The sequence below is a fragment of the Homo sapiens genome, chromosome 4 (assembly GCF_000001405.40).
Source record: "Homo sapiens chromosome 4, GRCh38.p14 Primary Assembly".
NCBI classification, from domain to species: domain Eukaryota; kingdom Metazoa; phylum Chordata; class Mammalia; order Primates; family Hominidae; genus Homo; species Homo sapiens.
Genome location: NC_000004.12, coordinates 97,107,383 through 97,179,471, shown reverse-complemented (window position 1 = coordinate 97,179,471; position 72,089 = coordinate 97,107,383). Strand labels below are relative to the sequence as shown.

At 35.7% G+C, this 72,089-nt stretch overlaps 3 annotated features.

Annotated features, from left to right (window-relative positions):
- Positions 37,626-38,207: an enhancer, noted in NCBI's record as "OCT4-NANOG hESC enhancer chr4:98062416-98062997 (GRCh37/hg19 assembly coordinates)". NCBI's record gives its function as "activates a minimal SCP1, AML or CMV promoter by ChIP-STARR-seq in naive H9 embryonic stem cells {active_cell/tissue: H9 hESC(naive)}" and the evidence as "EXISTENCE:reporter gene assay evidence [ECO:0000049][PMID:30033119]".
- Positions 38,466-39,665: an enhancer, noted in NCBI's record as "BRD4-independent group 4 enhancer chr4:98060958-98062157 (GRCh37/hg19 assembly coordinates)". NCBI's record gives its function as "activates an origin of replication core promoter dependent on BRD2, P300/CBP, MED14 and CDK7 cofactors, and independent of BRD4, by STARR-seq in HCT116 cells {active_cell/tissue: HCT116}" and the evidence as "EXISTENCE:reporter gene assay evidence [ECO:0000049][PMID:35650434]".
- Positions 55,084-55,584: an enhancer, noted in NCBI's record as "H3K4me1 hESC enhancer chr4:98045039-98045539 (GRCh37/hg19 assembly coordinates)". NCBI's record gives its function as "activates a minimal SCP1, AML or CMV promoter by ChIP-STARR-seq in naive H9 embryonic stem cells {active_cell/tissue: H9 hESC(naive)}" and the evidence as "EXISTENCE:reporter gene assay evidence [ECO:0000049][PMID:30033119]".

Sequence of the window (72,089 nt, the reverse complement as noted above, 5' to 3'; positions counted from 1 at the left end):
CCACACGGAACTCACTGGAAGCAAATATAAGAGACCACATTTATGAGAGAATATAATAATATTACCAAAGGAAACATGAGCCTGAACTTGAAAGCCACTGACCAAAAGATAAAATAATGTTTTAGTTCCCATATTTGCATGAAGAGGAATAGGCTGTGAAACCAGGGAAGGCCTAAAAAGAGTGTCAAGTAATATCTTCCACTTATAGGGGGTCATGATAAGGCCTCCCTTGTGGCATTTCTATATGTCTGCTCTCCAGTGCCTGCCGTTTCAGAATATATCTCTGAGAAAGGAGTAAGTAGAAAAAAACATGAAACTAACGAATATTTCGGGACCAGAGAAATATACTATGTCAGAGACTGTGATGAGTTGACCAAAAGACATATTCCTTTTCCACTTGGGCACACAGCTAGACCATGTTTTTCATAAATATGATCATATGACTTAATTATGGAGTGTGGATCAAAGTGATGTGTGATACCTCTAGGCCCAACTCCTAAAAAAATCTGCAAAGTGATCCTCCACACTTTCTCTGTAGGGAACCCACCGAAGGACTCCAGTCCCTAGACAACGGCAAAGTGTTGATATAGGAGGAACCTGAGTCTGTAAAACACCACTTGGAAAAAATCTTCTTTCCTCATAATAGGCTGTGGCATGACCAAGAAATAAACTTTACTGCATTAAGCCACTAAATTTTGGTGTGAAGTGTTACAGCAACTAGTACATTCTGACTAACCTATCATCTGAGTTGATAAGTGTATTTCATTGATTTTTCTTCCCAAGTTTCTATGATTGGTATGTGTGCAAAAATATATGTACAAGATGTTAACTGAATTATGCTTATAATAACAATACTTTGAAAAATAACATCTTTAAGGCACTAAATTAATTATGATTCTTCATATAATTAAATGTTTGGCATCTATTAAAATTATAATACTGTTAAAATAAGTGTGTAATAGTTATTTGATTCTATATATACTACAGTATTAATGGTGGTTGCCCCTACATAGTAAAATTATGAATGATTACTTTTCTCTTAATTCTTTTAAGGACTGTCTGAATCATTTTACTATTCTCATGTGCTACTTTCACAACCAGAAATTTTTAAAAGTTATTTTTTAAATCAAAATTGTTCTTACCAGGCATAACAGATTTTATTTGTCCATTAAATCTAACTAATAACATAGATTGTGCCTTTCTGAAATCAATTTTTTTAAGTCTGATTTTCTCAGAAAGGTGGAAGAGGTCTTCCAATTATCAGAGTCTGCTTCTCTTTAAATGAGTGGAGAGATTGAAGGGGAACTTAATGCCATCACTGTCCCGTTGTGCTGGACTAGAAATTTTTTTTAGAATGATAAATTCAAGCCATAATAAATTCCTTCCATACTTTTGATGGAGTTAGTTGCTTTTAAAACCCTGTCCAACTTACCCAATCTGTTTCTTTTGTAAACCAGTCTATGCATTAGTCTCTATTTATACCCATCAATCTGCAGTCCTTAGCTTTGAGTTAAACATAATCTTCCTCATCTCAATCCTGCAATTATACAGAGTTTTATATCAATATGGATGGTATATTACTTTCCTTGAGGTGCCATAGTAAATTACCACAAAGTCGGTGGCTTAAGACAACAGAAATATATTCTCTCACAATTCTTGAAGGTAGAAGTCCAAAATCAAGCTGTTGGCAGGACCATATTGTGTTTGAAAGCTTTTTGCAATAATCCTTCCTTGCTTCTAGCTTCTGATGGCAGCTTCTAGCTTCTAGCTTCTGATGGTTGCTAGCAGTCTTTGGCACTCCCTCGTGTCTGAATGTATCACCCCAATCTCTGCTTCCATCTTGATGTGGACTTCTACCCTATCTATCTATATGTCCATGCTCCAATTTTTTCCTTATAAAGGACATCTGTCATACTTGAATTAGGCCCCACCCTAATTCTGTATGGTCTCATCTTAACTTGATTATATCTGCAAAGATCTTACTTTCAAATAAAGTCATATTTACAAGTTCCAAGTGCACATGAATTTGGGGAAAAATTTTTCAACCCAGTACAGATGATTCATCCAAAATCCCTGGCTCTGTGTTCTTTGACTTTCTCATTTTCAACAAGATTACACTAGTCCTTAGTCACATTCTCTTTCCATCATACCCTGGTACTTATCTTGGTACTTGTCACAACCTAAAGCCACTTCATTTCTGAAATATTAAACTCAAACTCTGCAGTCTCTGGCCAAAACCTCTTTTATCTTCTAATTTGCTTTCCACTGTTTCTGCTATATCTCAAACTCTTTGGAGCTTCCACTCCGTTGACCCCTCTAATTCTCCTGATGCATCTTCATCTTCTAGCCTACTATAGTTTGAATATGGTTTGTTTGTCCTCACCAAATCTCATGTTGAAATTTGATCCCCAATGTTGGAGGTGGGACTTTAGTGGGGGTGTTTGGGTCATGGAGGTGGGTCCCTCATGAACAGATTAAATGCACTTCTGGGCAAGGAGGTGTGAGTGCTCTGCTCACTCTAGTAGTTTCCAGGAGAGCTGGTTGTTATAAAAAGCCTACCACCTCCTTCCTCTCTCCCTCTTGTTTCTCTTCTCATCATGTGATCTCTATACAGGACAACTTCCGTTCACCCTCTTCCATGAGTGAAAGCAGCCTGAGGCCCTTACCAGATGCAGATGCCCAATCTGCTTTCCAACCATCGGAATCATGAGCCAAATAAACTTTTTGCTCCTTTGTAAATTACCTAGCCTCAGGTATTCTTTTATAGCAACACTAAATTGACTAAGACATTGCCTTTGCCCACAGTCCTATCCATCTTGGATTCTGTAGTCCATCTCTTGCAAGCAGTCATCACTATCTCACTGCCTTACTTCTGGTCTTTTGTCACACTTTCATTAAAACCCCAAACTCTAGTCCAGGCATGATGGCTCATGCTTGTAATCCCAGCACTTTGGGAGGCTGAGGGGGACAGATCACTAGGTCAGGAGTTCAAGACCAGCCTGGCTGAGACCATGGTGAAGCCCCATCTCTCTAAAAATACAAAAAAATAGTTGGGCATGGTGGTGCATGCCTGTAATCCCAGCTACTAGGGAGACTGAGGCAGGAGAATCACTTGAACCCAGGAAGCGGAGGTTTTAGTGAGGCCAGATCGTGCCACTGCACTTCAGCTGGGCAAGAGTGAAAACTCCATCTAAAAAAAAAAACAGAAAGCAAAAAACAAAAAACAAAAACCCTGAATGAATTCAACCATCTACTTTTGTTTTGTATTTATATCCAGGATCCTCATCCCTTATGCAAAATAATTTACATAATCAATTTTATTGTTATCATCATAAATTTGGTATAAAAATATAAATTGGACTTTCAACACTCCTCAGTAATTATGTTTGGTACCTTATCTTTTCTAGTCACTTTCTCATTTTTCTCAACTACAAGTTTCAATAATATATTTTTGACTTTTTCTGTAAATAGATGACACTTTGACTGTAGGCTTATTTTGGAAATGCCCTTTCCTTTGGCTTCCAGGATTCTCCCTGGCCACTTTCTCAGTCTCCTTTGCAGGACTATCCCACCTTTACTCACTCTTTAATGCTGGTATATTGGTGAAACTCAAGATTCTTTCCAAAGTTATTTAGACCTGTTCTTACTTAGTAGACACACTGCCAAGAAAAAATCATCCATTTCCATAGTTTCAATTATAATTTATATGTTAAAGAATTTCAATTTGGTACCTCCAGCTATATCTACCTTCTAAGCATCAGGGCTATGTATCGAACTACCTACGTGTACTTCTACCTGGATGTCTTAAAAGTATATTAACTACAACATGTTGCAAGATTATCTCCTGGTTTCTATCAATAAACCTATGTATTTCCTGCCAGAAATAGTCATACTAATAGCTATTCTCCTGTCCAAATCAGAAAGCTTAGCATTGTATTTGCCCCCCTCTCCTCCTTCAAAGACCAACTTTGTCATTCAGTCATTTAAAAAATACTTACTGAACACTGCAGTATATTGGACATTGTGTTAGACACTGGGTCAACTATGAGGAGCAAGAATAAGCATGAATCCATTCCTAATGGAGCTCACATTCTAATGTTGGAAACAAATGATAAACATTAATTCTATAACCATGCCAATACATAAAATGTTATCATTGTGATGAATATATGAATGAGAGAGACAAAGCACTAAAATAACATAATTTAACTTTGGGATACCAGGGAAAGGTATCCTGAGAAAGTAAAGATGGGTTCACAACTGTAATCCCAGCACTTTGGGAAGCTGAGGCGGGTGGATCACCTGAGTTCAGGAGTTTCAGACCAGCCTGGCCAACATGGTGAAACTCCGTCTCTACTAAAAATACAAAAAATTAACCAGGTATGGTGGCACACACCTCTAGTCCAAGCTACTCGGGAGGCTGAGGCATGAGAATCGCTTGAACTCGGGAGGGAAAAGTTGCAGTGAGCCAAGATCACAATACTGCACTCTAGCCTGGGCAGGAGAGCAAGACTCTGTCTCAAAAAAAAAAAAAAAAAAAAAAAGTAAAGATGGGATGAGACACGAAATAAGAGTGAGGATTTATCAGGCGAAAATGAGAGAAGAGGATAAGTATTAGCAAAGGCCCTGTGGCAAGGGGAAGTATCCTCAGGACAGGGCCTAGGAGCCAGTGGTGTGAGATGTGCTTGGTAGCATATATATATGAGTCAGACTGAGCAAGGCCTTATAGGTCTTGTTAAGTGAATTTTATGTTCATTCTAGGAAATGGAGAGTTTTTGAAGCATTTTAAGCATGAATGTGGCATGATTATGGGATAAGAATATGAATATGAATGAATATGGGGTGGGAAGATAGGAGAGGAAGTTGTCAGAAAGAATCTGGCCATTCTGGTTTGTGTAACAGGGCACACACTGGACTGACCTCTTAAGTCCTCAAAGTCAGCTACTTTCTTATCTCACTTAGATCTGCAGAAGCTTTCTCACCAGTCTCCCAGATTTCCCATTGCTCCCTGCCAGATTCTTTACCCTATTTTCTAAATAAAGAGTCTAATTAGTTTACACCTCCAGTACTCAGCATAAAGCCCAAATCCTTCATCTTACTGGCAGAAAATACCTTGTAATTATCTGATTTTTTGAATCTTCCAAAACTCATGTCTTGCCTGGTTCTATTTAGATGTCACTTGAAGCAATAATCAAATTGAACTATTTTCAGTTTTGTTAATGTTCTATGTTACTTCTTGATCTTAAAATTCTCTAATGCTATCTTATCTAATGAGATCATGCTCCCACATCTTATCTTCATTTTCTGGACTAATCCTTATTTAGCCTTCAAGAGCTGGCCTAGACTTCATGCCTCCAGGAAGCCTTCTGTTAAAGCTCTTTACTACAAATACTGGATATGTGCCCTTATCCATTTGTACTCATCTAGTAGCCTGTATTTTCTTTGGTTGTAATAGTTCCTAATTTTTTGTGATTATTTATTTGTCTATGTTTCTCAGATCATAAACACTTTGAATGTAGGAGTCATATTCTGTTCATTGTCTCTCTAGAATCTGGCATTGTAAGCCATCAATCAACAATTGGTGAAAAAATATTGCATTTTTGAATAAATAGATAAATGAAATTTTAAATGTCATAATAGGGAATTTGCATTTAATGTGCATGCCCCAAAGCATAATACTTCCAGGGTTACACCAGAGAAATTCCTTAATGAAATAAGTTTGATAACATCTTTTTCAACTTTTTTTTCTTTTTATAGCCTATATTATGTCAACTCACTGACAAGTTTCCCAGAGAGTTTTCTACATTCTTTACCAGATTGGAGGTAAATAATACTTCTTTGTTATTGCTATACTACCATGAAAAAGCTTTGTATTTTATTAGTAATAGATATAATATAATATGGAATTATAATATAATAATAGTAATAATTCATCTGTTGATCAAGTATTATATACATTCTAGATACTTTTCCAAATGCTTTACATGTATTAATTTGTCTGATAACAATGTTATACAGGAGAGATAATTAGTATCACATTTTGTACACAAGAAAAACGAGACATTGAAAGGCTAAGTAACTTTTCAAAGACCACACATCCAGTAAGGGCCAGAGTGAGAATTGGAATCCAGGCATGCTACCTTTGGAGTCTGTGCTGTTATCTTCTATTCACATTATCTCTAAATCTTGCATAATATGAAATAACCAGAAGATTTTTTTAAGTAAGTTGCATTTGGAAGAGAGCACTGAAAACCCACAGAATATTAGATAACATCAGTGCATGCTTTCCCCAAAATGACATTTGTTATTTTCCCTCGAGAAGTACCTGTGCTTTAAACATGTCCACAGTTTCTGACTAGAGCCTGAGTACCAAAAAAAAAATTTGTTCAGGATCTAGTACAAAAATAAATGTGTAAAGCTCATATGAAAATTAAGTAATAGGAAACAACAAAAGATAAATGATATTTGGACCACATCCAAATTAGTACCTCCAAAGTACAAATTACTTTACAGTCTAGGCATCAATAAATGCAGCAGGTGGAGCTGTGTGTCTCTAACTTTTATTTGCGAAAGTACTTGATGGAGACATATTGATAACTTTTGATGAAGTGATTATTATTTGCTCTACTTTTCCAAGGTCTATTTCAGAACTATTTTTTCAGACTATACAAAATGGGTAGGAGTGGTTGAGTAATTTTTTTTCTTTGGAATATAAGTATTATCTGTTAACAATTAAGTATATGAAGTATGTACAAATATTATATAATAATGATAGGTTTGGCAATAAGAGGCAGTAACCAGTAGTAGTCATTATTAAAATTATTTACTTATTTTGAAAATACTAATGGGGTGAGAGAGGCCTATTTTCTTCTTCCTTTACCTTATTCTTCTCTGTGAGAAGTGAGCCAGTTTCACATTGATTAGATAGGTCTTACACTTCATGATGCGATGCTTTAAGTAATGGAAAACAAAATAATGCCACAATTTACAAGAATGATTGATAAGAAAATATGTGCTGTGTCTTTGTCTAGATGTATTTATTTCTTAAACTGCTTATTTTTTGAAGTCATCATAACACTATAATATGTTAGTTTATTTATATGTTTATTTAACAGACATTTACTGACCACCTTCTATGTTTAGGCATTCTTTCAGTGATAAGTGTCCAGTGGTTCACCAGACAGACACAAATACTTATCCTCATCAGAGCTTACATTCTGGTGGGGAAGACAGACAATAAACAAAATAATTAAGTAAAATATATAGTTTTTAGGTAGCGATAATGTCTATGGGGGAAAATAAAGCAAAGAAAGAGAATGAAGACTGCTAGTGGAAGGGGTAACAGTTTGTTTTAAAATGGTCAAAGAAGACACAAGGGTAAAGACTTAAAAAAGAGAGTCAGCAACATGAATATATGAAGAAAACAGGTTTCAGGCAAAGCAAAGAGCAAGTATAATCCTTGTTCAAGAGTGCTGGTGTGGCCGTGCAGAAAGAGCAACAGGAGATGAAAAGAAGATGAATATCTAGGTCTAAGACGTTTACCTTTTTGTGAATGAGATGGTATGTTGTTGAAGGGTTTTGAAAAGCAGAGTGACATCACCTGATATATTTAAACTGGGCCACCCTAGTTACTGTGTTGGGAAATATGTAAAGGATACAAAAGATTAGTTGGGACACTAGAACACTGATACAGGCAAGAGATTATAGTGTTTGAACTTGAGTTGGTGGGAAACGATCATATTCTGGAAATATATTGAAAGTAAAACCAACAAGATTGTAGACTGTGAGAGCAAAACCAAATCCTGAATGACTCAAAATTTTTGGACTGAATAATTGGAATCCTGACATTTGCTATAAAATCAAATGAGGGAGAACGGAATGTATGTGTGTTGGGGGGAATAGAAGGGGGAGATCAAGAGTTTGTTTTTGGATATGTTAAGTCTGAGATGAGTATTACATATTTAAATGTAAAGATCAAGTATTAATAGTTAGTTGTATATAAAAGTATAAACTTCAGAGAAGAGATCTGGCTTTGTAGTACAAATTTGGGAGTCATCATCATAAAGAAGGTGTGATGGTTAATATTGTCAATTTGATTAGATTGAAGGATGCAAAGTATTGTAACTGGGTGTATCTGTGAGGGTGTTGCCGAAGGAGATTAGCATTTGAGTCAGCAGACTGAGAGAGGCGGACCCACCCTCAATCAGGGTGGGCACCATCTAATCAGCTGCCAGTGTGGCTAGAATAAAGTAGGGTAGGCTGGAGAAAGTGGAATGAGGAGCCTGGCTGAGTCTTTCAGCCTTCATATTTCTCCTGTGCTGGATGCTTCCTGCCCTCAAACATCAGACTGCAGGTTCTTCAGCTTTTGGACTCTTGGAGTTACATCAGTGATTTGCCAGAGGCTCTTAGGCCTTCAGCCACAGACTGAAGGCTGCACTGTTGGCTTCCCTACTTTTCAGGTTTTGAGACTCAGACTGGCTTCTTTGCTTCTCAACTTGCAGATGGCCTACTATGAGACTTCACCTTGTGATCGTGTGAGTCAATACATTTTAATAAACTCCCCTTCATATATACATCTATCCTATTGGTTTTGTTCCTCTAGAGAACCCTGACTAATACAGAAGGTATTTAACACCATGAAACAAGAAAGCAAACATTAAGGGAGTGAGGATATAGATATTCTCTGTCTAATATGGTAACCACAACCACATATAGACACTGACCACTTGAAATACAACTACTCCCAATTGAGACGTACTGTTAAGTGTGAAATATACACCAGATTTTGAAGACGTAGTATGCAAAAAAGAATGGAAAACATTTTACTAACTTATCTAATTGTTGAAATGAGATCTCAACACATTGGATTATATATAATTAAAATTAATTTTTTTCTGTTTATTTTTTCTTTTTAATGTAGCTAGAAGAAAATTTAACATTACATATTTGGCTCATATTTGTAGCTTATATTTTGATTGGGCGGTGAAACTATAGAGAAAAAGAAATCCAATGATTGAGCTCTGGGAGCTCTTAGATTAAGATATTTGGAAGATGAGGAGAAACCAAAAACTAGATTGATATGGGGCAGCTAATGATGTGAGAAAGATACCAGGAGATGGCTGCACCCAGAAAGTCAAAAGAAGAAAATATCTCAAGGAGAAAGGAGTGACCTACCATGTCAAATTTTTTAATGAACTGTGATGCCTCAAAATTAGGGTTGAGGATTGATAATTGGATTAGCTGCATCAAGATTATTGCTATTTGGGTAATAGTAATTTCTGTGGAGCTATAGAGTGAGAGCCTAACTGAAATGTTTACGAGAGAATTAGAGGAAAGAGTTTGGAGGAAATTTTTAATATAGAAAACTCTTTGGAAGTGTATTACCATAAAGACAATAAATAAACAAAATAATAGTTGTGGGGTTAATGCAGTGCAATTGAGAGAAGCCTTTGTTAGAAGGGAGAAATAGCAGCATTTTTTTATGCTGACATGGATGATCCAGTAGAGAGGGATTATATGCATGAGGACTACTGCTTTGGTAATTTGCTGACTTGTCTACAGGTATTGAAACTGTAGCAAAATACAGATGAATATGTTCTGCTGATTTGCTCACAGAATATGTAAAGTCTAGGAGAGATTGTGACAAGCCATATCTGAGTGGAGAAGACTTGTTACTTAAGAGTAACGTTAGTCTGGAGGTGAGAGTTTGAGGTTCTCTCTTTAAAAATGCTAAGAGATGAGATATAGAAGGGAGGTAGTTTTTTAAAAATCAGAGCTTTTATGGGGAAATCTGTCTTTAATTCATAAACAATAAAATTTATCCTTGAGGAATTACAGAGTAGTGTGCCTTACAATATTATTTATTTATTTCATTAAGTAGCGAACTCTAAGTGAGGGAGGAAGAAGAGAGAACAATGGTTTCAACAATGATGAATGAAACTTCAGCTCTCTTTTACTTTGATGAGCATTCTTTGAAGGTTTTGCTTTCACTACTGATTGGAGTTAAATGAAGTAATTAATAATGAATATATTTTTACATTAAAGCCAACATGAAAACCATAGTTGCTTGAAGATGAAGGGGGAAAAAGCTGCATGCAAAATAAACTTTCAACTTTTGTATAAAGGAATTGGGTCCAGGTTTGCTTTTTCAATGGCTAAGCACTAAGTCACTAAGAATTCAAATCACTGTATGTGTCTGAATGCTTACTTTCAAGAGAAAGAAGTATTGTAATACACATTTTTCATTACTTAATTAATTTTAAGTTCAACATTTACTATTGAATACCATATGTCAAGTGCTGTGATACAAAAGTGAATAAAGACATTGTTCCTGCCTTTAAGAGTCTGATATATCAGCAGAAGGGTCATTCCTATAAATAAATAATAGAATAACAATAATATTGAGCATCTGTTATTTGTAAGGTGCAGTTCTCACAGCAACCATATAACATAGATAACAAATTTGATCAGTAGTGAAACTGATATTGTAACTAATCCACACTCACTCTGTTAATGATATGGCATAAGTAACATTTAACTCAATTTGGTTTAGTTCCAAAACTCACATTCTTTCCTCTATTGTGTATTCTTCTTGAGAAGCAAACAAAATACAAAAGATATATATTTATGATAGATTATTGAGTAATAAATTACTTCAAAATAGTGGCTTAAAGCAACATTTATTATTTCAGGTTTCTGTAGAGGTGGAGTCCGGGAATGACTTTATTGTGTCTTCTCACTCTGGTCCTTCACAGACTGCAGTCAAGTGTCAGCTGGAGCTGCGGTCATCTCAAGCCTCTACAGGAAGAAAGGCCATCTTCAGGCTTGCTCATGTGGTTGTTGGCAGGATTCAGTTTTTCTCTGGTAGCTGGACTGAGGGAATCAGTTCCTCATGAGCTGTTGGCCAGACACCTATCTTAGTACTTTGTCTCATACACCTCTCCGTACAGCATTTCACAGCATGATAACTTTCTTCATCAAAGCAAGGAAATGAGAGAGCAAGAATGGGTTAGCAAGATGGAAGCTAGAATCTTTCTTGTAAGCTGATGTTGGATATGACGTTCCATCACTTTGGCTGTATTCTATCCATTAGAAGCAAATAATTAAGTTCAGTTGACACTGAAATGGAGGAGATTACACAAGGGCATGAATACCAGGCATAAGGCATCATTCGAAACTATTTTAGAAGAGGCTACCACAAGCTGTATACAAAATATACTAGTTGCTCAGAGAAGTCTTTAAATCTAATAAATTTTAAATCTAAGTGGGAGTAAATAATCTAACAGATTTTAATAAAGTTGGAGTAAGAACTGAAAAGAAGCAAGAGGTATTTGAATTGTGGGATGGAGCTTGTATAGTAGTTATATTATATTGTGTTACGCGTCTTTTGTATGGATGGGGATATTTAAAACAAGAGAATAAAGACATTTCTGGAAGCTGGAAGAATATAGGAAAGCATGTTGAGTCATGAAGCTATGGAGACAAGTCATGGATAAAATTGTAGACAATAGATCTTAAATTTTGGAAAGGCTGAAAATCCATTTGAATAATTGATGAGAAACAATACTGTTCTCAAAGGAAAAGACCAAAAACAGTTTTTTTTTGGTTGGTTTTGTTTTGTTTTGTTTTTTACTTTTCTGAGACCCAAGTTAAAAAACAAACAAAAACCTTAAGGTTAATTGGGGCTGAGAAAAATTTTGAAGGGCATTCTTCCTAGGAAATTGGAATTTTATTCTACCAGATAATGATCAGTCTCTGAAGAAACTTTAAAAAGGAGAATAATTGAGGGTATTCACTAACAATGATTGCAGTGTCACTAACAGATTAGGGGGAAAGAGGCAGATTATTAAGCTATTGTAGTAATCCAGGCAATAAGATACAGATATCTGAATAGGGCAATGATGATTGGGTAGGGAAAAAGACTTATCTCTGGGACGTATAATCAATTGAACTTGACTAAATTAAAACTCAGATGGTATAGAATGGAGGATGATTTTATATTTCTGGTTTTAGAAACTGGATCATAACATTTTGAGAGATATGATACTTTTTGGATAAGAAAACAAAAAAATCATCAACATAAGTGTGTGTATATTAACAAATATATCAGTTTTCCTAGAAATAAAAGAGCAGATGTAATATTGAAGAAAAAAGATACGCTTGTGTGTGCTATTTGTACGTAACTGTTTAAATACATTTGCCTAGATTAAAAATACAAATCATGCTGCACAATGGAACATGGAGAAAATTAAAGTAGAATGGGACTGTCTACAACAAAAATTAGGTACAAAAATGCTGAGGATGCACAGTGATTCTATTAGAATATTGTAGACTAAATTAATTAATGGAATTGTACCTTTTAATTTAATTAATGAGGTTTGAGCCAGATAATGCTCTTTATTTTATTACTGAGTGAGTTGACTTATACAGGCTCAAAGAATATTTCAAATTACCTTAGGCTCAGGGTCACCACCCTTATTTCATTATTTGTTTCTTTTCCTCCTTCTCAAGTTTATAACTCAAAGTCCCTTTGGAAATCTCAATTAGCCTATGATGGACAAGAAGAATAGGAAGTTGTAGAGGTATAAATTGATTTTCTTCTCTTGGCAGTAACTTATGTGATTTTAAAAAACTCATGGCCATGAGGATAACCATAATTTCTAGGCGTTGGGAAACAGTAGCCCACCCTTCTGCCCTTCAGTCACCTTTTTTAATCTTGACAGATTTAGGAGTTGTAATTTAGACAGCAATATTTTGGTCCCTATATGTGATCATGACAAAATGCCATATGAATTCTGATATTCTATTATTTGAGCTTTGACTTGATGCTGACTTCAATTTCATTCGCTAAGAATGTTAGGGCCATTTGGCTGAACCATCAACAGTAAAACAAACATATGTTTACTAAGTTATTCTGTTATGGATACAGGAATGAATTTTACATATTTATAAACTATGGCCATTCTCTTCAAGGACTATAAACCTAGTAGAAGTCATAAAAGTATATAAATTACTATGTAGAAAGGAAAGTTATAAGTAAAACATTGCTAAAGTATTTTGAAGGTTGAGAAAAAGGGAAGATAATACCTATTTTAAGGAATCCAGAAATATGTCATTTAGCAGGTGGTACCTGAAACAATCTGGAAGTGACAGGTAGAAATTTTGAGAAGTAACGCTAAAGCAGAAGAAATAGGAGAAAACATAATCATAGAACTTAGGGATGTATCACTGTTTAGTAAAGTTTAATTAAAGAATAATGAAAGATGAGATTGGAAAGATGGAGTTGAATTAAAATTAGTTTATCCTGGCTGTGCTGTCATTAAAAATGACACAAAATATTTATTGATGTTTGTTGCAGAAACTGGGCAGCTGGTTACCAAACTTGGGTCCTTTTCTTCCCTTAGATAGATATTAATTGCATTTACAAGCATCACTTGCAGTTATGTATGGCTATATGATTACATTTTGTTAATGATGTGAAGTGAATTATCTCCAGAGTTGGCCCATATAAAACACTGAATGTAATCCTCCTTGTTCTTTCCCTTTCAGAACAAATTTGGAATATTCATATTATCTGATTTCAAGACTTACTACTAAGTTAAAATAATCAAAACATTGTGTAGTTGGTTAAAATATAAAACATAAATCAATGGAACAGAACAAATAGTCCAGAAATTGACCCAAACAAATAATAAACTGGTATTTGATGAAGGCACAAATGCAGTTTAGTGGAAAAAAAAGTATTTTCAATAAATGGTGTTAAAACAATTGGACATCCATACGCAAAACCATGGACCACAACACATACCTCACGTATTTTATAAAGGGTAAGCCAAAATGGATTTCAAGCCTAAATGTAAAATGTAAAATTCTAAAACTTATGGAAGAAATCGTAAGTTAACATCTTTATAATCTTGGGTTTGTGAGTTTTTGCATAAGACATCAGAAGCATAATGCAAAAGAGAAAACTTGATAAATTAGAGTTTATTAAAATTAAAACCTTTTGTTCTGTGAAAGGAACTATCATGACAATAAAAGGGTCAACCACAGAGCTGGAGAAAATATTTACAAATCACACTGACAAATAAATTGTGTTTAGAATTCTAAAATTATAAAAATCAAACAAAAAGAAAATAAACATATAAAATGAGCAAAATATCTGGATGCTGCAGCAAGGAAGATGTTTTGATAACACACAAGCATATGAAAAGATGCTCAACAAAATTAATCATTAGGGAAATGGGACTTAAAATCACATGAAATACTGGAATGTATTTATTAGCATAGCAAAAACAAAATCAGAAACAAAAACTAACAATACTAAGTGCTGGTGAGGATGTGGAGCAACTGGAACTATTTGCTGGTAAGAGCATGTGATGGTTAATATTGAGTGTCAACTTGATTGGATTGAAGGATGCAAAGTATTGATCCTGGGTGTGTCTGTGAAGGTGTTGCCAAAGGAGATTAACATTTGAGTCAGTGAACTAGGAAAGGCAGACCCACCCTCAATCTGGGTGGTCACAATTTAGTCAGCTGCCAGTGTGGCCAGAATAAAAGCAGGCAGAAGAACGTGAGAAGACTAGGCTGGCTTAGTCTCCCAGCCTGCATCTTTCTCCCATGCTGGATGCTTCCTGCTTTCGAACATTGGACTCAAAGTTTTTCAGCTTTAGGACTTGGACTGGCTTCCTTGCTCCTTAGCCTGCAGATGGCCTAGTGTGGGACCTCACCTTGTGATCGTGTGAGTCAATACTCCTTAATAAACTCCTCATTATATATACATCTATCCTATTTGTTCTGTCCCTCTAGAGAACCCTAACTAATACGGAGCATAAAATGGTGCAATTGCTTTGCAACATCGTTTAGCAATTTCTTGTAAAATTAAGCATATACTTGCCATATGACCCAACAATCCGTCTTCTAGGTATTTTCTCTAGAGAAATACAAATTTATAATTAAATATAAACTTGTTTCTGAATAGATGTCAGCTTTATTCTTTTTATTTATTTATTTATTTTTCTTATACTTTAAAAGTCAGCTTTATTCTTAACCATCAAACATCTGAAAAAAAATCATTTGTATTTCAATTTTTGAATGATTAAACAAATTGTAATACATCAATACAATGGATTTTACCCAGGAATATGAAGAAGAAAATATAGATTTATGAAATAATATGGACATATCTCAAATTAACTTTTCCAAGTGAAAGAACTTAAACCCCCAAAGGTACATGTTAAGTGATTCCATTTATATAACATTTTTGAAAATACAAAACTGTATTGATGAGACTATATCAGTGTTTTCCAGGGATTTGGAAAAGTGGAAGAGATTGGACCACAGAAGGAAAATTTAGGGGAATGAAACTATTCTATATTATGACTGTGGTGGTAAATACACAACTGTATGCATTTGCCAAAATTCATAGAACTGTATGTCATAAAGAGTGAATTTTATAGTATGTAAATTGAAAATTAATATTGAACAATTAAAAACATAAGGACACAAAACTCTGCAGTTTCAATTTTTCTGATACTAAAATATCTGATGTTTCTATAAAACCAATTCACTGATACTATTAATATATTATAATCAATAATAATTTCAGCAACAAAATGGATTGTTGGGAATATGCACTCATGTTTCCAGCATGGATCAATGAAATTATTACACAGAGGATATAGAAAATAGAGTGCTTTACTGGGAGTATGAAGACATGAGATTAGAGTCTTGTCCTGAAACTTAATCATCACGTGACCTTGAGCGAGATCCTCAAGCCTGCTTTACCACCTGTAAAATGGAACAATAGGATAGTTATTATGGATTTCTTGAGGACTAAAATTATCTATTTTACTTGAAGGATCTAGGATAGAGCTTAGCATACAAAACTTGTCAATCAATGTTTGGTGTACCCGAATCTGAGAGTGTTTACGGGTGATATAGTCTTATTCAGGATGATGAAGCTTATGAGAGACAGCCTCTCCTTGTAAAGTTAGATTAATCTATATTTCCTCATAACAGCACTTTTTTTTAAATAAAAAAAGACCTCTCCCAATAAAACCTTTTTGACTTTTCTTTCTATATTAGTCAGCTCTGGACACTGTATCAAAATACCATGGGCAGGATGGCTTAAAAAACCAACATTGATTTCTCACAATTCTAGAGGCTGGGAAGTCTAAGATCAAGGTGCTGGTAGATATGGTCCTTGGGGAGAGCTCTCTTTCTAACTTGTAGACAGCCATCATCTCTCAGAGTACTCACAATCTTTCCTCCATGTGTGCACATGGAGTGAGAGAGAGAAACAGACAGAGAGAGAATGTTCTTGTGTCTTTTCCTCTTCTTTTAAAGGCACTAATCACATTTTGAGTACACCATACTCAGGATATCTTCTAAACCTAATTATTTTCCAAATGCTTCACCTCCAAATACTATCACATTGGGGGTTAGGGCTTCAAAATATGAACTTTGTGGGAGATAAAAATCCCTATTGATTACCCTGATCTCTCATGCCTGTAATCCCAGCACGTTGGGAGGCCGAGGCAGGTGGATCACCTGAGATCAGGTGTTCGAGACCAGCATGGCCAACATGGTGAAACCCCGTCTGTACTAAAATTACAAAAAATTAGCCAGGCATGGTGGTGCGTGCCTCTAGTTGCAGCTACTCGGGAGGCTGAGGCAGGAGAATTGCTTGAATCTGGGAGGTGGCCATTGCAGTGAGCCAAGATCTTTCCATTGCACTCCAGCCTGGGCAACAGAGCGTGACTCCATCTCAAGAAAAAACAGACAAACAAACAAACAACAAAAAATTATCCTGATCTTTGACCACAAATACCTCCAGAAACAGTTTGAATTTGCATGACGACAAAAATAACAATAACAAAACAACAATATAACAACAGCAACAAAAACCAGGGAAAATTGTCATTCATTGGGTGTAGATTCAAACCCTCATCAGCTGTGTCACCTTAAGGAAATTAACTTTATTTACTTTAAGTTTCTTATTTTTAAAATAGACATAACAATATCTACATTAAAAATTTGCTTTGTGTATTAAATGAGAAATGACAAATTCAACAACATGCTTCAAATATATTGAAAAATAAAAGTAATTATATTATGATAATTGCTTTTTCATTAATTGTATTTTCATGTTCCAGAGTTTATTTATGTAATAATATGTTTTCCTAAAACATAAAAAATAATGTCAGAAAAATTTTTAGATAATACTTCTATATATTTTTATTTTTAACACTTGAAGTATTTTGAACAACTGCCTTTATCTTTTTTTTTAATTATACTTTAAGTTTTAGGGTACATGTGCACAATGTGCAGGTTTGTTACATATGTATACATGTGCCATGTTGGTGTGTTGCACCCATTAACTCATCATTTAACATTAGGTATATCTCCTAATGCTATCCCTCCCCACTTCCCCCACCCCACAACAGGCCCTGGTGTGAGATGTTCCCCTTCCTCTGTCCATGTGTTCTCATTGTTCAATTCCCACCTATGAGTGAGAACATGTGGTGTTTGTTTTTTTGTCCTTGTGATAGTTTGCTGAGAATGATGGTTTCCAGCTTCATCCACGTCCCTTCAAAGGACATGAACTCATCATTTTTTATGGCTGCGTAGTATTCCATGGTGTATATGTGCCACATTTTCTTAATCCAGTCTATCATTGTTGGACATTTGGGTTGGTTCCAAGTCTTTGCTATTGTGAATAGTGCCGCAATAAACATACGTGTGCATGTGTCTTTATAGCAGCATGTTTTATAATCCTTTGGGTATATACCCACTAATGGGATGGCTGGGTCAAATGGTATTTCTAGTTCTAGAACCCTGAGGAATTGCCACACTGACTTCCACGGTCCCACCAACAGTGGAAAAGTGTTCCTATTTCTCCACTCCTCTCCAGCACCTATTGTTTCTTGACTTTTTAATGATCGCCATTCTAACTGGTGTGAGATGGTATCTCATTGTGGTTTTGATTTGCATTTCTCTAATGGCCAGTGATGATGAGCATTTTTTCATGTGTCTTTTGGCTGCATAAATGTCTTCTTTTGAGAAGTGTCTGTTCATATCCTTTGCGCACTTGTTGATGGGGTTGTTTGTTTTTTTCTTGTACATTTGTTTGAGTTCATTGTAGATTCTGGATATTAGCCCTTTGTCAGATGAATAGATTGCAAAAATTTTCTCCCATTCTGTAGGTTGCCTGTTCACTCTGATGGTAGTTTCTTTTGCTGTGCAGAAGCTCTTTAGTTTAATGAGATCCCATTTGTCAATTTTGGCTTTTGTTGCCATTGCTTTTGGTGTTTTAGACATGAAGTCCTTGCCCATGCCTATGTCCTGAATGGTAATGCCTAGGTTTTCTTCTAGGGTTGTTATGGTTTTAGGTCTAACATTGAAGTCTTTAATCCATCTTGAATTAATTTTTGTATAAGGTGTAAGGAAGGGATCCAGTTTCAGCTTTCTACATATGGCTAGCCAGTTTTCCCAGCACCATTTATTAAATGGGGAATCCTTTCCCCATTTCTTGTTTTTCTCAGGTTTGTCAAAGATCAGATAGTTGTAGATATGTGGCAACTGCCTTTATCTTTAATCCTAGTAGTAAAAGGTGAGCTTGCCAATAGATAATAATTAGATAGTAGTATTGTTTATATGCATTTGGTGATGAAACTAGCTTTTTATTTGTGGAACAACCATAATAGTGTGAGTTTGGAATGCTGTATCCTTTGTAATAATAGCAATACTCTTATTTGTCTTCATATAGTATTGTAACTGGGCCTTTTACCATTACACTTATTTTAGCATAGTGGCTGATTATATTTTCGGAACAGTTTGGTGGTAATGTATACAGTATCAAACTTTAATATTCAAATGATACTCTGGTAACTTTATAAATACTAAACTGAACAAAGTAATAATGATATCTAAAAGAATAGCCAAGCTTTTTTAGTAAAGTTCTCTTATTTATCTTTCTCTTCCTCAGATCAATATCTATGCCTTTAAAATCTACTTCCTGGAAAAACACTTTATTATTAATTTCTGTGCATAATTCAATGGAGTCAATTCTGACACTTTAAAAAAATCTGACAGCAGGTGCTAAAATAGTTTTTAGGAAATAATATTACCAGATGTAGGAAAACCATAGTCATCACTTACTACCAGAAATTTTTCATTTTCCACATTTTAGAAAGGCATGAGATATCCAAATGAACTGGGAACCATGCAATTTTCAATTTATGAATTTGCTTCTCTCATTCATAGGTTCATAAATTTGTTTCACTCTCTAGAAACATGGAAACAGAAAATATGAAAAAAAAATTCTTTTTTAAAATTTTTAGTCCTGTACATTTGATTTCATAGAAAAGAAGGAACAAAGTAGTCAGAAAAAGAGAGATGGAGAGTGGGAGGGAGAATGAAAAAAGAAAGAAACCTAAATTAAAACTTTAACATCCAACTCTGAGTTGAATTTTGATTTAACCTACTAATACCTTGATTAAAACTAAAATGCCCATCACATATATGAATGTCTTTTGTTCCCAACAATTTACAGCATTTTATAGCCTATTTCATTGCATCATAAATGTCATAATAACCAAATGTTCCATGAAATGTCATAAAATGACGTGAATTACAGCTATCATCTAGGTCTACATCTGGAAAATCCAGTTTGTGGCTCAGGCTCAGGTTATGTGCTTTTCATGTTTCAAAATCTCTGTGTACTGTGACACTGAGTTAATTAATTTTACTTTATCATCCAAGTGTACTGTGATTCTCTCTCAAAAAGCAATTCATTAGCTTGGAGAGTACATACTTAACTGAATTAAGCATCTTCCAATCATGAGGCTGTTATTTCTTTAAATATCAGCTATTTAAAGATTCTTAAAACCTCATCTTAACAAGACTTTCTGGCATGCTAATTCTTTACAAATAATGTTTCATTTTCAATATTAGAACATGTGCTGCTCTGAGACTTATTAAGGGGTATGAAGTTTTATCATACTGTTCAAATTCAGTAACGAATGCCATGTACTTTGGCCACCCTATTCTCCCAATATGCTGTGCGTGCCAGAATGTAATTTGATGGTTTCTTAAATGTGAGTAAGGAAAAGGGGAAAGAATCATAATGATGCTCTTTACGCAACTGTGCTGCCTACGCTTGCATTACTAAACCTATTTTCACAAGTTGATGATACTCCTTAGCTTTGATTCAACTGGAAATTTAACCTGGTAGCTAAGAAGCAGTTTTTAAAATATTAGTTTTTGATATATATTAACATTTTAACATTTTGCTTCTCTTTTTTCTTAATCCAAACAGGAAAATGATGATGCAGCTTATGGACTGAGAATTAATGCATCTGTTAATTAATTCAATAAGTATTTATTGAACCTCTACAGAATCTGGGCATTGTGGCTTTGAGTATGAAATAAACACAGCAAATGTGGTTTCTTTCTCCTTCACAACACTTAACCGGGAGCTCAGAAAACAAACATATATTTATAAATCCATTTCTAAGTGTCTGACTTTGGTAAATTAGGGCATTTTCTACAGAATTTCATTTTCCAAATCTACACAGGAATAAAAATGTAAATATTTGAACCAGGCTTTTCAACTTTTAATGCTATTCTTACTCCTTTCTACCTTGTAAATTTTCCCTACTCTTTACCATTGAATAAATTACAGGGAAACTAACTTATTCCTTCCTTCCCTGTGGTGTACATCCTTGTGGACAACCAATATAATTGTAATAAAGAATACATTGCTACGCTTGGTTTTCAGTCTTACTCAGCACACTCCTGCTTGGAGAGAAGAGTAATGAGTAACTGAATAGTAATACATGTCCTGGGCCTCTGCAGGTGAAGTTTCATCATATAGAAATGTTAGATGGTGTGGAAAGATCAATGAATGCTACAATATATATGTCCTAGGCCTCTGCAACTATACTCCTACCTCTAGCTTCCTCAACAAAACATTTTTTCTTTTATTTCTTTCAACACCTAGTTAATTCACCACTTTCTCATCAATTCATAGCCTGACACATAATAGTCATTCAAAAACTTAACTAATTTTTTACAGAAATGTGGTGCATTCCATTTGGTACGCACTTTGGCCTTCAAGGGTTATGTTTTCTTGAAATAATTATTGTCCTCTACAGGGTGCAGGGCATGCTACCTCCAAATGTGGCACCTTGACATTTTTAAAAAATGGCAGAAGTAGGAAGGTTTATCTGACCTTCTCCTATTGTTCTCCTCTGACTCAGGCCATAGAAGAATTCTATGACCTTGCCCTAAAGGTTATAAGACCCTCATTGTAGAGGATTCCTCCCTGTACCTGGAGGAAATGAAAGAAGAGAGACACCAAGAAGATTCTGACCAAACAGGGTTTGCTAAGTTTCCCCAATTTTATTACCATTTTATCATATCATTTTGTCTTCTAATTGTACTTCTTCATGACAGCCCATAAAAATACAGTTTTCTCTGTTTCTTCAGGTCTTAATTTCTGAAGGCTTCCATGCCATGCAAAACTTAAATTGATCTGTATGCTTTTCACTTGTTAATCTGTCTTTCATTATAGGGGCCTCAGCCATAAACTTCGTGATGGGTAAGAAAAATATACTACTTTTTCTACTTTTTCTTCCCTATACTCATATGTAAAAAAAAAATCTAAAATGATTTTGTAAAAAATGTTTATGGTTAGACAAAAGAGCCCTAAAATAATCAGAGTTGTCATATTGGAGGCTTATGTGGTTGGACAATGAATTTTAAGGCAAATACAGGTTTTTAACTTGTTATAATGCCCAGAAGAGAAAATCCTGAAGCCCAACTCAGCAACAATAGTCGGGGTTTATATACGACAATTTATATATTTCATGGGAGAAATTACTACAGTGTTTGGGGCTCTTTATGATGTAGAAAAATATACTGAGAAAACTTCTCAACCACTGTTTCAAAAGTATTAAGTGCATATGTGAATAATTCACTTGATTTCAATCTCTACAAAATTAATCTAATCACCCAAGAAAAAGATTGGAAGAAAAATGTTTATTTAAGAATTGTGTAAAGTTCTGAAACTTCCCATCTGTGTCCATTTGCCTAAAATCTCTCTCTTATGCCAATACAATTTATAATTTCCTTTTCAGGATTTTTTTTAAAGCTTAAGATATCGTTAAAAATTCCTACATTTAGGAAAACTATGCAAACCTAAACGTGGAACTCCTTGTATTTTCCTAATTAGTAATTCCAATTGCAAGAAATTCTAATCCAGAAGCAAAACAAAATGAAATACAAAACCTTATAGAAATATTTAAGTGCTTGGAAGGAACATGTCGTATAATAATAAATGAGATATTTAGCCTCGCATGCTCAAGCCAAAGAGGAATATTTATATTATAGAGAGAGTAACATATTACTTAAAGGTTGTACACTTAATCGTGTTTCCTATATGGTTTGTTAGGTTCTAGTGTATCTTTTAATGAAATTTTATTTCATTTTTATTTCCTTATTTGGATATAAGGGTTCATCTCCAAAACATGAGTAACAAATATATGTGCATTCATTATCGTCTCACTCTATTTCATTTCCTTTGTTTTTGAAAAAGCAGAACATAGGTAGAGATTTTCAGGTTTTTGAAAACATTTTACACATTTAATGTGCAGAATTTGGTTGTCTTCTCTGTCTCAATGTTTTCTCTAGAAGGCTGTCATTTCTTAAAAGACAAAAATGAACATTTTAATGTTTAATATATGGTTGTATGCTGTGATATTTAAGAGCTGTGGAAACTGAGTGAATGCCAATTTGAAGAGCTGTTCAGTAAGCTGCAGAATTTCAACTTTGAACTGAAACACTATTGCTTATATAACACACTATAATCTCTTTTTGTTAAATCTTTGTCATTACATATTATTCTGTTCACTAGTCCTCATTATTTTCATCAGATTAGTGATTTTGTTGCCTTGCTGTGATTATTGAACTTGAGCTGACATAGATTGACTGCCTATATGGTACAGTGGGCTAACTTGCTGTTTGAATTTAGACAAGGCTTCTCTTCCATCTGAATTACATAAAAGAATCATTTTGCATGTAGGAATAATAGCATAACAAACTAGCTAAAACAGAAAAACAGTCCATAGGAATTTAAGAAATAGTATCCAATTAACAATATTGTTATTAAACAACTTTGTTTATCTTATCTTAGAGTAGAGGGATCATTTATTATTTGGGAAGAATTTACACAGAGTTTGAATTGTTAAAATAAAATAAAAGTCCTGAGAATTCACCAAGCAGAGCAAGCCAGTTAGGCCCCACAAGCAAAAGTTAATCTTTCTTGATTTGTGAATGTAAATAAAACTAAACAGGCTATTTCTTGTGAATGCCTCTGATAATCAAAAGTAAAACTAAGTCACCTTCCAAAAATGGTAAAAATAATTCCTATTAATTGATCCCCTCCTATCGGGAAATCCCATTGCAATACCAAAGACTGCACAGGTTAAAAAAACTCCCTAATTTTCACTATGTAAGCCAGCCTGTAACATCCCTCCTCTGAGCTTCTAACCCATTACTTTGAGTTTAGTCTGTTGGATCACGATCTGCACTTCCTCTTTGTGTGAGAATAAACATTAACATTTCCTTTGCTAATTTGATTTGATTTATATTTTTGACAGTTTGAAGAAAGATTTTTTTTTCATTTTTGCGTGGTCAGATCCAAAAAATTATCCAACTGTATTACCTTAATTGATAGAAGATATGTTCATCTAAGATCTGCTACATGGCAAAGTCTGTGCTAAGTATTAGATGTGCAGAGGGGCAGGACTAGTCCCTAAGCTGAAAACATTTACAGTTGAGGTTGATTCCTGACAATAGTAGGCAGACTTTATTCATAGAAACCATCACGATAGCTATAGGGACTACTGCTGTGGGATTTTGTAGTAGGGGAGGGAGATTGTGCTCAACTCCAAATACAACAAGGAAAAGTGGGAATTTATACCCAGGGAGCCAAATGGGGAATTGTGGATGGAAAATTACTAAGAGAAAACATCAGGGTTAAAGAAGAATTATAGCTAAAACCAGCTTAACCAGATTCTTGCTGAAGGCAGGCCAGTGTGATCAGACATTCCCTGGGGAATGGTGGAGGAAGAAGAACCTGATCAGATATTGAAGATGATCTGATATTAAGGTTGGGGGATCCTGGATAAACTAACTTAGTAGAATTCTTGCTAAAATTGGGTTCTTGAAGGATATACCCCAGGACAGGGCCTAGTCGGGCTCAGAGGAAACTGAGGGTCAAGAAAAGAGTTTTTGTCAGGGAATCACAAGTTAAAAAAAAAATTAAAATGCAACATAGAAACTAAATTTCACCAACCCTTCAAGGAAGCTAAAACTCTTATTTTATTTTAAAGTTTCTAGATATTTCCACTAGTTCTATGAGGTAAGCAAAACCAAAACAACAAAATTAATGCAAATAAGTAACACCTTGCAAATATAGCTTAACACTGTATTAAGAGAAAAACAACTCATGAAGTAGTCTTACGACTTCAAAGATTAGCTGATGTCAGGAAATCTAATATTGTAATTTATTACATTAACAGATTAAAGAGGAAATTAAATGTTATTAAAGTGATAGATATCCAACATTATGTTATGAATTATAATACACATTACCAAAAATAAATCTTTCTGTAGATAAAGAAAGGGATACTGAGCACTTAGCAGAAAACTATCGCAAAATCCTATCTTCTGGTGATATATAAAGAGCTTTCTTATTGCAGTCAGGAACAATACATTCATGGCTACTTTCACGTTTTCAGTGTTGTGCTATATAATATGTCTAAACTTAAATTAGCATAGTTGATAAATTAACATTTCCCAAAGTTGTTATTTAAACCTCTATCTTCCTTTAATAACCCATTATGTATTCCTAACCTTTGCATTCTTAGATTTATTTTGAGCTCCTTTATAGTTATTTATGATTAGATTGAATTATTTACAAAAAAGCAAAAAACAAAAACCTCAAAGGCACTCAAACAGTACTGCAGAAAGCTGTGTTTCAACATCTCTTAGCTCTGTTTTTATGTGTGTGATTTTATTTTTCATACAGAATGACACAGATGGCCAATAGCATCTCCAAGGTCATATTCTACCAGCTAAGTGACCCCGATGAGAGCTAGTGTTTCTTTCTCAACAATTATCACAATAAAAGCCTCCTTTAATTCCAGGTCATCTACCCACCCCAAACTAATTACTATAGGGTAGGAAATGAAATGACCCGCTTGTCCAGGCCTGGTTCACATGCCCAAATTTTGAGGAGGCATGGGGTTGGACTTTTCTGAATTGCATTGGCTCAACGTGACTGAAATTGTAGAGGAGTTCCTTAAAAGAAAATCAGGATGATGTTATTAGAAGAGGTAGAAACAGAAGCTAGCTGGGAAATAGATCAGAAAGTTGGGGATTACAGAGACAATCAGGATACTGAGAATCTGAGAAGGATCAGAAAAAATTAAAGGGTGAGAGATGGATTCCAGTGGGATTTCTAAGAACTAGTCCAAGAATAGGTTAAAAGTACATACTCCAGATCCCCACACAAGATCTACTTGAATCAGGTGCCCTAGACATGTGCCCTGTCAAGGTGCATTTTAAAATAAGAAAACAGTGATTCTTCACACACTAGAGTTTAAGAAGCACTGGATAAAATTATAACCATGGGAAGGCATGAAGTTACCACTAATTCAATGTATACAGTTTCTCTGAGCTGTGAATTTATATAATTTTTATGTTGTTTTTTATCTGGAGAAAAAAAATAACTAGACCATAAAATGAACATCTATCACATAATGCTGAGGTTTAAAAAGAAATACAGGTATTTTTACTAGTTCATTTGTATGTAAAGGAAGAAGGACCAAAATCTATTCAAGATAAGTAAAAGACCTCTTGGTGATTTTCTTTCAGCCCCCAACCTCTCAGATGTTCTCCACATGGTAACTTGGAGCAGATGAATTGAGTTATTGACAATTCAATTTCAAGTTTTCACACCTGAAAACTTGAAAATGAATACTCATGAGTGCCATTGAACAAGAATAAATTGCAGAGTTCTGCTTTGACATAGATTTTCTTACTCTGCTTAGACTAGAGCTATGTGTTTAGTGTTCCCTCAATGTCAAGTGTGTTGCAAATCCTATATGTTGCCTGGCAAAAAGAGCTCTTCTCTGTTTATTGCAAAGTCTGTTGAGATTTAGCCACCAGGTGTCAGTAAGTCTTGCGAAACAATAGGGTTTTACAAAGTCCAGTGATTTTGTTCATTTGGTCCTGAAGTAAATTAATATAGTATTTTGCTATGTTGGGTTTTTTTTTTTTTGGTGGTTATTGTTCCAGAAAAATGAATGCAATTCATTTATAGACCCATCTTTTTTTTTTCTTTTTCTGTATGACACTACACTTATAGAATATGGGCTGGTTTTTAATTTTTGAGAATTGAGTACCTCCAGATTCATAGTGAAAGGCATGAAGGAAAAGGGTGCATCTGAGACAGGTGATAACCTGGCAGGGTACCTTGCCAATTACATGTAAACTACCATGCTAAGTCAATTAATGAGAAAGAAGTAGGAAAGATAACACCCTTAGACAATTTATATTACCAAAACCAATATTCTGGGGCTATTTTGAACTTTAAATAAAATAGAGTCATTTTCTTACTGATCATCTAACCATTTGTATTAGTTTTCCCACTTATTAATACTGTCATCCTTGTCATTATTTTTTTCTGTGTGATTACTGCTTATAAGACTTAAACATAAATCCATTTAACCCTTGCACCGAGCTACCTGAATACCTGAATTTATTTTTTCTATTTTGCATAAACCTTGCCTTAAAACTTGAAATTAAACCTGTCATAGCATGTCCATGATATCATCACCAAAACATATTTTATTGTTGATTGTTCTGGGTACTAGAAGAAGTTTTTTGTGCTCTGGTAAATTTTTTGGTTTAATTTCACTTCACTGTGTTTCCTCCAAGGCAGATAATTTCAAGGGCTTGGTATACCAGCCTATTTAGTTAAAGTCTGAGCAAGGTCACAAACTCTGTTGACTCATATGGCAGTTCTTGTGTAGAGCACAAAATTCTACATCATCTTTGAATCAAATCCAATAGAGCAAGATCCCAGCTGTCCTGGTATCTGTTAAAAACATAAGACTGACCTAGTTTAAACTGGTTCTCAGCATCATTTTGGAGAGCATTTAGTTTTTCAAGATTGCAAGGATAATGCAAGTTTACTTTAGAAAATTTGAAAAACACCAAGGTGAAAAAGAGACAAAAGCTATTAATATTTTGACCTACAGTTCTCAAGACTTTGTTATTTTACTTGTTTCAGTGTTCACAATTTTTAAAAGGAAGAAGGAATGGGTAGTGCTAATTTTGAATCAGAAATTACCTATTTCTGAATAAACTGAAACACTTTATAGATCCTATGTTTCCAGGATAATAAATGGTAAGTTACAATGGCCAGATTGCATTGCTCCTATGCCTTGGCAAGGTTCAGTCCCTTACAGCTATGGCCAGACATAAAGCTCTAATGCACTTCTTTTTTCCTCTGTGAAATGCAACACATCTCTAAAAATTGATGTGGGAAAGAATTATTGTATAAAGAGAGATAAGAGATAGTGAGAAAGCTTAAAACAGCCTTGAATGCTTTATAAACCAGGTTCAGTATTATAAGGGAGTGGCTTATTTCCTTCTGTCCACAAAAATGTCTGAATTTGTTAGAGACTTGGGGTGAGTGAGTACAGTACTGGTGAGTGAAGAGAAACATATCATGGTTTTTCTTTGTGTGCACCTGCTATCTCGCCCCAGGGCTTCATCAGAACTTCGGTTAGTGAACGTTTTATTGGTATTTGCCAGACTTAAAATAAAACAGTTTTAACTTCCAGTGCATAGCAGCAATGCAATCTGGCCATTGTAACTTACCATTTATTATCCTGGAAACATAGGATCTATAAAGTGTTTCAGTTTATTCAGAAATAGGTAATTTCTGATTCAAAATTAGCACTACCCATTCCTTCTTCCTTTTAAAAATTGTGAACACTGAAACAAGTAAAATAACAAAGTCTTGAGAACTGTGGGTCAAAATATTAATAGCTTTTGTCTCTTTTTCACCTTGGTGTTTTTCAAATTTTCTAAAATAAACTTGGAAATTTTTCCATATCGCCTTTTCTTTTGTGTTGTGTTTCAATGTGTGTGTGAAGAGAGGTGAATCAGACATCCCTAACTTTCTGTCATTTAATTCAGGTGGCTGTCATCATCGCCACTATGAATGTTCTCATTCTGAGTCATTAGTGGGCATTTTTCCATTTAGGGCTTTTCAGTATGTCAGTAAGATGTATTTCCAATGCCAAATACAGTGCCCAGGAGAGAGTAGGTTCTTACAAAATATGAAAAGTGTCAATAAATTAAATTTTTAGGATATCTATCAATAGGTATTAATGACACAAAGCAAAACTTATTTTTCATTTTTGTCACATTTCATCAATTTAGTTGGGACATTTGGTGGATATAGTCTAGGGCAGGCATTGTTAATATACATGAATGGCGGGGGCATGCACACATTTAAATGATAAGTATCAGACAGAATCATAATAAGATAATATTGGACATTTAGATACAACATAAACACAGTTTCATTATGGACAATGACTAATAAAAGAACTAGTGGAGTTCAATGTTTTGTATAAGTGGATGAGTGGAACCCCAGTTAACAAAAAGTGATATTGTCAAAAAGGAAAGCATACTTTGATAGTGTGTAGGAGAGAAATTGGATCACAAATTGAACTTTGGTTATATTCAAACTGTGAAGTTGGAACATGACCTAAGAATATCACTAGATTTATCACTTTTGATGGTTTTCAGATTGCTTAGGCAGCCAGGATGCCCTTTTAAACTCTCCATCTGACTGACTGTCTGCATCCTTTCCTACAGTGCACAGGACTCTGCAACAGTGATCCCTACATTTATCATGTTCAGATGTGTCTATTTCAATGTGTTTTTCTGAAACGAAAGCAGAAAACCATGTGGAGATTGCAGCTGGTACCAAATGCAGTACCTCACCTCATGGTATAAGACAATCTTCAAGAGAACATTACTCAGACTCCCAACTACACAGAGTGGAAACATCCCCCAGGGAGGGTTGTCTAGCTCATGGCATGAATAATCTAGTTGAAGATTTTTCCAAAGTGATATGGAACTTCCAAAAATCCCCACAGATACCTTTAAATATTACACAAAGTGCACAGGTCACTTTTAAGATAACTTGTATCTTACCAGGACATTTCATTAATAACAATGTCTAGATTTGAAATAGTTAAGAAATAATCAGTTTTTATATTAACATCTTCCTTGGCTGTAGGCATAAGTCTTTTCTATCCTAATGTGCTTTGGTTCTAATATGGATTTGTGATTTTGGCTTCACAGAATGAGAACATAGAAAATTTGGCTTACTCTTTTATTCATTGGTTCAATAAATATTTACTGAGCACCTCCACCTTTAAATAAGTTTACAAGACCCTGTGGGAGATACAAAAATGTTTAATACACAAAAATAAGTAGATCATCTAGGAGCTTATAGGCTAGGACAGATAATAAGAAAGTCACATAAATATCTATGATACAAGAGATGAAGCAGTAAGCTACCTGGGAAAGGTGTAAATTATTCATTCTCAGTTGTGCTAGAGGGGGTGGTGAAACTTTCTGAAGACTTTTCTTGTAAAGTCATACCTTGAATTACTTAAAATGTGATAAATTTGAAATCAAGCCAAGAATTAGTTGAAGTTGAAACCAGTAAACAGAAACAGAAACAGTAGTGAGGCATATATGCTTATATTTAATTGACAAAAGTACAGTGATTGAAAACCTGTCAACCATGATGATATAAATGGCTGACTCAATCACCTGAGTGACTGATGCAGTATTCAATGAAGAGTATTGTTATTAAGGTAACTGGAACAAATATTGGCTATAAATGAAGTTTCTGTCTGGGAATGCTCTGCCTCAAACTTATGTAGCAGGTAGGAATCTTTGTTTCCATAGAAGTTTATTTTCTATAACTCAAATAAATTTTTGCCAGTATGGCAGAAACATAATTTTATTCAAGATAGAACCAATCCCTTTCTTTTTCCTAAGATGATATTAAGTTTTGGGAAATGTTATAAAAGTCATTGGAGGGACTCACTGGGGCCTCAATGTCTTCTTTTTATATGAGTAAGATCCACTGTTTTGTCTGGACTGTTTACCAATCCATATACCACTAAGTTGCCACTTCGGCATCTCTTGTTCCTCCTTGACTCCTCAGGTGGTTCTGTTTCCTCTATGCTCCAGTCATATTCATAGGCACAACTGTCACGCTGCTCTTTCCATGTAAAGAAGAGCACAGAAATCCCTGGAAGGCTGAGGGTCTGCTTCTCCACTTCTTTGGTACTGTTTGTGAAGAAAGGCTCAGACTCTTTTTTCTGGGAGGGAACCGCCCATTTTAATATGTTGTCCTCATCATGTCCCGTATCTCCCTTGTCTCTTTTCCAAGAGACATTTTTCCATTTGGGGTAAGAGCAGAGATTGCCCTCTTTAATCTACCCCCACACCCCCTGTTTTTGGACGCAGGGTCTCTCTTTGTCGTCCAGGTTGGAGTGCAGTGGTGCCATCTCGGCTCACTGCAACCTCCGCCTCCTGGGTTCAAGCCATTCTCGTGCCTCAACCTCTGAAGTAGCTAGGTCCACAGGTGTGCACCATCAAGCCCAGATAATTTTTGTATTTTTAATAGAGACGGGGTTTCACCACATTGGTTAGGTTGGTCGTGAACTCCTGGCCTCAAGTGATCTGCCAGCCTCAGCCTCCCAAAGTGCTGGGATTAAAGGCATGAACCACCATGCCTGGCCTAGTGTACCCCTCTTAAATACTTATTGTATACATAATATTTTTTCATTTACTAAGGGAACTAGGCTCTTGGAAGGCAACAGGCAGAACAAGTCTCTTTTCTACCTTTTCCATCACTCCCATGAGATACTGTATTGAGTAAGAAAAAGTCTAACTTCTCGAAATGGGGAATAAAGCAAAGTAAAGGGGAGAATATTCAAGAAAAATTCACAATGGATAATATGTCAAACATTTGTATTTCTACATTTTTGTATATTATCATGACCTTATGATTTTTTGTTCAAATAAAAATCAAATGTACAATAAATGAAGCTATATAAACTGAATAGTTTATATCATAATATATATTTATTATTTCAAAATAAATCCATAAATGAACATTTATGGCATTCTTTCTAGGTGTTCAGGATGCAAAAACAAATTTATTTTAGGTATTTATGACCTACTTTAGAATAAGAACACATAAATATGTGTATAAAAGTATTATAGATTATGAAAATATGTAGAAAGTTGACAATGGCTGAAGTCTAGAAGTGCTCATTTCTGTTTGGATGGGGAGGGGTTAGGATGTCTTGTTGAAAGATGGCCAAATATCCTTTTCCTGGTCAGAGCAGTGAAGCTCTTCTAGGGAGAGCAACCAGAAATAGAAAAGACACGGTGACGTGGCATAACCAGGTCGGATGTTGATTGGCATGAGGGAACTTCACAAACACAAGACATCTAAGCAGTTTGAAAAAGAACGGCACAGGGTGGGCTATGTTAGGAGAAATATGACTGAAGGCAGAGAATTCTGAAGGTCCCTGTGTCATTCCTCAGGACTCTGTATGTCATTTTGAAAAACTGGAACTTTAGTCAAAAGGTATTGAGAAACTATAGATGGTTTTAGGGGTGGTGGGTTGATAAGCGTGAACTCAATCTTAGGAATATCACACTGACATGAACTGTGGAGGAAAGATGTGAGGGAAGCACAAAAGCAGGGAGACAAATTTGGAGACTATTTCAGAAGCAGAGGCAAGCCACATTTAAAAGGAATCTGAAATAGTGACGGGATAGCAGTGGATTCACAGTGTAGTAAGGAGACTTAACCAACAGGTCCTTGATTCCAATGCCTAGAGTAGTGGCTAAAGAAGTCAAACCCTAGAATGACTATATTTTTGGCTTGAGTCTCTGGTTTATAGTGGCATATTTGACAAAAATAGATAATTAAAAAGGAAGAAAATCTATTTGGTGAGAAAATAAACCAGTGTATAAATGAAGTATAGATTAATAATGTGAATTTGACCTTTTTAATGCTGAGGATGTTGACTTTTTCATATGTTTATAGTTAATGAAGGTTTTGAAATGGTAAATTTAGAGCACAAGCTGACCATACATACTTTTCTCAGTGATCTGCTGTGGATAATTTAAGTATTTTATGTTAAAATTCTAACTGACCATTGGAGATTATAGATCTGGTCCAATCTAAGTATCTAGTATCACTATTCTCTTCACCTGTGACATAATACACTGTGAATATTTTGTGTAAATTGAAGTGCACGATTTTGAATCTACTACACTTTCTCTGCTTTTAAAAATGTTAGCTTTCTAAAAGGCTTTATTTCAGCTGAGAATTAGCCTGTGTCATGTTCTGAATTGTATTCTTCATATAATGCTCCATTAATATTAAACCAAAGCCACCACCACCACCAACAACAACACCAACACCAACACCAACAACAAAACCTTGCGAGATAAGTCAGTAAAATCTTTGGGGGATGCAATTATGTTTATTCATAAAATAGTTGCTGCCCTTTATGATATTTTTAAATTAATGGAAATTAATAATAACCCACAAACTAAACAGGAACTATTGATCAGTGAAATCTTTTTAGTAAATGGAATAGTTTTTAAAATCTCACAGATGAAAAGTTAGCCATAGCATTTATGAAAGTTGTTCTGACTCTAGACCTGTTAAAGGATGGAGTAGGGAATAGTTACATGTGAATTTAGTGTCAGTTTGCTTAACTGCCGCTTTAAATATCAGGGCAAATTTTATTTTCTGGTAAAGACAAAGTGTGCTGCTTTTTGTACTCCTTTATTTTTATTTCGCTGTCTCTTCATCTTATAATTCTTTCTTGTGTTTTTCCTTTCTGATGCTTCTCACTGTCCAGCGATCTTTGCCATAAGTGAAATCAATTGATGCTTTTATTTATTCCTTTTATTCTACAACATTTGCTGAGCCAGTGAGTAAAGGAGAGAAAACAAATATAATTTGATTATAAATTACAAGGACTCTGATAAGAAAACAGAAGTAATAACCTAGTACTGGTTATTGCCACTTGACTATTGGCTTGTATTTTATTTTTCTTTTATTGTTGTTATTCTAACCAAAACAATGAAATTAGACTGATGATAATGTATTTCTACTTTTCATGAGTGTGTTACGTGTGGTGTGAGTCAGTGAGAAAGTAACTGCTTCCAATGGACGGTCTTGAGAGGATGGTCCAGTGAAGAAAACGATATGATAAAGCCATGCAAGGGGACTGCAGGTCATCATGAGTAAGGCTACCAACTGTGGATCTGATGATTCCAGGAAAGCAGCCCAAACTAGTTGACTTCCCCTTTTGAGAACTAGCCATGATCTAGAAAGGACATGATATATCCAGTTCCAGAAAGAATACTCAGGCTATAATAGTATCACAACTTGAACAAGAGATAGAAGATAAGGAGAAAACAGTGTATTGGTGCCAATATGTCACTAATATACTGCCGCTCTAGCCAATATATATGCCCTACTACCAGCTGAATTTGTCATCTATTTCTGCACAGCAAATTACAATAAATTTGGTGACTAAAAATAGTACTTTTTTTTTAATCTCATAGTTTCTGTTGTGTCAGGAATCCAGACATGGTTAGTTAGGTCCTCTGCTTTAGGACCTATCACGAGGGTACAATCAAAGAGTTAGTAGGGCAGGACAATCATCTGACAATTAAGGAGGGAAGGATCCACTTTTGGCGGGATTCAGTTTCTTGTTGGCTACTGGACTGGGAGTCTCAGACCCTTGATGAATGTTGGTCAGAGGCCATTTTCAGTTTCTTGTCATGTGGGCCTTTCCAATGGCAAGCTTACTTCATCCAAACCCACAAAGGAGCGAGTCAATAGGCTCCTAGCCAGATGGAAACTGCAATCTTATGTAATGTAATCATGAAAGCAACACTCCAGCCCTTTGCCATATTTTATTGGTTAAAAGCAAGTAACGGGTCCCTTCCACACTCAAGGTGAAAGGGTTACACAAGGCCATTAATGCAAAGAAGTAGAGATAATTTGGAGTCATTTTGGTGTCTGTCTTCCACACTAATATTTAAATTTTTCATTAAAGTATTGCAGATACACAGCAGAGTTGAAGAGACATTAATGATATGGCTGAAAGCATAGACTTTAGTGGCAACCTGAGTTCAAATTCCGGGTCTACTACTAACTAGCTCTCCACTGCACATTGAGTTGTCATTTAATTTATTTGTGCCTCAATTTCTCTACCTATAAAATAGGAAAAATAATCATACTCACCTCAAGGTTGTTTTGAGGAATAAATGAGTTCATATGTTTAAGCAGCATGGCAGCCCCATTAAGTGTTTATGACATTTTTTAGATAATATGGCAAACACAGATGTACTCATCACTTATCCAGCCCTTGGAAGAGGCACGCTTAAGGGCATGTTTGAGTCTGCAGAGAGGACATAGAGATGCAGAATCATGACTTCACAGAGAGAGGCCAACTTACAGACCTGCCTCTAGAAGGCAGGCCTGGACCCTGGCTTTCCTCGTGAAGGACAGAGTTTGCAGGGAATTGTTACCATTTTCGGAGCTCTTAGGCCAAAACAAGGATGCAGAAGAGAGTAAAACCGACATACTCTTCTATTCTTCTCAGGTAAATGGATTAGAATTCTCATGCTGTGTTTCCCTTCTGAGAAGTGGAAATTCTCACCTTTCTGTGGGACCTCCAAGAACAGGAATAATGTGTTGCCTTCGGTTTGGCCCCAACACTTGCCATGCCCTGAAGGCACTGCACAAATCTGGCCCCAGCTCCTCTCTATCCTCACTTCAATACCTCTCTTACCTTAATTGCTTTCACCAGCAACTGCTCTCACTTCTGTTTCCCAAAGAGGCCAAGATCTTTCTTGCCTCAGGGGCCTTGCAGATGTTTTTCTGACTGAAATACTTTGCCCACACTTCTTCTCATTGTCATGCATTGGTCTCAATTTCAATGCTAACTCCTGATGGAGAACTCTGTTGACAGATTTAATCCTTCCAGAAAGCTGTCTAGCACATTGCTCTTTCTTCCCTAGATTTTATATGCTCCCATTATTAGAATGTAAGATACATGAGTGTCAAGCTCTTTTCTATTTTTTTCTTTAGTATTGACAACACCTAACATAATCTCTAGTAATAAATGTTTGTTGAATTAATTCATGCATGAAGGAATGAAACAGATCCAAATGTATGATTGTCAAACTCAACATATCTCTACAAAGGGGAGAAAAAACACTTTTAAAAAATTAATATAAATTTGAAGGGAGCAAGTGCAGCTTTGTTACTTGGACCCAGTGTGTAGTTGTGAAGTGTAGGCTTTCAGGGTAACCATCGCCTACATAATTAATACACTGGATCCATTAAAATACAGTTAATCGTTTTTTCCTCTAACAATGATCTAATGTTGTATCTTATTCTTCTTAGGGAAAGCATTTTAATAAGTCATAAGCTAGTTAAATTAGTAATATTATTCGGGAGCTTAGAAACAATTTGTCAATTCTCACAACCAGTTCATATATTAACCAAGAAGCTGAATTTAACAGCTATGAATTATGTGCTGATTGGCTTTGAAATAACATATTGTTTGATCTGATTATTTTCCTCTGGAATATCTGTTGGAGTAGCACATTCCACATGTTCAGCATGGACTGCCAATAAAGTTACATTCCCAACATCATAGGAAAATTTTCTCAATACACTGTTCAATAAAAAGAGGAATATAAGAATTCTATACATTGTGTAAACTCACTTTTTTAAGAAAGATAGGTTCTTCGAAAATATAACCAACTGGTAAAACTGATGACATCTATGGGGTGTTGGGCTTGTGTGTGATTTTAATTTTATTTAATCTGCTTCTATGGTTTTTCACAATATTTCTTCTTCAAATCATTTTTATAAGATAATTTTCTAATGCAACTACAGAAATAATCACTATGTGTGAACATAATGGTTGAAATATTTGAGACCAGTGTGGATTTAAGTATTAACGTCCTTTTAAAATGAAGAGGGGATATGAAGCAGCTACATTAATTACACCCCTAGGACATGGACAAATGGACTAACAACGGTTAAATAAAGTTTGGACAGGAATCTCAATGAAGTGTTTTAAGTAGTGGGTGGTTCCTGTGTAAAAACACCCTGCCAAGAGGAGCAGTGGAGCAGTCCCCTGGTGCCACTTCAGGAGAACGGAAAGAGCACTTAACAGAAGAGACCCCTGAGGACTCTTATTATATTAATGGATAAACTCACTACAGAAGTCAGGTGGGAAGTTGTGAAGACTCTGCTAAGTCTGTGGTGCTTGATATAGCTGTGTTTAGACATGACACATTTTCTAGGGACATGTAGACAAAGTGTACAGGATTGCAGGATTCAGCGGATAATTGTTATTTTTTAAAGACTCATCTATTCCAAAGACTCAGTCCCACACATTAATTCAAAAGTATTTCTGAGCCTTACTATTTATTAACTAGTTCTCTAATATGCAGCACAATGGAAGAAAAAAAGTCTTTTTTTTTATAGCTCATTCATTTTTACGTTTCTTTCTCTGTCCTACTCCTTCTCTATTAAACACAAAGATTCCTTCAATTTTATATGGCTGTAAAAACCAGCAGGCTTCTCTCTTAATCAGTGTTGTCTAGGTTCATTGCCTGAGGGCCCAGGTCATTAGTAATAAAGGTCATTAGTTGATGTTTCCAGCGTACAGTGACTGTCAAATGATCCCCTCATTTTATCTCCCAATGATTAGAAACAGGCCCAAGGTTGTAGTACTTAGTAATTTTATTTTCTTGTTGTGGGAGAGGTAGCAACCTACTTCTTGGAAACAAAAGCTTTTAAAAACTAATAGAAGCTTCACAATAGACTTGAAGGAATAAGACACCATATAAAGGCACTCAAGACCAAAACAAGGGAGAAAATGCAAGAAATTGGTATGTGCTGCTCTTGCACCTCAGGTTTCTTCAAGGAGCTGAACTAAACGAGAAAGGAATAGTTCTATCTAGCCATAGGCAGCCCTAACTTGCCTTCCCTGGTTACCTTACATCTTTGCACTGTCTGATTTCCAGCATTCTAATTGAAAAGGCACTTTGTAGCGAAAAGCTCTGTTTGAGTCACTTTGAAATCATGATCCGCAGGTTTTCTTTCTGGCAAATGTTTCTTAGAGATCACTGAGCTTATTAAACTGTTCTGTGTTCAGAAGCTTCGAAAGTTGAAACAGTCATAATCCAGACACTTTGTTATAGAAAAAAATAGCAGTCAATTCTCCTTGAACTCTTTGGAAAGGGGCTGTGTGCTGGTCTTTCTCTCATGCCATGTATGTTTGGGACCTCAATGCTGTAAATGCAGAAAGCACCTGGTAAATATACATGGTGTCAAATAATAATTATACAGACCAATCTCTGTTCTTCAATGGGAATTATTTTCTCCATGCCACCAAAGAAGAATGGAAACGTATAAAGTATTAGAAATTTTGTAAAGGAGGAAAAATGGTTACATTGGTCTAAAATTTAAATAATCTTTAGATATATAAAGCATTTATAAAGTTTTGACACTTAATAAAATTTTTCACGATTCATTTTCAAATGTTGAAAATAAGATTAATGAATATAATTATAGGTTTGTGTCAGGCCTCTGAGCCCAAGCCTGCACTACACATCCAGATGTCCTGAAGCAAGTGAAGAATCACAAAAGAAGTGAAAATGGCCAGTTCCTGCCTTAACTGATGACATTATCTTGCGAAATTCCTTCTCCTGGCTCTGAAGCTCCCCCACTGAGCACCTTGTGACCTCTGTCCCTGCCCACCAGAGAACAATCCCTTTTGGCTGTAATTTTCCTCTACCTACCCAAATCCTATAAAATGGCCCCACCTCTATCTCCCTTTGCCGACTCTTTTCGGACTCAGCCCGCCTGCACCCAGGTGAAATAAACAGCCTTGCTGCTCACACAAAACCTGTTTGGTGGTCTCTTCACATGGACGCGCGTGAGTTTGTTTCTCTAGTATTTCAATCTATTCCTCACCATTATGTTATGCAATGAGTACTGTCACATAATAATTTTCCTAAGAAATTGATTTTTAATGAAAAGTCTTTGTTTCCACAGTTCTCTTTCAGTAAACAAAAATTGCCTGTTTTATTTTTTTAAGTTTCTTGAGACAGGACAATACTTGAGCTAATTATTAGAGAAAATGGCAAATTTAGAGAATTTAAAGCACAACTTAATAAAAAGCATAATTATTTTCTTCATAGGTGATCACCTTTGATCAAATATTCAGCTGAATTAGCTGCTCCAAGAAATCTTCTCTACTCTGTGTAGTCAGCATGTCATTGAGCATTCAGAACCTCACTAACACGAAACTTGAGGCAGAGAATTCCAGAGTCACCTCCTTATTGATACACATGATCTGTCATGATTAATTTTATGTGTCAACTTGACTGGGCTGAGGGATGCCTAGAGAGCTGGTAAAATATTATTTCTGGGTGTGTCTGTGAGGGCGTTTCTGGAAAAGATTAGCATTTGAATCTGAGTAAAGAGTTGCCCTCACCAACATGGGTGGGCCTCATCCAATCCATCCAGGGCCTGAATAGAACAAAAAAGAATAAAAAGGAAGATTGGGCTAGAGCAGGAACATTTATCTTTTCCTGTCCTTTGACATCAGTGCTCCTGTTTCTTCGGCTTTCAGACTTGTTGGACTCAGACTGTTTTAAGCCATGGCTTTTCTGGTTCTCTAGCTTGTAAATAGATGGCAGATTGTGGGACTTCTCGGCCTTCATAATAATGTAAGCCAATTCCCATCATAAATCCTTCTCTCTCTCTCTCTCTAGAGAATATATATCTATTCTCTCCAGAGAAACAGAACCAGTAGGATATACATATACATAAATTTGTTTGTTTCTCTCTCTCTTGTTCCCTCTCTCTCTTATTTTCTCTCAAAAGAATCTTTTCAGAGAAACAGAACCAATTATCTATGTGATATGTAGTAAATAAAAAGTATATTTTATGTATATAATACATGTTACATATTATATGTATAATATATTAATAGGCATAGCAAAACTACTCCATTTTTCTGTATTTACTTTGTTCTTTATATTGACTTTTCACTTTTCCTCAATATCTTGCTAGATGACTGAACCATGTAACAGTTAACTTGGGACTTTCCTTAGCTGAAGGCTAGAAAACTGTAAATAGGTAGATTCCTGTCAGGCCTCTGAACCCAAGCCAGCCCGTATACATCCAGATGGCCTGAAGCAAGTGAGGAATCACAAACGAAGTGAAAATGGCCGTTTCCTGCTTTAACAGATAACATTCCACCATTGTGATTTGTTCCTGCCCCACCTAAACTGAGTGATTAACCTTGTGAAATTCCTTCTCCTGGCTCAGAAGCTGCCCCACTGAGCACCTTGTGAACCCTGCCACTGCCCGTAAGAGAACAACCCCCTTTGACTGTAATTTTCCACTACCCACCCAAATCCTATAAAGCAGCCCCACCCCTATCTCCCTTCACTGACTCTCTTTTCAGACTCAGCCTGCCTGCACCCAGTTGATTAAAAAGCTTTATTGCTCACACGAAGCCTGTTTGGTGGTCTCTTCACACGGACGCGCATGAAATTTGGTGCCGAAACGTGACTCGCATCAAGGGACCTCCCTTTGGGGACCTCCCTTGGGAGATCAATCCCCTGTCCTCCTGCTCTTTGCTCCCTGAGAACGATCCACCTATGACCACTGGTCCTCAGACCAACCAGCCCAAGGAACATCTCACCAATTTTAAACCGGGTGAGCGGCCTCTGTTTACTCTCTTCTCCAACCTCTCTCACTATCCCTCAACATCTTTCTCCTTTCAATCTTGGCGCCACACTTCAATCTCTCCCTTCTCTTAATTTCAGTTCCTTTTCTTTTCTGGTAGAGACAGAGGAGATGCGTTTTATCCATGAACCCAAAACTCCGCGCAGGTCACCGACTCGGAAAAACAGTCTTCCCTTGGTGTTTAATCACTGCGGGGATGCCTGCCTGATTATTCACCACATTTCAGAGGTGTCTGATCACCGCGTGGACGTCTGCCTTGATCCTTCACCCTTAGTGGCAAGCACCACTTTTCTGGGGGGCAAACACCCCCCCACCCCTTCTCTCCGTGTCTCTACTGTCTCTTTTCTCTGGGCTTGCCTCCTTCACTATGGGCAACCTTCCATCCTCCATTCCTCCCTCTTCTCCCTTAGCCTGTGTTCTCAAAAACTTAAAACCTCTTCAACTCACACCTGACCTAAAACCTAAATGCCTTATTTTCTTCTGCAACACTGCTTGGCCCCAATACAAACTTGATAATGGTTCTAAATGGCCAGAAAACGGCACTTTCAATTTCTCCATCCTACAAGAACTAGATAACTTTTGTTGAAAAATGGGCAAATGATCTGAGGTGCCTGACGTCCAGGCATTCTTTTGCACATTGGTCCCTCCCTAATCTCTGTTCCCAATGCAACTCGTCCCAAATCTTCCTTCTTTCCCTCCTGCCTGTCCCCTCAGTCCCAACCCCAAGTGTTGCTGAGTCTTTTCAATCTTCCTTTTCTACAGAGCCATCTGACCTCTTCCCTCCTCCCCAGGCTGCTCCTCGCCAGGCTGAGCCAGGTCCCAGTTCTTCCTCAGCCTCTGCTCCTCCACCCTATAATCCTTCTATTACCTCCCCTCCTCACACCCAGTCTGGCTTACAGTTTTGTTCTGTGACTAGCCCTCCTCCACCTGCCCAACAATTTCCTCTTAAAGAGGTGGCTGGAGCTAAAGGCATAGCCAAGGTTAATGTTCCTTTTTCTTTATCTGACCTCTCCCAAATCAGATAGCATTTAGGCTCTTTTTCATCAATATAAAAACCCAGTTCATGGCTCATTTGGCAGCAACCTTGAGATTCTTAACAGCCCTAGACCCTAAAAAGTCAGAAGGCCGTCTTATTCTCAATATGTATTTTATTACCCAACCTGCTCCCGACATTAAAAAAGCTCCAAAAATTAGATTCTGGCCCTCAAACCCCACAACAGGACTTAATTAACCTCGCCTTCAAGGTGTACAATAATAGAGACAGCCAAGTAGCAACATATTTCTGAGTTGCAATTCCTTCCGTCCACTGTGAGAGAAACCCCAGCCACATCTCCAGCATACAAGAACTTCCAAATGCCTAAGCTGCAGCAGTCAAGCATTCCTATGGGACCTCCTCCCCCAGGATCTTATTTCAAGTTCCAGAAATCTGGCCACTGGGCCAAAGAATGCCCAGAGCCCGGGATTCCTCCTAAGCTGTGTCCCATCTGTGCAGGACCCTACTGAAAATCAGACTGTCCAAATCACCCGGCAGCCACTCCCAGAGCCCCTGGAACTCTGGCCCAAGGCTCTCTGACTGACCTCTTCCCAGATCTTCTCAGCTTAACAGCTGAAGACTGGTGCTGCCTGATCACCTTGGAAGCCTCCTGGACCATCACAGATGCTTTGGGTAACTCTTACAATGGAGGGTAAGCCCGTCCCCTTCTTAATCAATATGGAGGCTACCCACTCCACATTACCTTCTTTTCAAGGGCCTATTTCCCTTGCGTCCATAACTGTTGTGGGTATTGACGGCCAGGCTCCTAAACCTCTTAAAACTCCCCAACTCTGATGCCAACTAGGACAACATTCTTTTATGCACTCCTTTTTAGTTATCCCCACCTGCCTAGCTCCCTTATTAGGTCGAGACATTTTAACTAAGTTATCTGCTTCCCTGACTATTCCTAGGCTACGACCACACCTCATCACCACCCTTTTCCCCAGTAAAAAGCCTCTTTCACATCCTCTCCTTGTATCTCCCCACCTTAATCCACAAGTATAGGACACCTCTACTCCCTCCTTGGTGACCAATCATACACCCCTTACCATCCCATTAAAACCTAATCACCCTTACCCCTCTCAATGCCAATATCCCATCCCACAGCATGCTTTAAAAGGATTAAAGCCTGTTATCACTCACCTGTTACAGCATGGCCTTTTAAAGCCTATAAACTCTCCTTATAATTCCCCCGTTTTACCTGTCCAAAAAACCAGACAAGTCTTACAGGTTAGTTCAGGTCACCTTGTGACCCCCGCCCCTGCCCATAAGAGAACACACCTTTGACTGTAATTTTCCACTACCCCCCTAAATCCTATAAAATGGCCCCACCCCTATCTCCCTTCACTGACTCTCTTTTTGGACTCAGCTCGCCTGCACCCAGGTGATTAAAAAGCTTTATTGCTCACACAAAGCCTGTTTGGTGGTCTCTTCACACAGATGCATGTGAAAATTTCTTTTTCAAAAAGAAATCTTAGCCAGGTGCAGTGGCTCACAGCTGTAATCCCAGCACTTTGGGAGGCTGAGGCTGGGTGATCACTTGAGGTCAGGAGTTTGAGACCAGCCTGGCCAACATGGTGAAACCCCATATCTGCTAAAAATACAAAAAATTAGCTGGACATGGTGGCGGACACCTGTAATCCTAGTTGCTTGGGAGGCTAAGGCAGGAGAATCTCTTGAACCTGGTATGTGAAGGTTGTAGTGAGCACAGATCATGTCATGGCACTCCAGCCTGGATGACAGAGTGAGACTCTGTCTCAAAAAAGAAATCTCAGTAGGCAAATTTTCTGATTTATACTTTTACCATCAGAAATTTTTCCCTAAGTAGAGTTTATAACTATAAAGATATCATTATTTTTGGCATCATGTTTAAAATTTGATAAATATCAACAAAATAAAAACAAAAAGGTAGTAAATCAAATGTATTTTTTTGTTGTTGTTATGTGCCTGAGAATACACTGAAAGCAACTGTTTGGAAGGCACTTAGTGATTTTAAAAAATATGTAGTATTATTTTAGTATTCCAGAATTATTGTTTATGAGTCTACTAAGAAAACTGAGGACAGAACTGATTACAGTGCAGGCTTTGTTCATACAAAAGCAGATGCAAGAACAAAAGAGAATTGAAAATAAAGCATTAATAAATGACCTAACTTAATGTCTATAGCCAATACAAATTGGATACTGGGTTTATGAGGAAAAACATTTCCATGTTAATGTCCAACTTTCCTCTCTAATGCTGGTAGATGCAGAAAATGTAGATTCTATAAATGGAGCAGAATATGTTTTATATCACTCTGTGCCATTTTTATTTCCTTTCTTCACCTTTCCCTTCCTCCTACTTTCTTTCCACTCCTCACTCTTCCTCTGTCTTTTCTCTTCCTCCTTATTCTTCTTTTCTCCTGTTATTTCCTCTTCCTCCTCTTAACTTTAAACTGAGTATCTACTGATTGGATATATGCTGAGACGGCCTCAAGAAAGTTTTGATTTAAAATTCTTTTTAAGGGATTAATACCATTCCATTCTATATGTATATATAATGTGTTGTGAACAAATGGATAAAGAAATGATGTATATTTGACATACACCAATACGATATATTAGGTGTAGTAAGTTGCAAAATAATTTTTGTCTTGTGCTATTTGTTTCATTATTTCTTTTTTGTATAGTAATTTATTATATTTATACATGTGTTTGTTTTGCTTGCATACATAATAGGTAAGAAAATATCTTTAAAAAACTGATGGAGATATTGGTTGGAGTAATGAGATCTTGGGGACAAAGTGTGGGAGAGACTTTTATTTTGATTATATAACTTCTGGTACCTTCTGAACATGGGAATACAAATACTTTTACAAGGTAGTGATTTTATTTCCTCTGGGTATATAGCCAGAAAAGGGGCTGCCGAGTCATATGGTAATTCTATCTGTAATTTCTTTAGGAACTACCATAATGTTTTCCACAATGGCTGCACTAATCTCCATTCCCACCTACAGTGTAGGAGCAATTTGCCGCAATATGGATGAATATGGATGAATATGCTAAGCGAATTAAGACACACACAGAAAGAAAACTACTGCATGATCTCACATGTAGAATCTTAAAAAAAAGTTGAATACACAGAGATGGAGAATAAAGCAGTGGTAATCAGGAATAGGAGTGCATAGGGAAAAAAATGGGAGATGTAGGTCAAAGGACACAAAGTACCAGATATGTAGGGTGAACAAGTACAGAGATCTAATGTACAAAATGAGGACTATAGTTAATAATACATACGGTATTGTACTTGGGATGTTTAATGCTTAAAGAGTAGATTATAGGTGCCCTGGCCACATAAAAAGGGGTTAACTATGTGAGAGGAGGAATATGTTAATTTGCTTGACTGCAGTAACCATTTTATTATCTCGATGTATATCATGTTGTACATCTTAAATACATACAATTAAACTTTTTAAAAAGAAAGTTTCAGTTTAATCTGTCCAGTTGCTCATCTTTTCACCTCAGCTGAGATTTTTATTAGCCCATAAATAGCACATACATAATTTCTTCTTATTATAAAATAATTGAAATATATTAATAATCAAAAAGTTGGCATTTTCACTTTGCAAATCAAAGAAAGCTCAAATGTGCACCAAAATAACCATATATAAATGAGACAGGCTGTGCAGTTTAACCAGATTGTTGATTCTGGTTTCATTCCATTGTAGACCACAGATGTCTCAGCTAAAAGTCTTGTCTGGATGAATTGAGTGCTGGTTTGAGGGGAGAAGTCCTCAGCAGGAGGTGGCTGATTATAATGGAGGTCCTTGACAGTGTTTGAAATAGCAGCAGCAACCAGAAGTCCTAGGACAAGAAAAAATGAAGAATCCCATCTGAAAACGTTTGGTTTGTATGAGGTACTACATTGTACTAACTCTGGGCAAGAACAGTGACTCTAGCAATGCTGTGAATAGTCATCAACGAGGATGTCTCTGCTTAGAATTTTATGCCTAACATGCAAAAGATAGTTTGGGCAAGCACACACTAATCAATAGGTTACTTTCAAATTATAAAGTCATTGGTGATCAGTATTTACATCTGATCTGCTTTTATATTCTCATGTGGTAATGTAGAAAAACAGACAAATTTAAAATCAGGTCCTCTGAGTTCCACTCCAGGCACAACATAGATAATAGAATGAGATTGTTTCCGTAATGAAACAACACAATAGCCTTCCTGAATAATTATGGATATGCAGCTTTTTGCTATATACATATCAATCTCCAATATAGAAACTCCAGAAAAGAGCTACCATTTAAAAATCCCATTAAGTTATTAGATAATCACGATGTTGATTATATGGAACGGATAATCAGACTGTTTAAAATAACCAATAATTCCTATCTGCCTCTCCATAAATTTAGGACCAATGTTTGATGAAACTCGACATCAATTATGGATGAAAACTCTTAATAAAATGGAAGTAGATGTAAAATTTCTTAAATATATAAGTATATATATTTATGAAGCCTAATATGTATAGCAAAGTTAACATGTTCAAACCTAAGCTCTTGATCATCTCCCAAGCTCTTTCTCTACTTATAATCATCTCCATCTAGGTTAAGGTGACTGCATCCTTCCAGTTTTAAGAAAATTAGAATAATTCTTGACACCCAGAAGTTCCTGTCAGTTCTACCTTCAAATCAATTCAGAATCTGACTACATTTTTCCACTTCTAGTGCTAAAAATTTGGAACTAGTTATCAAAGAGAATGAGGCAGCTGTATTAGCAATAATATAGAAAGACCAATATGATATATTAAGTGTCATAAGTTGCAAAATAATTTTTATCTTGTGCTACCATTTTTGTTTCATTATTTCTTTTGTGTATAGTAATGTATTATATTTATACATGTGTTTGTTTTGCTTGCATAGATAATAGGTAAGAAAATATCTTTGAAAGACTGATGGAGAAATTGGTTGGGGTAATGAGTTCTTTTGGAGCAAAGTGTAGGAGAGGATTTTATTTTGATTATATAACTTCTGATACCTTCTCTATTTTACACCAAGTGAATGTATGACTAACTTTTAAAAATAAAATTTTAGAAGACTGTGATTATCCAATAAAATATTTTGCTTATTTTTCTCTCAGTGATTAATCAACTATTTGGTGCTTTTGAAAGGTAAATATCTTAAGATATAGATCAATTTTCATAATAAAATAGGTGAAAAACCAATTTAATATTATGTGATATAGATAAAAATTACACTATGATCATTTTATGTCACTACCTTACATAGAGAATGTAGTTGTTAGAAATTGAAGAGAAATTACTTAAGCCATTATGTTTCATATCTAGTAAAAGTGAGACGAAATTAAGAAAATGGAATGTATGTTTTTTGTATAAAAGGAAAAAATCATAAAACCCATTAAATGAATAATGTGTCAAGTGATGTTTCAGGGAAAGTGATAGAAATCATGTCTCTGAAGACAATTGTAACTGAAATGGACAAAGTGCTAGAAATATCCTTTAGGGAATAATTCTGCTATCAGCAGGAAGAATACATGACTTCAAAGAATAGTTACTTTCTTCTTCCTCAATGATCCAGTACTACGATTATGAGCAGCAATTAACTCTAAGAAAACAGGGAAGTTGGATGAAAAGAATTGTATCTAAAATGTTGGATAATTAAAGTAAATGAAACAGGAAGCATCGACTGGGGACATAAAATGTGCTACTCTAGCAGAGCTATTAACTATTGCATTAGAGCCCCTAAATCATATGCGCTTTTTACCTTCAATGACTTAGGTCAAACTGGATCTTCCTACTAAAGGAGCCAAGAGAGCTTAATGTTTCAGCTGTTGATGCCAGTGACAAAGAGACCTTAAGATATACTTCAAGGAAGATGTATGATAAAGAAGGCATATGCTTTTCTCCATTAGTGTGGCAGGTCAAAATATCATTCAATTTATTTCTGAAAGTGTTTTTTTTATTATTATTATTATAACGGATACAGATCATCATTTAAGTCAGTTCACTAGCATTTTATTACAGTTTTAGGAAAAGAAAGGGAAAGCCTTCCAGGGATGACTCACAGGCATTTTTGAAAAGTGGTAGTATTGCTTCAGAATTCTTAAAATCTTCAGTATGTGTTTCAATATAGAACGTGTGGGTGCTGCAACTGAGGCTTTCTGTTGCTGTTTTAACTACATATTGCACAAAAAATGTTTACAGAATCTGCATCAAACATATTTTGAAATTTCAGAGAAGAGGTAGTATATTCAGTGCTACCATTGAGTGCTAAACAGAGGCAATAAACATGAAGTCGAATACCTGTAAAATACTAGTAAATACTATTATAATACTACTATGTACTGTGTAATTATGGAGCCATGTACACATTAAGGCTATTTCCTCATGCCACAGAATACTTGCATTAGAAAAATAAATTATCTAGATGTTATACTTGATTTTATGCAGAAGAAAAAAACATGAATTCAATTGTTTAGTTGTATCCTTGATGATTTAATGACATAGATACTATAGATATTATGGTATTTTTGGTCAGAAACAAGATGTTTGGGGACGTAGATAAAACAACTAACATAATTTAAAGTGAAAGACGGAAATTGAGTAGTTACATTTTGAATCCAGAAGATAAAATGAGTATTATATAAATTATAGTAATGCACAAACATGGCAATTATTGGATAATAATGCAATATTTTGAGGTTGCAATTTACTGCAGAAATAAGGCCATCTAGAATTAGAATCACCAGGAAAGAAATGTAATTGTTAATCTGTTTTGTTTCTTTTGATACTGTATTAGCCAGAGTTCTCTAGAGGGACAGGACTAATAAGATAGATGTATATATGAAAGGGAGTTTATTAAGGAGTATTGACTCACACAATCACAAGGTGAAGTCCCACATAGGCTGTCTGCAAGCTGAGGACAAGGAAGCCTGTTTGAGTCCTCAAACCTCAAAAGTAGGGAGGCCAACAGTGCAGCCTTCAATCTGTGGCTGAAGGTCTGAGAGCCCCTAGCAAACCACTGGTGTAAGCCCAAGAGTCCAAAAGCTGAAGAACTTGGAATCTGATGTTTGAGGGCAGGAAGCATCCGGCATGGGGGAAAGATGAAGGCTGGAGAACTCAGCCAGTCTAGTCCTTCCACGTTCCTCTGCCTGCTTTTATCCTAGCCGTGCTGTCAGCTGATTAGATAAGTTGCTTCAGGGTGGGTCTTCCTCTACCAGTCCACTGACTCAAATGTTAGTCTCCTTTGGAAACACTCTCACAGACACACCCAGGAACAATACTTTGCATCCTTTAATCCCATCTAGTTGACAATATTAACCATCACAGAGAGGTAGCTGCCTAACGGTAACTATTAATCATGTGTTAGTGTGGTAATGTATAAGGATGGAATGGTATCATCCTAATGAGAATGAATGATCATTAAGATGCATAAAGAAAAGCTCTGGCTCTGGCTTGGAGTGAGATTGGCTTGCTTTTTTCCCATCATGTTTTTTTCAGGGGTTTACAGTTCCACCTTGCAGATGCACCCACAAGCCCCCTGGAGCATTTTATGTGTTCTATCAGGGAAGTGTCACACAAATGTTTGGAGAAGGGACACTGGACAGAGTCCTAATTGTGACTCCTATATCTGCCACTTTCCATCTCTGAGCAAGTGGCTTTTCTGTAGCTTAGTTTCATTACCTTAAAATGAGGATAATAACAGTACCAAACTTACAGTTTAATTTAAGGACTCAAAGACTTGATGCATGAGAAAATAAACTAGAAAAAGCCTATCACTTAAGATACTTTTTATAAATGTTAGTTACCATTCTTTTCTTTCAATTTTTATTATAGGTACAGGGCATACATGTGCAGGTTTGTTATATGGGTAATTTTCATGTCATGGAGATTTGGTGTACCTTCATGATTGTTTTGTTACCCAGGTAATCAGCATAATACACAAAGGTGGTTTTTACATCTTCACCCTTCTTCCACCTTCCACCCTCAAGTAGGCCTTGGAGTCTATTGTTCCCTTCTTTGTGTCCATGTGTACTTGATGTTTAGCTCTTAATTATAAGTGAGAACATGGAACAAGGTGGCATTTGGTTTTCTGTTTCTGTGTTACTTTGCTTAGGCTAATGTCCTCCAGCTCTGTCTATATTGCTGCAAAGGACATGATTTTCTTTTTTATGGCTGTGTAACATTCCATGGTGTATATGTACCACATTTTCTTTATCAAGTCTACTGTTGATGGGCATTTAGGTTCTATGTGTTTGCTATTGTGAATAGTGCTGCAATGAGCATACGCATGCATGTGTTTTTATGGTAGAACGATTTATTTTCTTCTGGTATATACTCAGTAATGGGATTGCTGGGTCGAATCATTGTTCTAAGTTCTTTGAGAAATTGCCAAGCTGCTTTCCACAGTGACTAAACTAATATACATTCCCACCCACAGTGTATAAGTGTTCTCTGTTCTCTGTATCTTCATCTGTTATTTTCTGACTTTTTAATAATAGCTATTTTGACTGGTTGTGAGATGGTATCTCATTTTGATTTTGATTTGCGTTTTTCTAATTATTAGTGATTCTGAGCACTTTTTCATATGCTTGTTGACCATGTGTATGTCTTCCTTTGACAAGCATCAGTTCATGCCCTTTGCCCACATTTTAATGGGGTTGTTGGATTTTTGCCTGTTAATTTGAGTTCCTTAAGGATTCTAGATATTAGACCATTGTTAGATGCACAATTTGCAAATATTTTCTGCCATTCTATAGGTTGTTTACTCTGTTGATAGTTTCTTTTTCTGTGCAGAAATGGTTTAGTTTAATTAGGTCCCATTGGTCAATTTTTATTTTGTTGCAATTATTTTTGATGCCTTGATCATGAAATCTTTGTCAGGGCGAACATCCAGAATTGGTATTTCCTGGGTTTTCTTTCTGGGTTTTTATTTTAGGTTTTACATTTTAGGCTTTAATCCATCTTGGCTTCATTTTTCATATATGATATAAGGAAGGGGTTCAGTTCCAATCTTCTGCATACGGCTAGCCAGTATCATAGCAGCATTTGTTGAATAGGAAGTCCATTCCCCATAGTTTGTTTTTGACAATTTTGTCAAAGATCAAATGGTTATAGGTGTGTGACTTTATTTCTGGGCTAGCTATTCTGTCTCATCCATCTATGTGTCTGTTTTTGTACTACTATTGTGCTGTTTGGGTTACCGTACCCTTGTAGTATAATTTGAAGTCAGGTAACGTGATGCTTCAGCTTTATTCTTTTAATTTGGGATTCCTTTGGATAGTTAGGCTCTTTCTAGATTCCATATGAATTTTAAATTAATTTTGTCTTTTTAAAAGAGTTTTGTCTTAATTCTGTAAAAAATATCACTGGTAGTTTAATAGGAATAGCATTGAATCTGTAAATTGCTTTAGGCAGTATTTATTCTTTCTATCCCTGAGCATGTGATGTTTTTCCATTTGTCTGTGTCATCTCTGATTTCTTTCTGTAGTATTTTATACTTCTTTTTCTAGATCTCTCACCTCCCTGGTTAGCTGTATTCCTAGGTATTTTATTTTATTTTATTTTGTTTTATTTTATTTTTGTGGCTATTGTGAATGGGATTGCATTTTTTTTTTTTTTACGTTAAGTTCTAGGATACATGTGCAGAATGTGTAGGTTTGTTACGTAGTTATACATGTGCCATGGTGGTTTGCTGTACCTATCAACCCATCACCGAGGTTTTAAGCCCCACATGCATTAGCTATTTGTCCTGATGCTCTCCCTCCCCCTTCCCCAACAGCCCCAGGTGTGTGTTGTTCCCCTTCCTGTGTCTATGTGTTCTCATTGTTCAGCTCACACTTACGAGTAAGAACATGTGATGTTTGGTTTTCTGTTCCTGTGTTAGTTTGCTGAGAATGATGGCTTCCAACTCCATCTATGTCCCTGCAAATGACATGATCTCATGCCTTTTTATAGCTGCATAATATTCTATGGTGTATATGTACCGCATTTTCTTTATGCAGTCTATCAATTGATGAGCATTTGAGTTGGTTCCATGTGTTTGTTATTGTGAATACTGCTGCAATAAACATACATGTGCATGTATCTTTATAGAATAATGATTTATATTGCTTTAGATATATATTCAGTAATGGGATTGCTGGGTCAATGTTAGAGAAATGTAAATCAAAACCACAATAAGATACCATCTCAATGCGAGTCAGAAGAGCGATTATTAGTGTCAGGAGACAACAGATGCTAGCGAGGCAGTGGAGAAATAGGAACTCTTTTTCATTGTTGGTGGGAATGTAAGTTAGTTCAACCATTGTGGAACGCAGTGTGGTGGTTCCTCAGGGATCTAGAACCAGGGATTGCATTCTTGATTTGGTTTTTAGATTAGCTGTTGGTGGTGTATATAAATGCTAGTAATTTTTGTACATTAATTTTGTTACCTGAAACTTAGCTAAAGTTGTTTATCATATCTAGGAGCTCTTGGTCAAAGACAATGGGGTTATCTAAGTATAAAATCACAGCATCTGGAGAGACAGTTTGACTTCCTCTTTTCCTATTTGGATGGTTTTTATTTCTTTGTCTTTCCTGATTGCTCTGGGTAGGAATTCCAGTACTACGCTGAATAGGATTAGTGAGAATAGGCATCCTTGCCTTGTTTCAGTTCTCAAGGGAATGCTTTCAGGTTTTGGCTATTCAGTATGAGGTTGGCTGTGGGTTTGTCATAGATGGCTCTTATTATTTTGAGGTATGTTCCATCAATATCTAGTTTGTTGAGAATTTTTATTATGAAGGGATGTTGAATTATTGAAAGCCTTTTCTGCATTTGTTGAAATGATCATGTGTTTTTTATTTTTACCTTTGTTTACATGATGAATCACATTCATTGAGTTATATATGTTGAACCAACCTTGCGTCCCATAAATAAAGGTTACCTGATCGTAGTGGATTAGCTTTTTTGTGTACTGCTGAATTTGGTTTGCTAGTATTTTGCTGGGGAATTTTGCATCTAGGTTCATCAAAGATATTGGCCTGAAGTTTTCTTTTGTTGTCATGTCTCTGCCAGATTTTAGTATCAGAAAAATAGTGGCTTCATAAAATTAGTTAGGGAAAAGTCCCTTCTCTTCAATTTTTTTTGGAATAGTTTCAGTAGGGATGGTCCCAGCTTTTCTTTATACATCTGGTAGAATTTGATTGTGAATCTGGTCCAGGGTTTTTTTCTGGTTGGTAGGTTTTTAGTTACTGATTCAATTTCAGAACTTGTTTTGGCTTTTTCAGGGTTTCAGCTTCTTCCTGTTTCAATCATGGGAGCTTGTTTATTTCCAGAATTGTATCAATTTTTTTCTAGGTTTTCTAGTTTGTGTGTATAGAGGTGTTTTTAATGGTCTTGGGGGTATTTTTGTATTTCTGTGGCATTGATTTTCTTTCTGTCATTTCTGATTGTGTTTATTTAGATCTTCTGTTTTTTTTTAAATTAGTCTAACTAGTGGTCTATCAGTCTTATCTATTCTTTCATAAAATAAGCCTAATTTCCCTGATCTTTTGAATGTTTTTTAAATCACAATTTAATTAAGTTTACCTCTGTTAGTCATTGCTCTTCTCCTGCTAGCTTTGGGGTTGGTTTGCTCTTGTTTTTCTGGTTAGCTAATTAATTTGAGATCTTTCTAACATTTGATGTAGACATCTAGTGTTATATACTTTCCTGTTAACACTGCTTTAGCTGGGTCTCAAAGATTCTGGTTTGCATCTTTGTTTCCATTAGTTTCAAAGAAATTCTTGATTTCTACCTTAACTTCATTGTTTATTCAAAAGTAACTCAGGAGCAGGTTGTTTAACTTGCATATAATTGTATAGTTTTGAGTGATCTTACCAGTCTAGATTTCCATTTTTATTTATCTGTGGTCTAAGAGTGTGGTTAGTGTCATTTCAGTTTTTTTGAATTTGCTTTTGGCTATTCAGTATGAGGTTGGCTGTGGGTTTGTCATAGATGGCTCAATTTTTACGTTGATTTTCAAGTATGTGTCATGTGCAAATGAGAATAATTCATATTCTTCTGTTTTTTATGGAGTTTTCTGTACATGTATGTTTGGTCCATTTGCTCACGTTTTGAGTTCATGTCTTGAATATCTTTGGTAGTTTTCAGCCTTGAAGATTTTTCTAATACTGATCAGTAAGGTGTTTGTTCTTTCATTGCTATACAGAAATAATGGAGACTGGATAATTTATAAAAAGAGGTTTAATTGGCTAAAAGTTCTGAAGGATGCACAGAAGCATGGCACTAACATGTGCTTGGCTTCTGGGGAAGCCTAAAAGAACTTACTCATGGCAAAAGGTGAAGTGGCAGCAGGCATCTCACATTGCAGGGTGGGAGCAAGGTGGAAGGTGGTGCCACACACTTTTAAATGACCAGATGTTATGAGAACTCACTCCCTGTTTCAAGGACAGCACCAAGCCATGAGGGATTCTCACCACCCCATAACCCATACAGCTCCCACCAGGCCCCACTTCCAACAATGCTATTACATCTGTACATGAGATCTAGGGGAGACATTCACACTGTATCAGTCTCCTAGTATTATTTTGTGGTTATCTAACTCCCTTCACAGGTGTCTAGGAGTCTGTTTTATAAATGTGGTTGCCCCTGTGCTGAGTGCATATATATATTTAGAATAGCTAAGTCTTGTTGAATGGAATCTTTACTATGACATAAAGTCTTTTTTTTTTATCGTTGTTCATTTAAAATCTGTTTTGTCTGAAATTAGAATAGCAACTCCTGCTTTTTTTGTTTTCTGTTTGCTTGGTAGATTTTCCTCTATCTCTTTACTTTGAGCCTATGCATATCATTGCATGTAAGATGAGTCTCTTGAAGACAGCATACAGTTGGGTCTTGTTTCTTTATTCAACTTGCCATTCCATGCCTTTTAATTGGGTGCATTTAGCATGTTTACATTTAAGGCTAATATTGACTTGTGTGGATTTGATCCTGTCATCATATTGTTAGCTGGTTATTATACAGACTTGATTGTGTAGTTGCTTTATGGTGTCAATGATCTACATACTTAACTGTGTTTTTGTGTGGCCAGTAATGGTCTTTCATTTCCCTATTGAACACTCCCTTTAGAACCAATAGTAAGACAAGTTTTTTAGTAACAAATTCCCTTAGCATTTTCTTGTCTGAAAAGGGTCTTATTTCTCTTTTGCTTATGAAGCTTACTTTGGCTGGATATGAAATTATTGGTTGGAATTTCTTTTCTTTAAGAATGCTGAATATAGGCCACCAATCTCTTGTGGCTTATGGTGTTTCTGCTGAAAGGTCCACTGTTAGCCTGATAAGGTTCCCTTTGTAGATGACCTGTCCCTTCTCTCTAGCTACCTTTAATATTTTTTCTTTCATCCTGACTTTGAAGAATCTGATGACTCTGTGTTGTGGTGATGATTGTCTTGTACAGTATCTCATAGGGGTTCTCTGTATTTTCTGAATTTGAATGTTGGTTACTCCAGTGAGGTTGGAGAAATTTTTGTGGATGACCTATTCAAATATGTTTTACAAGTTGTTTGCTTTCTCTTCCTCTCTTTCAGGTATACCAATTAATAGTTGATTTAGTCTCTTTACATGATCCTGTATTTCTCAGAGGTTTTGTTCATTCTTTTTCTTTATTTTTGTCTGACTAGGTTAATTGGTAGAACCAATCTTCGAGCTCTGAGATTCATTCCTCAGTTTGGTCTGTTTGAGGTTTATATTTGCAATTTGTTATGAAATTCTTGCAGTGAATTTTTCATCTCTATAAAATCAGTTTGATGCTCCTTGAAATGACTATTTTGTCTTTCAGGTCCTGTATCATTTTATTGTATTCTTTAGAATCCTTGGGTTGAGTTTTGACTTTCTCCTGAGTCTTAATGGTCTTCATTCCTATTCCCATTTTGAATTCTATGTCTGTATTTTCAGTCATTTCAGCCTGTTTAAAAACCATTGCTGGGAATCTAGTGTGGTCATTTGAAGGTAAGACGACACTCTGGCTTTTTGAGTTTCCAGAGTTCTTGCAATGATTATTTCTTATCTGTGTGGGCTGATGTTCCTTTAGTCTTTGAAGTTGCTGTCCTTTCAGTGGGATTTTTCGCTTTTATCTTCTTTGTTGCCCTTGAGGGTTTGACTGTGGTATAAGGTGGGTTCAGTTAACTGTCTTCATTTCTGGAACATTTCAGGGTGCCAAGGCTCAGCTCAGCACTCCTTGGCTGCATGTTTTAACTCTTGGGGGCTGGTGCTGGGCCCCTGGCTTTTTTCTCTCACCCCTCAAGATTAGGAACCTACCGCACTAGAGAAACCAAGGTGCTCCTGGTACACTAGCTACAATAATGCAAGGGCAGGCACAGGAGTACAGCATGGTGCATACACGTCATCAAGGATGGGGCCCCAGGGGTGGAGGGACAGCAGGCTGTATGCCCATGCATGCACTGCAGGAGGGGCTTGGGAAGGCAAGATCTGCCCATGCGCATGTGCCAACAAAGAAGTGATGGGGGGCTGTGTGTTTGTATGTGCTGGTAAAGCTGGCAAGGATGCTATAAAGGGAGACTGCAAGTGCGTGGTTGTGCACTGGCATGTGCTAGCCTGCTGGAGTTCTCGGATGGTTAGGTATGGTCTGCCAGTGAAGGAGCTGTGATGTCAGCACCTGAGAAGCACTCTGGTTTGGCATCCGAGGCTACAGTGCAAGCAGCTGTGGCCACACTAGGGCCCCAGGAGAGGCTGGCAGACAGAAAGACAATGCTATGTGAAAAAATACACATAGTTTCAAAAAGCACTTGAAAATTCAAACAAAACAAATGACTGCTTCAATGTGCTTAGTCCAAATTTTGAAGTAAATGCTTTTAAATGCATTAGAGAAAATTGTCTGATAAACAAACGTTCCTGGACATTATGGCTAAACGCTAGCTTCTTTTTTCTTGAGTCTGGCCTAATTGACTACACAGAACTGAAAATAATGAGAAAGCCCTCATTAATTATGCTTTTAAATCCCAGCTACCTCAGGAGCCTGAGGCAGGAGACTCATTTGAGCCCAGGAATTTGCTACCAACATGGGCAACATAACATGACTCCTGTCTCAAAATAATGATAATAATAATAATAACGTTCTGAATCTTAACTCTGTATTTATATATAATTTTCATTATTCTTCCTACACTTTTCTCTCATTAAGACAAATTCCATTTTCAGAATGTGGAAATGTATTTTAGTAGAACAAATGAAACTTAAGTTTGTAGATCTAGGCTTACATTTACAGAGCATATTAACAACTGTTTATATATTTTTATGCCAGATATAATTTTAAGCTATTGTAATTTCTTCATTGTAGAATTATAGGTGGTTATCATTTTACTTTTTTCATTTGGCTTCATATTTTATAATGAATAAAATATATAATTCTTATATAATATATAATACAGTAATTTTTTAAACCTAATGAATATAAATATATTAATGTTATACCTACCTATGTATTTCAGGTTATATGACAAATTTTAATTTTGTATTAAATCCATATTATACAAATAAAGCAGATTTTCATTAAATTCTATTTTTGGTATAAGTAATGTCTTTAATTCTTATTAATACATGATACTTTTTAATAAGTATCATTTTAAATGGATATTGGCAAACAATTGTATTTAAATAAAAGTACAACTACAACTGTTACTTTTAAATTTTAGGAAGGAAAATCTTTTCCTGTCTTTCTGAATGTTTCCCTTTTCATAAAAATGACAAAAATATGTGAAATAGAATCAAATTATGAATTTAATTGTGATTTTTAAAAATTGCCCTCCATAGACACAGTCTTCATAATGATTACCACATACTAGTCATCTAGTCCATATAAATATAAATCCAAAATTCACTCAGTGTTCACCTACATTGTGCATTACTTTACGCTATTTAGGTGAACTATTTGGAAACATTTAAATATTTGAAAAATATGGCTTACTAGGAAGGAGCTTCAAACCTTGAGAAATTGGGCATGAAAAGTAGCTCTTATATTCATTATTATTATTGCATATTGTATCTTAAATTTGGGGTGAACTTCTATCTAACTTGTTACCTTTTACGACTTTTGCCCTGGACCTGGAGAGTGGCAGGAGCTTGGAGGAAGAAGATTTGGATACAGAGGATCCCAAGGCTTAGAGATCTTACAATCTCCTCAATCACAAAGGAATCAATTAAGTCAGTAATGATAGGACAATATCTTCTTAATAGTGTCTTTAGGGATTCCCTCATCAGACTATGGTGCAATCAGCTGCCCCAAATAACAAAACTGTAATTTGTTGCAAACCTTTTTTGGAGAGGAACCACTGAAAGCTAACCTTGGTTTAGTTTCAGAATCTATATTTTGTTTCTACCTCAGTTACTACTGTAGGGGAGAAAAAATAATTTTCTCTCTACTCCTTATAGTTCCTAGCTGGGACAGACCCTTGTAATTAAAGACAGATTAACAAAAGAAAAACAGACAGAAGTTTATTAGCATGCATATTTAATGTATACATGGGAAATGTGCAGTGAATTCTTGAAGAGGGGCTTAGAAATCCGGCTTATAGAACATCCTCAATAAGACTTGTATATTTTTAGAGAAGTGATAAGATAAAGAAAAAGGACTTTGAGTCTCTAGGGATGGCAAATTGTGAGGAGGCAAATAAATGAGGGTTTGTCATGTAGATTTCTCCAGTGCCATCTCTAGGCTGACAAGAGCCTTAAGTAGTCCTCAGAGATTAACCTTTGTCCTCCCCAGTAGAGAAGGGAGGAGGAACACCTTTATAAATTTACATTTTTCTTTTAGGCAAATAGGGGAGGGCAAAGAGCTTTTCCTGTATCTGCTTCTTCTAATTGCCTTTAGATCAAAACAATCCTTATGCAAAAGAGGTATATTTTAGGGTGGCATAGTATGGTCTCCTACACTACTATCCCTTTTTCTTAATGTGTCTTGCACCTAAATTCTTTCTTGATTATTTTTGTAACTATAGCTTAGCTCTGCAATTTGGCAAACTGATTCATCCATGTGAACAATGTCCTGAGACCAGGATCTTGCCTGTCTACTTGTCTCTGGGTATGTAACCATATCCTTTGATAAACCTCCTCTTCCTAGTAAATTCTAGGCATGAGACTTAAATCCCGGCTCCTACTATACCTATAATTACAACTATGTAATAAAAACAAAAGTGTATACCATTAGTAACAGGTTTTATTTTTGTGTGTGTGTATATGTATATATGCACAAACACACATATACACATATATACACACACATATACATATATACATATAAATCTGAATTAACAGCAATTCAGATTTACATTTGAGGCCTAATCCATTCAGTGCTAAGGCAATTTAAAGGAAGTAAAAATACTTTCTCTAGGTCAAAGTATTTTTGTGATGTGTATGTGAGTATTTTTTAATGGCTATGGTTTGAGTATTTTTCCCCTCCAAACATCATGTTGAAATTTAATACCCAGGGTGAAAGTATTGAGAGATGAGGCCTTTAAGAGATGACTTGGTCAGAGGGCTCTGCTGTCTTGAATAGAGGAATCCATTCATGGGTTAATGGATTAATGGGTTAAAGGAGTAATGAGTTCTCATGGGAGTAAGATTGGTGGCTATATAAGAAGAGACCTGAGCTAGACACTCAGCCACCTCACCGTGTGTTGCCCTGTGCTGCCTCAGGACTGTGCAGAAAGTTTCCACCAGTAAGAAGAAATGTGTCTCCTTGACGTTGGACTTCCCAGCCTCCAGAACTGTAAGAAATAAATTTCATTTCTTATAAATTATTCAGTTTTGGGTATTCTGTTATAAGCAACAGAAAATGGACTAAGGCAAAAGCAAACAAAAGAAACTCTGGTTTTAAAAAATGTTTCGTTAGAACAAGTTATTTGGTTATCCTATTCTCCTCCTCTGTCATATTAAACGATTATATTATTTTCTCAAATGTTTGTGAATTACATTGTAAACATGGGTTTAATGAACCTTCATAAAGTAAACAAAATATTTCCTTCATGCCATTGGTAGAACCCTATCTAGTGTACATGTAATTAGTCATGTGTAGTTTCTGAATCCCATTACATTCTCCAAACTTTCATTTCTCCCTTCTTCTCTCTTACTTGCTCCCTCTCTCTTAAAACAAGAAACAGTAGTGTTCCAGGAAAATGAAAATCTTAAAAATTCTCAACTCACTCTTAGCTATTTTTATATGAGTCAACATGTAGCTTACTGTCCAACTAAATACAAGATAAAATGATTTTCTTTCTTACTATTCTCACATAATTTACCTTAAGTGAAAGAGTTGTCTTCAGCACATCTGGTTGCAAGAGAGAACAATAAGATGTTTATAGCAAAATAATGTTTCATAATGAAGTGATTCAGGTATGTGAAAAGCAATTCTCCAAAGAGATTAGAGCTGTAATTTGAATTTGGTTCTGAAGATGAACACCTGTAATAATAACTTTTCTCCATGGCAGTTATCTTTATAAAATTAACAGTGATTCAGATTTATATTTGAGGCTTAGTCCATATTAAATTTCAGTGCCAAGGCAATTTAAAGGCAGTAAAAATACTTTCTCTAGGTCAAAAACAAGTATTGTAAGGCTTTAAAACCAACTTTATAAATGCAAAGGCAAGTGTGAGAAAACTGTTTCTTTGACTAACAAGTTTCTCTTTAAAAATACAAACAGATATGAAGAAGTAGACAAGTGCAGAATGGTTGTCATTACATCTTATTGTATCTTAGTTCAATCAGATGCTTTCTTCTGAACATGTAAAAAGATGATATGGAAGAATACTTGTGAAATATTCTTGTAATTAAAAAAAATTCTTCTTGAAGTTGACAATCAATGTATAAATATACACTTATTCCCTTTTTGCATTGAAACATACTTGACCTTTGGTGACTACGGCCTTATACTATAGTTTGAAGTCAAGTAATATGATGCCTCCAAATTCGTTCTTTTGCTTAGTCTTGCTTTGGCTACGTAGGCTCCATTTTGGTTTGATAGGAATTTTAAGATTGTTTTTTCTAGTTCTGTGAAGGATGATAATAATATTTTGATGGCAGTTGCATTGAATTTGTAGATTGTCTTTGGCAGTATGGTCATTTTCACAATATTCATTCTATCCATCCATGGGCATGGGATGTGTTTCCATTTGTTTGTGTTGTCTATGATTTTTTTTCACAGTGTTTTGTAGTAGAGATCATTCACCTTCTTGGTTAGGTATATTCCTAAGTATTTTATTTTATTTTTTTGCAGCTATCATAAAAGGAGTTGAGTTTTTTATTTGATTCTCAGCTTGGTTGCTGTTGGTGGCAGAGCTACTGATTGGTATACATTAATTTTGTATCCTGAAACTTTGCTGAATTTATTCATCTGTTCTAGGAGCTTTTTGGAGGAGTCTTCAGGGTTTTCTACGTATATAATCATATCTTCAGCAAACAGTGACAGTTTGACTTCCTCTTTACTGATTTGAATACACTTTATTTCTTTCTCTTGTCTAATTGCCCTGGCTAGGACTTCCAGCACTATGTTGGATAGAAGTGGGGAAAGTGGGCATCCCTGTCTTGGTCCAGTTCTCAGGGGGAATTCTTTCATCTTTTCCCCATTCAGCATTATGTTGACTGTGGGTTTGTCATAGATGGCTTTTATTACATTAAGGTATGTTCCTTCTGTGCTGATTTTGCTGAGGGTTTTAATCATAAAAGGATGCTGGGTTTTGTCAAATGCTTTTTCTGAGTCTATTGAGATGATCATGTGATTTTTTGTTTTTAATTATGTTTAGGTGCTGTATCATATTTATTGGCTTGTGTAGGTTAAACCAATGCTGCATCCCTGGTATGAAACCCACTTGATCATGGTAGATTATCTTTATGATATGCTGTTGGATTTGGTTAGCTAGTATTCTGTTAAGGATTTTTGCATCTGTGTTCATCAGGGATATTGGTTCGTAATTTTCCTTTTTTTGTTATGTCCTTTCCTAGTTTTGACATTGGGGTGACACTGGCTTCATAGAATAATTTAGTAAAGATTTCCTCTTTCTCTATCTTGTGGAATAGTGTCAACAGGATTGTTTTTAATTCTTCTTTGAATGTCTGATAGAATTCAGCTGTGAATCTGTCTGGTCCTGGACTTATTTTTGTTGGCAATTTTTTAAATTACTATTTCAATATTGCTGCTTGTTATTGGCTCATTTAGAGTTTCTATTTCTTTTTGTTAAATCTAGGACAGTTGTATATTTCCAGGAATTTATTCATCTTTTCTAGATTTTTGAACTTGTATGCATAAAGGTGTTCACAGTAGCCTTGAATGATTTTTTGCATTTCTGTAGTATTGGTTGGAATAGCTCCTGTTTCATTTCTAGTTGAGCTTATTTAGGTCTTCTCTCTTCTTTTCTTGGTTAATCTCACTAATAGTCTATCAATTTTATTTATGTTTTCAATGAACCAGCTTTTTGTTTCACTTATTGTTTGTATTTTTTTTGTTTCAATTTCATTTAGTTCTCCTGTGATCTTTGTTATTTCTTTTCTGCTGGGTTTGGGTTTAGTTTGTTCTTGTTTCTCTACTTCCTTGAGGTGTGACCTTGGATTGTCTATCTGTGCACTTTCAGACTTTTGGATGTTGGCATTTAAGGCTATGAACTTTCCTGTTAGCACCAACTTTGCTGTATCCCAGCATGGTACTGGCATAAAAATAGGCACATAGACCAATGGAACAGAATAGAGGACACAGAAATAAAGCCAAATACTTAGAGGCAACTGATCTTCTTCAAAGCAAACAAAAACATAAAGTATGGAAAGGGCACCCTATTGAACAAATGATGCTGGAATATTTGGCAAGCCACATATCGAAGACTGAAACTGTATCCTCATCTCTCACCTTATGCAAACATTAACTCAAGATGGATCAAGGACTTAAATATAGGAACTAAAACCATAAAAATTCTAGAAGATAACATCAGAAAAACCCTTCTGGACATTGGCTTAGGCAAAGACCTCATGACCAAGAACCCAAAAGCAAATGTAACAAAAACAGAGATAAGTAGATGGGACTTAATTAAACTAAAAACCTTCTGCACAATAAAAGAAAACAATCTGCAGAGTAAACAGACAACCCACAGAGTGAAAGATATTCTTCACAATCTATACATCTGACAAAGACTAATATCCAGAATCTACAAGGAACTCAAACAAATCAGCAAATAAAAAACAAACAATCCCATCAAAAAGTGGGCTAAGGACATGAATAGACAATTCTCAAAAAAAAAAAAAAAATATATATATATATATATACATATGGTCAACAAACATATGAAAAAATGCTCAACATCACTAATGATCAGGGAAATGTAAACCAAAACCACAATGCGATATCACCTTCCTCCTGCAAGAATGGCCATAATCAAAAAAACAAAAAAAAAATTGATCCTGGTGGGGATGTGGTGAAAAGGGAACACTTTTACACTGCTGGTGAGAATGTAAACTAGTTCAACCACTCTAGAAAACATGTGGAGATTCCTTAAAGAACTAAAAATAGAACTACCATTCAATCCAGAAATTTCACTACTGGGTATCTACCCAGAAGAAAATAAGTCATTATGCGAAAAAGATACTTGAACACTCATATTTATAGCAGCACAATTAGACAATTGCAAAAATATGGAATCAGCTCAAATGCCCATCAATCAATGAGTGGATAAAGAAATTGTGGTATATCTACACCATGGAGTACTACTCAGTGATGAAAAGGAACAAAATAATGGTATTTGCAGCAACCTGGATGGAACTGGAGACCATTATTCGAGTGAAGTAACTCAGGAATGAAAACCCAAACATTGTATGTTCCCATTCCTAAGTGGGAACTAAGATATGAGGATGCAAAGGCATGAGAATGATGTCATGAAGTCTGGGGTCTCCGGGGAAAAGGTGGGAAGTGCGTGGGGAATAAAAGACTACAAATTGGTTACAGTGTATACTGCTTGGGTGATGGGTGCACCAAAATCTCAGAAATCACCACTAAAGAATTTATTCACATAACCAAAACCACCAGTTCCTTAAAACCTGTGGAGATAAAAAGTAAAAATAAAAATAAAAGAAAAAGAAAAATAAACATAATTGATCTTTGATTACTGTAAGAGAGAAATATTTAGACCACTCCTAAATAATTATTAGTTAAATAAAAATCAGTGTGGTACCTGCTGGATTTGATAAACTAAATAATTTAAAAATCTCAACTCATTATGGAGCCTACATTTGCCTGTATAACCTTGTGTGTTACCACTGCCAAGCAATATAGTGCAAATGTTAGAAGCACTAAGGCTGTGGCCTTTCTGACTGTATTTAAATCTAGCATCTTCTCATTACTAGCTCTGTGACTCAATGCACTAGCTCAGCATCACTGAATCTTAGTTCCTCAATTTCTAAAAGAGGTGTAATGATAGTTTCCACTTAGTAGGGCTGTGGTTTGAAATTTGCATCCATGCAGGATATCCATTAATGCAACCAGGTCTTCCCTTTCTAGGCTTTCCTTGGATCTAGGAGATATGAAATGAGAGCCTGAGAGCCTGACACTTTTAAGGTCTGAAAAGAGATATCACCTTCTATTCTCTCTGTAGGCTTCATCTACATAGCAAGAACCTTGGCCTCCACAACTCCCCTTATCTTAACTCAAGCATTTATTGCCACTGTTTAAGTCTTTAAACAAGGCTTAGCTCCTTCAACAAATTGCCAATTAGAAAATCTTTGAATCTACCTATGACCTGTAAGTCCCCACTGTCACCACTTCAAGATATCCCAACTCTTTAGACTGAACCAATGTACACCTTCCATGTGTTGATTTATGATTTACCTGAATTTTTGTCTCCCAAAAATGTATAAAGCCAAACTGTAACCTGACTGTCTTAGGCACACTTTCTTAAGAACTCTTGAGACTGTTTCTCAGGCCATCATCACTGATTTTGGCTCAGAAAAAGCCTCTTCAAATATTTTATAAAGTTTGTTTTTTCTGTTAAGAGTACACAAACACAAAGTCTTCAGAAAAATGTCCAGACATGACAGCAATTACTATGTAGAGCATATTGTATATTCCTCATCCAGACTTCTGGGGTCCAAAATTCTTTCAGATTTTGAATTTTGTAAGATTTTGGAATATTTGCATTATACTTACAGGTTGAGCATCCCTAATCCAAAAATTTGAAATCTGAAATGCTCCACTGAGCATTTCCTTTGAGTGTCATTTTGGCACTCAGAAAGATTTGTATTTTGGAGCATTTTAGATTTTAGATTTTCAGATTAGGGAGGCTCTGCCCATAGTTATTATGATTATTGCCAGTGTTCAAGAACATGATCCCTCCAAATATGGCACCTTGGCCTACTGGGCATTTTATACTGAAAGACACTGAGAAAAACTGCAGAAGCAGGAAGGTCTCTGTGATGTTCTCCTGCTGCCTTCTCTCTGAAGCAGGCCATAAAATCCAGGAAGGCCATTTGCTGACCTTTTTTCTTTCTGCCCTGAAGACCCTCATGTCAGGTGTCTTGTCCTACACTCAAAAGAAATGTCACACAAGAACACAAAAAATAATCTAAACAAACAGGCCTCACTAAGTTTCCCCAGTTTATTACCATTAGATCCTTCTCTTTTGTCTTTTAGTTATACTTCTGCATGTCTGTGTGTGAAAGCACACAGCTTTCTCTAGATCTTTTCATCTTTATTTCTGCAGGCTTATATTACATACATTTATATGCTTTTCTATAGTTAATCTTCTTTTGTTATAAGGGTGTCTGCATGAACCTTGTACTGGGTGAGGAAAAATTTTAGTTTATTACTTCAGTAACAATATAGGAAAAATATAGTGATGTCATATTTTTATTATAACTAAATTAATTTGTAAGGATAAGTAGGATTTAACCTTTAAGTTGTCACAAAATATTTGTTTCTTGTATAGACTATGACCTAAAAGTAAACAAATATCTGCTTTGTAGTTTATAAAACACTTCTATAAACATTCTCTCTTAATTTTGTGTTTCACTGAGGTATTATTATCGCGATCAATCTTTTACAAAAGGGAATAGGCTTATAAACAACTAATTAAACAATAATGAATAAAGTAAATCTAATACTGGGTAAGTAAATAAAGTGATCGTATCTTGGAATTTATGATGTCCATATAAATAAATTTATACTTAGATATGTAATTCTGATGTTAAGACAACTGGTCACAAAAACTTCAAGAAAGTATAGACATTGTCACAGAGCGAATGCTCTCAAAAGAGATGATCTAGGAGGAATGTGAAGTGATATAAAAGCAAGTTCTTATAACACAATTTTAACATACTTGCAAAGTAAAAGAAATAGGACCATATTTCTCAAATTATAGTCCACGTAATTTATGCATCAAAATCATGGGGAATATTTCAAAAAATGTGGATTCTTGAGCCACACTCAAGTCTTGCTGAGGCGAGAGCTGGAGTCCAAATAGGTAGATTTTCTTAACAGTTTACTAGGTGATATTTATGCATGCTAAACTTTGAACTAGGGAAAATATGCAGTACTCTAAGTAATATAGTGTGAACCAGTTTGAGGAAAAAGAAGAATCACTTAATTTCTAATCTTTTAAACAAATAGTCTTCAAGGTAGAAGGATAAACAAAATCTAATTTTAAAAAAAATCCTGAACTTCATAAGTAAACTATTAGATATCAACTGATAATTATAATTATTATATTTTATACTAGTCATCATAATTATTATAATATTCTATAATTACACAAGTTCACATTTCTTGCCCAGATAAGTTGTATTCAATGAACAAGAGAGAATTTGAAGTGTTTATTACAGACCCATTATTGGAGATAACCGAAGACTTACAGATAATTTGAAGGACTAGGAGAAAGTTATCTGTACTTTTTTTTCTTTCTTATAAAAGTTTGCTTTCTACAAACTTATACAATCGATTTCAGCAACAATCTCAATGAAATTAAACAAAATTATGTTAGGACTTAAGAAAGTATTGATAAAGCCTGAGTGTTTATTGAAAATAAAAATAATTTTTATTTCTCTTGATTTCTGTTTTGACAGAATTATTTAACTTGGATAGTGAGGGCCGCAGACATCTGGATTTCAACAAAGCTGCTGAAAATATTCCTCATTACATTTTTCAGAGAAGTGACTTAACTGAATTTCAGATAACAATAACCTAGTGATTTTAATTGGCTCTAAGCTCATACTACGACAACAGTAAGCTATGGTGCAAAGACAGAGAAAGCATTTTAGGCTACATCAGTAGAAGTGCAACATCTCAAGTAAGGGAGGTGAAAATTCTCTGTGTAAGGAAATTTGGACAAATATTGATTCTTATGTTTCTTACAAGGCACACTTTAATAAGACATTGAAAAAATTTTCTTAGGTTCTGAGGTTTGCACAAAACTAGATGGTGATATGTTGAAAGTGATATAGAGGAAACTTCTTCATTGGGCAGTAAATTGGGCTAAATGACCTCTTTCCTGTTCTAAGTTTCCATGATGCTATGTCTTATTTATCTCAAAGATAGGTAAGACTTAAATCCCAAGTGATATTATCCTAGTCTGTTAATACTATGACTCTGAAACTCATATAATTTCAGGCACCATGATAAAATAGCAAAATAACAATGCAGTAAATCTTAGAATGAATGTTAGTGTGTAAAGCTGGCTTTCTTTCTTGATATTAGGGTTATAAAATACTGGGAAGGAAATAAATTTCTCCCATTAGTACTAGATGAAAATACATTTTTCTCTCATGGGATTAGTAAAGGTTGGAAATGTTTTGTGTTTTGTTTGCTCTTTCTTCTAAATTTAAAAGAAATAGCACAATAGGCTGATCTATTTTATTAAATGAGTGTGCCTATGGTTTTGGTATTGCATGTAATTTTTAGTTGTGTTGTAGAAATTGTACCAAGATGAAAATATTTAAAATTTGTTTTAGGGTATACCAGCTGTTTTAGGTATAAAATTCTTTGGGAGCATGATCAATGTCAAAATGATTAAAAATAAATTAAGAAAACAATTTTTAAAGCTGTTAACAATGCAATCAACTGAGTAGTTTTTTAATGACCTTGGATTTCACTAGAGAAGTTACTACTTTGTGATTTTCATTTAAGAAGTCAACATTTATACTATATCTGTTCTATGTATTGAAGTACAGTCAAATATAAAGTCACTTTTCTTTATTTAATGAAGAATCATATAAGGATAAAATACCTTAACAGATTATATAAGGATAAAATACCTTAAAATACCTTAACAATTTACTCATCACTGAGAACAGAAACCTAAGTATTTTTTTCATGATTCTTATTATTTTCAGATATTTAATGTTATGCTATCAATCTCTTTAGAATCTCAAAAACGTTTTAGCTTTCTGCTTATATCACTTGGCAAAAAGGAGTCTTCAGACATTAGGGCTTTCCTCTTTAAATTATTTTAATGTAATTTTAAGCAAATTAATAAACTTGCCTCAGTGTTTTCTTTTTTAAATACACACGCAGTAATACTTTTCTACTCATAATTGGTCCTATTTGACATTCTATGTATGAACTGTGCTATCCATGAGAATGCATAATTCGAAAGCAATATAATTCAAGGATACATATAATCAAAACATGAAGCCATTAAAAATAATTAAATAAAATACCTGGTAAATTTTGGGCCACTGTGCCAGAAATTGCTAGTTACTACTTAATATCCTTTCTCTCCTTTCTTAGGAAGAAATCCAGTCCCATGATACAGCTAATATGCTACATGTACATCCCTTCTTTACCAGTTTTGACCCTGTGAGCAAGTTCTAGTCAATGAGATATAGACACATGGGGTTGGTGAGACTACTGAAATGGCTTCAAATAGAGCTCAGCTGGCTGGGAGGAGCCTTTTTGCCCCTTGCCCTTTCATTCTCCTTGCCCTTCTTTGTGCTGCAATACACAAATGGTATTTGGAGTTCTAATGCCATCTTCTCACTTTGAATAGACGAAGAAGGATGTGGAACAGAAAAATGGAAGGAGCCAGAGTGCTTGATGACATTATGAAGTCACCTTGCCAACTCTATAATGTCTACTGCTGGACCTGTTCTTTTGTGAGATGATGAACACTAATTTTTTGCAGCTGCTAGAGTCTGATATGCGTTATGAGTAACAAAACACAACTCCTAACTGATACAGACACTCAGTAAGATAACATGTGGTAAGATACAACTTTCATGTCTGAAGCAGTGGTGAAATGGTTTATATTGCACACGAAACCATAATGCAGAAAATCTTTGGCAGAGGAGTAAGTGTACATATAGTCATTGTTGTATGGTCCAATAGGTCACTCATATATATGTTATGTATATACATATATATAAAAAATATATATGTGAGATCATATATATGTGATATATATATAAATATATCATATATAAATATATCACATATATATGTCAGGGATAGGTTTCTGGAGTACTCATCCATGAATGGGTTCTTAAATATTTCTGCCAAGTAAAATATGGCAAGGAGGGACTACCTACATAGCAGAGATGATCATGGATTACTACATAGAAACATAGACTTAACTCTGAAAAACCACACATTATGCTTCTCAAAACAGGATCCCACAGACACCTACTGTCCCTAATTGATTCTCTGTTTTTTTGGCATGAGAATGGATTAGAGTTGGATAGCAATACAAAAAATTCTAACAAAAAATGACGTCATTGGAGAGCAACTGTGTCTAATTCAATATTTGGCACAGCAAAAATGCTTCATCAATGGTCAATTAAAGATAAAATGTTAATCATTCAATTTTCACTACTGTGTTCAGTGCCCCATACCCCCACTTTTCCTCCAGACAAGAGAAATAAAACATAAATAAGACCTACTTTTAAAAACCCACCAACTTGTGTTTGCCCCCTATAAGCAGTAATTCTCAAACTTGTAATTTGGATACTTTCATATACATTTGGAATTTTTCTGTTTATTCTTTCTCCAGGCTCCAGGTGTTTTTCTCATAAAAAAAAGCAAGATGGGAAAGGTTGTATCTGATGCCAGTTTCATTTGATGACAGAGAGACCAGAAGACTGCCAGTGGTAGTCCACCAGGTTCTTCTGATCTGGACGTTTCACCTTCACTGTGCCACACTGGGCCTCTACTGTGTCTCCTGCAAAGGCTCTACGGACTGGCTTTCTCCTGGCCACATTGTGGGCCACAGGACTCTGTGCAGAAGCTGGAGAATGAGAAAGGTAAAACAGGCAGGACATTCTAACTCCTCAGAGAGTTCTCAGGCAGATCACGAGGTCAGGAGATCAAGACCATCCTGGCTAACACGGTGAAACCCCGTCTCCACTAAAAATACAAAAAAATTAGCCAGGCGTGGTGGTGGGCGCCTGTAGTCCCAGCTACTCAGGAGGCTGAGGCAGGAGAATGGCGTGAACCTGGGAGGCGGAGCTTACAGTGAGCCGAGATCACGCCACTGCACTCCAGCCTGGGCGACTGAGCAAGACTCCATCTCAAAAAAAATAAAATAAAAATCTCTCACACACAACTTAAAAGTTGAAATATCATTGAGTTCTAGAGTTAAGAAAAAATGGCAGCAAAACTTTTCAGAGGAAAGCATATAACAGAATTCCAATGTCTGAAACGGACGACAGCCAATAAAAACAGAGGCCCTTCGTTGAAGTTTGAAGGGACTAACAAAGCTGCACCTTATTGAATTTTCCCCTCTTGGCCACTTCTCCCTAAGCAACTAATTAAGTTCTCTCAGAAAGGTCCAAGTACCACAGGGACCTCAGAATGGACTGAACACAGTTTGTAAGCTTCTTGTCTACTTTGCCTTCTTCCATATTCTTCTACAATTTTATAATCTGGGCATTTGATGAAGAAATTGAAACCAGAGCGTTTCAGTAATATCCCCATGGTTACATTATTAGAGAAAGAAGTGAAATTAGACTACGGAACTCTAGTATATTTTTCCATTATACAATATTCTCTGGATACAAAGGGAATGACTCTTACCATCATTGGAAACTAAGTTTCAAATCCTTTCCCATCTGAATACATTAAGTTGCGAAAAGAGTGGAATTTGTCACATACTTCTGAATGTCAGAAACTGAAGACAATCATGGCTAATCATTGAGGGAGTAATTCAGGGAAACTGTCTTAGACTGCATCAAAATTCATGGCAAGCATGGACAGTTCAATCAATCATATTATTTATTATCAATTGTGTGTTCAGTGTTCTGGAGGATATAAAAGAAGCATAAAACGTGGCACCTGACCTTAAGGAATTCACTATTTTGTTAGGCAAACAATGTATGTTTCTCTCTCTCTTTCTTTCTCTATCTCTCTCTCTGTGTGTGTGTGTGTTTAGAAGATAGATATCAGTTGAATTGTATAGAATTTCAAAAAAGTTTATTGTAATTAATGAAAGGAAGACTATCAGATTATCTTACTTATCAATTAAAAATGAGAGAGAGAGAAACGAAGGAGGATAAAAAGAAAGAGGAAGAAGAAAGATGAGGAAGAGGAAGAGGTTCTTCAGGAATTTGGTTTTAGTCTTTGGAGGTATCAGTGGATTGATGGGTCTATGACTACTCGAACCCTCTTGTCTGGTCAAATTTCTAGAAAGATGAGGCTAAGAACTTCTCGAGAGAGAGATAGAATGGGGTAAAACAGGTTTAATATAAAAGAAAAACAGAAATGAAGAATGGAGAAATGGAACAAGGAGGTTAGAATTTTCTAACTACTACTGTTCCTGAAATTAGTCTCTGTAACTTTAGACTCATGAGTCATTTTCTAAGCTTGTGTAAAAGGTTTGTTTTCAATCAAACTTTACTCAAATAAGTTAGAATAAATGAATCCAAATTGCCTAGTAAAGTGTATATATAGAAAGCAAAACATGATATATATCATTATTTTGAAATATTATGATTTCTGGTACTCAGGAGTCACATGGTTAAAGTTACAAAAAGGGAATGCAAAGCTGTTGGACTTTTCAGTATGTTGTGTAAAAGAAAAAACACTGAGTGAAAAATGAGAGCCAAGAGCTTTGGTCCTATTTCTACTACCAAGTGTCCAGTTTCACTTGGATAAGAGCAAGGTAAGGAAGTCTCAATTTTCTTTTCTGATGACTAGGGCAAAGATGGGTGATTTTAAAGATGTTTTCTATTTTTCAATTTATGTAAATCTGAGATTGACTCAAAGGCCTGGTGTAATCTGCAAATATCTTTAATATTTGTTCTGTGAAATCCACCATACAAAAACTTATATGACTTTGAAATCTAAAAAAAGTTTTTTCTCTCTGTGAACTTTTTTATATTAGCTTTCCAGCCTTATACTGTCTACGTAAACTCATTTCCGAGATTTCTAAATAATTGTCACTGATTAGGATACAAGGAAAATTTAGTTTCTAAATCATAACATGTGGGAAGTGTGTGCTTGTTTTCTCTGACATTAACAGGATCTTAATTCCTTCTGAGAAGCTGAGTTAACACAGGTTTAATCTTGTATACGTGTTATTATTGAGAATGAATCTGCTTTTCCATTTGATAGAAAATATGATTGTGTTCTGATGAGAGTGACATTTAAAATTGGTTTTCTAGACCTGGTGTGCCCAAAGAAACCTCACAGATGGAAGAGGAGAAAAATGTCAGAGAAGCTGGTACACTTCGATTTGTTTCTGCTGCCTGTATTTTTCTCTTGATACTTGCTTCTTGGAATTGCCTGTAGTGCACCTCAAAAGAAAAACATGTTGCAAAATGCTCTATTAAAGCAGTGCACAATATTTTAATACATTTTAAAATTAAACAACTTTCTCTGCTCTCCTATGGCTGACCTCTCTACCCCATATGCATTGTCTTCCCTTCCCTTGATTCCTTGGGACACTAGTGTTTTTCTGAGGGACAGAAACAAAAGGAAACTTGGTGCTTTTAATACGGATTAGATACTGCAAGAAATTCCCATTTCTCACTATCCTCCTTTCAACAGCAGTTCAAGAAGTCCCTGTTGCAAAGACCAATGTATGTATTTTGAGCAAAA